Source organism: Oncorhynchus keta, chromosome 27, assembly GCF_023373465.1.
Source record: "Oncorhynchus keta strain PuntledgeMale-10-30-2019 chromosome 27, Oket_V2, whole genome shotgun sequence".
Taxonomy (NCBI): domain Eukaryota; kingdom Metazoa; phylum Chordata; class Actinopteri; order Salmoniformes; family Salmonidae; genus Oncorhynchus; species Oncorhynchus keta.
In genome coordinates this window covers 47,691,024-47,755,872 of record NC_068447.1, presented here as the reverse complement: position 1 = coordinate 47,755,872, position 64,849 = coordinate 47,691,024, and the positions used below count along the sequence as shown (strand labels likewise).

The 64,849-nt window shown below is 41.8% G+C and overlaps 3 protein-coding genes across 3 annotated transcripts in view; 1 reads left to right on the top strand and 2 right to left on the bottom strand.

The window, feature by feature from the left end:
• Positions 1-4,291: 4,291 nt before the first annotated feature.
• On the bottom strand, positions 4,292-13,130 carry LOC118360222 (PTB domain-containing engulfment adapter protein 1-like). Its single transcript, XM_035739497.1, has 8 exons — positions 13,031-13,130; positions 12,798-12,889; positions 12,570-12,641; positions 10,617-10,715; positions 10,262-10,399; positions 10,041-10,148; positions 9,417-9,476; positions 4,292-4,459 (listed from the first exon to the last, which is right to left on the bottom strand). The coding sequence occupies exons 2-8, from the start codon at positions 12,843-12,845 to the stop codon at positions 4,457-4,459; spliced, it is 528 nt and encodes a 175-aa protein (XP_035595390.1). The 5' UTR covers positions 12,846-12,889; positions 13,031-13,130; the 3' UTR covers positions 4,292-4,456.
• Positions 13,131-13,255: 125 nt separating this feature from the next.
• Positions 13,256-26,866, bottom strand: LOC118360352 (serine--tRNA ligase, cytoplasmic-like). The gene is made up of 11 exons (XM_052482560.1): positions 26,664-26,866; positions 19,711-19,781; positions 19,298-19,378; positions 19,019-19,177; positions 18,697-18,840; positions 18,420-18,575; positions 15,896-16,117; positions 15,553-15,682; positions 14,659-14,816; positions 14,394-14,523; positions 13,256-14,164 (listed from the first exon to the last, which is right to left on the bottom strand). Exons 1-11 carry the CDS (start codon positions 26,797-26,799, stop codon positions 14,010-14,012), a joined length of 1,542 nt encoding a protein of 513 aa, XP_052338520.1. The 5' UTR covers positions 26,800-26,866; the 3' UTR covers positions 13,256-14,009.
• Positions 26,867-55,589: 28,723 nt separating this feature from the next.
• LOC118360221 (protein kinase C zeta type) overlaps positions 55,590-64,849 on the top strand; it is a 167,805-nt gene continuing 158,545 nt past the window's right edge. The window contains 1 exon segment of the mRNA XM_035739493.2: positions 55,590-55,985. Within this exon segment, the coding sequence (XP_035595386.2) occupies positions 55,915-55,985 (71 nt within the window). The 5' untranslated portion in view covers positions 55,590-55,914.

Below are 64,849 nucleotides of genomic sequence, written 5' to 3'. Positions count from 1 at the left end.
TGTTGTCCTGGTTGTGGACCATTGTTGTGGTCCCCATCTGGTGGTCGACCCGGGGAGGGTTTCTGCGAATGAAGTCCGCTACATGGCTCGGCAGCGGATGTCCGGATTGGGATTGCCGTTCCGGACCCGTCGTCTGGTCGTCCAGACTGGAAGATCTGGGTAGTAATTTAGGCAGATGTTAACAACACACACACTCATGAAATATATTATTACATTTCCTCCCAAATGAGCAGCGTTGTGGCACTAACTGATGGTTGTATGTGGAAGTTGTTTATGGCTCTATCACTTTCTATGTGCTGAAGAAAATGAAACAAAATGAATGAAAGCGTAAACAAAACAAACTATAGTTATCCCCCCTTAATCATCTAATTCGACTGAATTCTATCTACGTCCACGGTCTTGGCAAAATGACCTTTATCATGGCATTGTCTAATGTCATATCTAGGGCTTTCCTAATTTGCGGGGTGTTGCTTAGGGTACTATCCTAAGTTGATAACTACATGATAAGTCTACAGCTGTAAGGCACTAGTTTTGGGCAGTCTACAGTCTACTAGCTGCTACCGTTTCTTTGTTCCGTGTTCGTTTGGTTTTGTCTAATTGGTTTCACCTGTTCATTGTTTGGTTGTTAGGGTGGTGTTATTTAAGTTCGTTTAGCCCGCTTCTGTTTGTGCGGGCTTGTTCTTCTGTATTTGTGAGAGGGGTTAGTGTTTTGTTGGGTTTTCTCGCTGTCCTGGTATTTTACCTAAGGGTACTTATTGTAGTAATAGTTACGCCTGTGTAGGGTAATACTATTTTGTTCTTTTTGATTTTGGACATTAAAGCATGTTTTTTCCTGCATCCTTTGCTCTCTGCGCCGGACTCCACACCCATTCACTCATTGAGCGTTACAGAGACAAGGCAGTGCTAGTGTTTCAGTGCCCTCCACGGGTGAATTGTTAGTTCAACTGAGTTGGCTTGCCGCACATTTGTAGAAAATAAATGTCTGTAATTAACTACTAAAAATAAATAATTAAAGAATACAGATAGATAAAAATTAAGAAACATGACTTAACCTGGTGTTAAATGTGAGTTATTCTGATGTTTCTTCTTAGTGTTTGTTTCGTAACATTACACAAAAACGAGCTGCAGCAAACGGGAAGACCAAAATGTGTCAGGTTTGTTTAGATATGCTTTCAAACCTAAATCGACAGTCAGATTACCAGTAACCTGCATTACTCAGGAGCTGAGATAATATTGCAAGTAGAGTTAACACCAAAGCAGCCATATTTTCTTTGTGTTATAATTATGGCTAGGGGTTCCGCTAGCGGCACCCCTCGACAACATTCCTCTGAAAAGGCAGTGCGTGAAATTCAAAAATATTTTTCAGAAATATGTAACTTTAACACATTAACAAGTGCAATACACCAAATGAAATAAACTTTTTTTAGCCCCCAGGTGTTATCAACTTCCACAAGAACTATGAGCCATAAAATAATACAATTTAAAAAAATCTTTATTTGTATTTTTGGTCTGTATATCCCACTCATACATTTCCACCCTAAATTATGGAGAGATTTTTTTTTTAAATCTTAAAAATGCTGCTGTTCTGGACATTTGTAGGTAAGTGAAACTTACCTGACAATGATGCATAAAAAAAGTGTTTTACATAAAAATGTTCTTTTCATTAACTTATCTTAATGGTATTTTGTTGTTTGTAGGTGCACTATCCTTCTGAACCTATGCAGCCAGGTCCCATCTACTTTTGAACTCCTCGCAACTGCAGAGGTCAAGACAACAACAAGCATGTGCAGACCATGCACAAGCTCCACCACAGTCTGGACCATCACTTCCTGATCACAGGCCACACCAAGTTTGCCCCTGACTGGTGCTTCAGTCTCATCAAGCAGAGCTTCAGAAAGACCAGAGTCAACACTTTGTCTGAGATTGCTGGTGTTGTGAAGGACAGCACTGTGACAGGGGTCGACATCCCACAGCTGGTTGGACTGGAGGATGGTACGGTGCTGGTGGAAAGCTATGGCTGGCAACAACACCTGACTCCGTACTTCAGGCCGCTGACACAGTTCAAGCAGTACCAGCACTTCAGGTGAATATAATTTTCATTGCTATGTATGAGGTTATTATTCTTATCTAAACTTGGGAGGTGAATTGATGTTGTGCGAGGTTGTAATGTCTTCTATATTCTTTTATTATTTCCTGTTTTACAGCTTCGGTGGTCTGGAGCCTGGTGTTTTTGTCACCAAGGAGCGTTCAAACTTAGTCGGGACTAGGTTTCAGATGCTGCCCAACGCTGACATCCTTCCTCCCATAGATGGTCTGCCTGTACAAGCACCACCTGGACTGGAAACAGCTAGACAAACTTATGTTTTTGAGAAGATCAGGGAGTTTTGCAATGAAGAGGCTATGGACGTCACATGACCTGCCCCAAAGTCAACGGCAGGACAGAAACAGGATTTCCAAACATAGATTCCCTTGTTCATGCGTTGTTCGGATGGACCGGTCATCAGCACTATCTGCAGTGCCTCTATTCAAATAACTCTCTCCTATTCAAATAACTCTCTCCTATTCAAATAACTCTCTCCTAATACGTTGCTGCTACTATTTCTTTTTTTATCCTGCTGCTCAGCCACTTAACCCCTGACTGTATGCATATAATACTACCCATCTATCACTGATATTGATATTGTTCTTGTACTTACTGTATATTACTTTATTTATATGGACACCATCTATTTCTGATATTGCTACGATGCAAGTAACCATTTGGCTGTACCATTTACACCTTCTGTAGAGACCCATCCACTTCGCAAGATGTGGCTGGGGATTGGTTATAGAATTTCTTTCACATGACCCATCAATCAGTCTGGACACTTTGTTTACCCTGATTTTTTCCTTATTGTAGGCTACTTCTTTTACCACTTTTAGTCTTCATCTTTACTACACTATTCACTGTTTAGCACATGACCTCACATGTGAATCCTTAAAGAGATGGGTGTGGCTAAAGCTTAAGAGGGTGAACAATGCTGAATGGGTGGAGACAAAGGAGAGCTCTCCAGTAGGTACCAAAACATTCAAAGGCCATTTTCTCAAAAGTGAGTTTACAAGTTATTTGGTTGACGATATTTCTGAGAACATTAAAGCCAGATTGTTGAAGTTTGCGACATTAACACGTTGCCGTTCTCGTACCAGTGTGTAGTTAACAGAGTATTCAACAATAGCTGAATCGGTTCGCCTTCAAAATAAAAGTACCACATTGAAACTGTGAAACTGACCCAAAATGGATACAAATAGTGCTATCATTCCATAATTGGGTTAGATCATACTAAACAACTTTGGAATGTTATGTAAATTCAACAAAAGACAAATAAGTTAGTTAGATTTTTAAAAATAAGTGAAACTCAGTTGAAACCGCACTGTTCAGACTTCAGAATTGCATTGGGAGGCATACTTATTTGAACTGTACAGCATAACCTATGGATTGTGAGCTATGCAATGTGGTATCAGACTAGTGACACCCACAGAACAAAACTCTGATTATGGGTAAAAACATTGTCCGACTTGTGCCTACATGAATTTGACAAAAATCAACTGATCAAAGATCATGGAGTTTTCACTGCAGTCAACTGCAAGTTTCTGCAGTCTCTCTTCAGCAACTTCATCCTGCATTGTGGGTGGCTCTATTGTCACACAATCATTAGGGTTTTTTTGTTTGACCTGCCCGAACGTGACCAAAGACGTGACTGAAAGAGGAATCAACTTTGCACAATACATGTATAAGGTGGATATGTTCAAATTCACGTGATGTGAGGCGCTCTCTCACCGATTGATTGTACAGTGTAGACACCTATATTTTCAGTTTGTGAATGCGTGATGTGGGGGGGTTTGAGACGTTCATTTCGACATTATAAAGAACACATTTAATAAACAATGAAAACACTGCAATGTTGCACTGCGTCTTGCTGTTGAAAACGCATTAGTGTACGACTTTCGCTTGTCGCAGATGCACCTCCCCAACTTCACTCCTTGACTTTCGTCTATAGTCGGTTGCTTTCACCTTACCACAAACAATTGTGTCGCGCTCTGGATTCATTCCAATGGGCGCTTGAAACAGTTCTTAAAGGTACATTTCCTGAGGAAAATGTGCCAGCTTGCAAGTATTTTTTCTGTATGTTTCAGTTTTGCACATGCCTGCATAACAAAAATAATGTAATATATACCCATTGACTAAATGTACAGAGAAATTACATGATCCTTGGAATATAAAAGTATACTAAAGAAAGACTCGGAACATATCTAGCTGTTAATTCATTGTTTTATTCAGACATTATAGTTAAGTTACAGTCATGTATCATCAACATGCATTACAGTATATTTGACATGGCCACTCCTCTTCAAACATCTGTCATGTTCAGTTCCTGTGTTCTCAGTAGAGGCGCGGTGTCATCACTGCAGTGAAACGTTACTGGAAATGATGAAAAATACATCATTGTTATTATTAGATTTGAAACAGAATTCAGTTTGGGTGTGATGACAGCATTGCTGCTATAAGTAAAAGTACTCACTTTTGTGAGGATACATGTCTAAGTGTGAGAGTTTCTGTGCTTCTGTTTGCTTTTTTTGGGACCTTCTGAGGTCAATTTGATGTCTGTTTGTGGTTCTAGCAGCCCTGTCTGTCCCCTGTGATAAAAAGCACAGAGAGCAGAGTTGGCATGGCATAGGAGACAGAAGACAGAAGTGGTCCTTCTGTGGCTCAGTTGGTAGAGCATGGCGCTTGTAACGCCAGGGTAGTGGGTTCGATTCCCGGGACCACCCATACGTAGAATGTATGCACACATGACTGTAAGTCGCTTTGGATAAAAGCGTCAGCTAAATGGCATATATTATTATTATTATTATATGCCATGTTACACACAGGGTTGGGGAGTTAGTTACATGTAACTGATTACAAAAATAATAACTGTAATACATTACCAGCAAAAGTATTGTAATCCGATTAATTTTATATTCAGAAGGGATGTTTGTGAAAAAAATCTTTATGACATTGAAATCAGCATAAAAAAATATACAAGTTTAAGTTAGTTCCGCCTGATGGATCACGGGAAAAGAGCAGGAATAGGCTTTTGTAGGCTACAGTTCAAGCTACTCCAATGTGGGGCAACTGCTGTTGGCACCCAAAGATTAGCCTATACATTCAACCTGAATAACTGCTTGGAAGTAAGGACGACAGCAGTGGTGTACTCTGCAGGCGACAAGGATATCACTTGATATTGACACACAAGTGTACAAAACATTGAGAACACTTACTCTTTCGATGACAGACTGACCAGGTGAATCCGGGTGAAAGCTATGATCCCCTATTGATGTCACTTGTTAAATCCACTTCAATCAGTGTAGATGAAGGGGAGGAGACAGTTTTTGTGTATGTGTACCATTCAGAGGATGAATGGGCAAGACAAAATATTTAAGTGCCTTTGAATGGGGTATGGTAGTAGGTGTCAGGTGCACCGGTTTGTGTCAACAACTGCAACACTGCTGGGTTTTTCACACTGAACAGTTTCCTGTGTGTATCAAGAATGGTCCAGAACCCAAAGGACATCCAGCCAACTTGACACAACTGTGGGAAGCATTGGAGTCAACATGGGGCCAGCATCCCTGTGGAATGCTTTCAACACCTTGTAGAGTCCATGTCCTGACGAACTGAGGCTAGGGGTGCAACTCAAAATTACAAAGGTGTTCCTAATATTTGGTATACTCATATAGCGGAATGTGAATCGTGCTGCTCTCTCATTTATTTGCGCCTAATGGATTGTGGTTATTGTAGATGGCTGTTCACAAATGTCGAGGTGTATTTGAACCAAATAATGGTTTAAGCTGCCGATCAATCATTGTTTTTGCAACCAGTGGATAGCCAGTGAAAAACATGCTCTTGCAACAGCTGCATAGTGCGGAACCCAGCCTTTGGAATAAATGTTTGAGGGAGTTCCTCCCCTCTAAACTCCTCCGTGGTATTACGCTCCAACATGTCAAAAACCAGTTTAAATTAAGAAGACCACGAGTGGGGATTTTATTGCTCAATCTAATTTGTGCTGATTCACAAAAAAAGTACATAGGCCTAAAGGACATACAGTTGAAGTCAGAAGTTTACATACACGTAGGTTGGAGTCATTAAAACTCGTTTTTCAACCATTCCACAAATGTCTTGTTAAGAAACTATAGTTTTGGCAAGTCGATTAGGACATCTACTTTGTGAATGACACAAGTCCTTTTTCCAACAATTTTTTACAGACAGATTATTTCACTTATAATTCACTGTATCACAATTCCAGTGGGTCAGAAGTTTACATACACTAAGTTGACTGTGCCTTTAAACAACTTGGGAAATTCCAGAAAATGATGTCATGGCTTTAGAAGCTTCTAATAGGCTAATTGACATAATTTGAGTCAATTGGAGATGTACCTGTGGATGTATTTCAAGGCCTACCTTCAAACGTAGTGCCTCTTTGCTTGACATCATGGGAAAATCAAAATAAAATCAGCCAAGACCTCAGAAAAAAAATTGTAGACCTACACAAGTCTGGTTCATCCTTGGGAGCAATTTCCAAACACCTGAAGGTACCACGTTCATCTGTACAAACAATAGTACACAAGTATAAACACCATGGGGCCATGCAGTCGCCATACCGCTAAGGAAAGAGACGCGTTCTGTCTCCTAGAGAAGAACGTACTTTGGTGAGAAAAGTGCAAATCAATCCCAGAACAACAGCAAAGGACATTGTGAAGATGCTGGAAGAAACAGAACCAAAAGTATCTATATCCACAGTAAAACGAGTCCTCCATCGACATAACCTGAAAGGCCGCTCAGCAAGGAAGAAGCCTTCGCTCCAAAACCGCCATTAAAAAAAGCCAGACTACGGTTTGCAACTGCACATGGGGACAAAGATCGTACTTTTTGGAGAAATGTCCTCTGGTCTGATGAAACAGAAATAGAACTGTTTGGCCATAATGACCATCGTTATGTTTGGAGAAAAAAGGGGGAGCTTGCAAGCGGAATACCACCATCCCAACCGTGAAGCATGGAGGTGGCAGCATCTTGTTGTGGGGATGCTTTACTGCAGGAGGACTGGTGCACTTGACAAAATAGATGGCATCAAGAGGTTGAAAAATTATGTGGATATATTGAAGCAACATCTCAAGACATCAGTCAGGAAGTTAAAGCTTGGTCTCAAAAAGCTTGGTATCAAATGGGTCTTCCAAATGGACAATGACCCCAAGCATACTTCCAAAGTTGTGGCAAAATGGTTTAAGGACCACAAAGTCAAGGTATTGGAGTGGCCATCACAAAGACCTGACCTCAATCCCATAGAAAATGTGTGGGCAGAACTGAAAAAGCATGTGCGAGCAAGGAGGCCTACAAACCCTACTCAGTTACACCAGCTCTGTCAGGAGGAATGGGCCAAAATTCACCCAACTTATTGTGGGAAGCTTGTGGAAGGCTACCCGAAACATTTGACCCAAGTTAAACAAAGGCAATGCTACCAAATACTAATTGACTGAATGCAAACTTCTGACCCACTGGAATGTGATGAAAGGAATGAAAGCTTAAATAAATCCTCTCTATTATTATTCTGACATTACATATTCTTAAAATAAAGTGGGGATCCTAACTGACATACAACAGGGAATTTTTACTAGGATTAAATGTCAGGAATTGTGAAAAATTTAGTTTAAATGTATTTGGCTAAGGTGTATGTAAACTTACGACTTCAACTGTATGATTAGACATATGGTCAAACTCTCAAACTTTTGATAGAGCTAAACAGCTATTGCTGTGAAAGTAGGGATGCTGAGGGTGCTGTAGCATCTCCTGATAAATCAATTACGTTATAGCCTTATTCTAAAATTGATGAAATAGTTTCCCCCTCATCAATCTACACACAATACCCAATAATGACAAAGTAAAAACAGTTTAGAAAATTTTGAAAAGTATAAAAAAACAACTTGAATTAAAAACTGAAATATACCATTTACATAATTAGTCAGACCCTTTACTCAGTACTTTGTTGAAGTACCTTTGGCAGTGATTACAGACTTGAGTCTTCCTGGGTATTACACTACAAGCTTGGCATGTATTTGGGGAGTTTGTCCCATTCTTCTCTGCAGATCCTCTCAAGCTCTGTCAGGTTGGATGGGGAGTGTCGCTGCACAGCTGTTTTTATGGTCTCTCCAGAGATGTTCGATCAAGTTCAAGTCAGAGCTCTGGCTTGGCCACTCAAGGACATTCAGAGACTTGTCCCGAAGCTACTCCTGCATTTTCTTGGCTTTGTGCTTATGGTCATTGTCCTGCTGGATGGTGAACCTTCTTGGTCCTGAGTGCTCTGAGTGCCTTAGACAGGTGTGTGTCTTTCCAAATCCTGTCCAATCAATTGAATTTACCACAGGTGGACTCCAATCAAGTTGTAGAAACATCTCAAGGGTGATCAATGGAAACAGGATGCACCTGAGCTCAATTTCAAGTCTCATAGCAAAGGGTCTGAATACTTATGTACATAAGGTATTTCTTCTTTTTTTGGCGAAACAATTTAAAAACCTGTTTTTGCTTTGTCATAATAACATAGTGTGTATATTGATGAGTAAAATTTGTTTTATCAATTTTAGAACGTAACGTAACGTAACAAAATATGGAAAAGTCAAGAGGTCTGAATACTTTCCAAATGCACTGTATATTCTATATTTATATTTTGGGAGAAAGCAGAGAAAAACCCAACGCAAAACATCTTCCTGTGGCCATGTAAACAGCTGCAAATTTTCAAGATATCAGTGTCACCAACAAAAATGTAAACAATAGGCCTTTAGCAAAGGTGACATACGGCTTTCATTTTTTCACACGCAAAAATTCAACGAGAGCAGCATTTCTTTTTCAAATCAAAACAATGAGCCCAATCAGTCCTCCATGACAAAAACATACATAAACAATAGAGTAGGCTAAGAAGTCCTTTGTTTTTGGGTTATGCTCAGGTAAAACAATTTGATTAATCGATATTTCAAAGTCCTATTCTTGAAGATCAGGGGGTATTTAATTAATTGGAGTGAGTGGAAATCTGACAGACGTTGGTTTCTCATGTAACCTAATCGTATTATTATTTGTATTGAAATTGAAATCTATGGGCTAGAAGCCTACATAACCTATAAAGTAAAATGGAACATAATTGTTGTGTTCTTATATTGCCTCTTAAGGGGAAAGTAATCAGATTACTTTACTGAGTTTGGGTAATCCATAAATGACGTTGCTGATGACAATTTTGGTCAGGTAACTAGTAAAGGATTACATTTAGAACCTAGCGAACCCTGGTTACACAGACCTCATTTACAATAAACAATGGAAGGTGTGTGTGTATGGGGGCTACTGCTTCCTCACTCACATCTCCTGATGCATTAAGTCTCATCCTCAGCTCGGCATTCTCCCTCTGCAGGACTTTATTCTAAAAGAAAAAGGGCAGAAAGGTAGTTAGAAATATTCAATTGTGAATTACACCGTACAATGCAAAACACAAGAACCCATAAACAGTCGACACAACCTCAAAACAGTTTTTAACCAACTACAGTGCATTTGGAAAGTATTCAGACCCCTTGACTTTTTCCACATTTCGTTAAGTTACAGCCTTATTCTAAAATAGATTTTAACTTTTTTTTACTCATCAATGTACACACAATACCCCATAATGACAAAGCCAAAACAGGATTTTAGAAATTTTGCAAATGTATAAAAATAAAAATACCTTATTAACATAAGTATTCAGACCCTCTGCTATGAGACTAGAAATTGAGCTCAGGTGCATCCTGTTTCCATTGATCATCCTTGAGATGTTTCTACAACATTACTGAAGTCCACCTGTAGTAAATGCAATTGATTGGACATGATTTGGAAAGACACACACCTGTCGATAAGGTCCCACAGTTGACAGTGCATGTCAGAGCAAAAACCAAGCAAAAAGTGAAGGGGTCTGAATACTTCCCAAACACACTGTAAATCCATTTAATCCAACCTTGTGCCTCAGTGCCTCCACAATCAGATCCCGTCCGCCTCCTCTGAGACTTTCCTCTCTCTTTGTGGCCCGAAATGCATCTCCGATAATGGACACCAGCAGATGAGACTGAGGAGAGGAGCAAGAAAATAGAGAAGGTATAGATTGGCAACTTAAAACCCTTAGATGTGTTTTTAGTGATGTACCCTAAAATCAAGATTGTATGATTGCACTGTACTCACAAATGTCTTGCTCTGGAAGAGATAACAGTGGTACATGTCTGCAGCTGGGTGTTTGGCCACAAAGCCAAAGACTTTGGGTGTGCTCTGGATGACTGCACAGAAGGACACGGAGGAGAGGGGGCATGTGTACAGCATGAACTGGAAAAGACAAGAGGGAAGTGAGAATACATGATAATAAGAGAAAGAACGATTATTGGACGAGGAAGGAGAGGAGTGTGCAGGTGCATTACACAACAGTATAGAAACCCATAAACATGTAAGAGGCCCATTTATTTCTGTTAACATTTTTAGACTTCGTCATACTGAAGCAGTTCCCTCCCACATCTTCCGTTGGAGTTGGTCCTTAGGCTCTCACCTTGGTTTTATGCTCCAAAATGTCAATCCCGCTCATGGACAAAAACAAAGACACCTTGTTCTTCTTCTGCACCTTTGCCGATGACTCTTTGTCAGGCATCTAATGGAGGGCAAAGGACAGGGACGTCAGCAACCATTGATTTTGAATAGTTCAATCAATATGATCTTTAAAACAAAAACTGTTCATTGAACCCATGTTGGTTACAAATGCTGATATGATTGAAATGTGTTATGTGCCAGGAAAATGTTGCATCTACCTACAAAACCAATCAATCACACTTTGTAGTCATACTTCAAGGGCACACCTCGTCTACGTTCAGTAGTCAAACATTGTTGAAACTTGTAAACTCAGCAAAAAAAGAAATGTCCTCTCACTGTCAACTGCATTTATTTTCAGCAAACGTAACGTGTAAATATTTGTATGAACATAAGATTCAACACCTGAGACATAAACTGAACAAGTTCCACAGACATGTGACTAACAGAAATGGAATAATGTTTCCCCCAACAAACGGGGGGGGGTCAAAATCAAAAGTAACAGTCAGTATCTGGTATGGCCACCAGCTGCATTAAGTACTGCAGTGCATCTCCTCCTCATGGACTGCACCAGATGTGCCAGTTCTTTCTGTGAGATGTTACCCCACTCTTCCACCAAGGCACCTGCAAGACATTTCTGGGGGGAATGGCCCTAGCCCTCACCCTCCGATCCAACAGATCCCAGACGTGCTCAATGGGGTGGAGATCCGGGCTCTTCGCTGGCCATGGCAGAACACTGACTTTCCTGTCTTGCAGGAAATCACACCACAGAACGAGTAGTATGACTGGTGGCATGCTGTGGAGGGTCATGTCAGGATGAGCCCGTCTTCCCTATAACGCACAGCATTGAGATTGCCATGACAACCAGCTCAGTCCGATGATGCTGTGACACACCGCCCCAGACCATGACGGACCCTCCACCTCCAAATCGATCCCGCTCCAGAGTACAGGCCTCGATGTCACGCTCATTCCTTCGACAATAAACGCGACTCCGACCATCACCCTTGGTGAGACAAAACCGCGACTCGTCAATGAAGAGCACTTTTTGCCAGTCCTGTCTGCTCCAGCGACGGTGGGTTTGTGCCCATAGGTGACGTTGTTGCCGGTGATGTCTGGTGAGGACCTGCCTTACAACAGGCCTACAAGCCCTCAGTCCAGACTCTCAGAGTCTGAGCACTGATGGAGGGATTGTGCGTTCCTGGTGTAACTCGGGCAGTTGTTGTTGCCATACTGTACCTGTCCCGCAGGTGTGATGTTCGGATGTACCGATCCTGTGCAGGTGTTGTTACACATGGTCTGCCACTGCGAGGACGATCAACTGCCCGTCCTGTCTCTGTTGCGCTGTCTTAGGTGTCTCGCAGTATGGACATTGCCATTTTATTGCACTGGCCACATCTACAGTCCTAATGCCTCCTTGCAGCATGCCTAAGGCATGTTCACACAGATGAGCAGGGACCCTGGGCATCTTTCTTTTGGTGTTTTTTTAGTCAGTAGAAAGGTCTCTTTAGTGTCCTAAGTTTTCACAATTGTGACCTTAATTGCCTACCGTCTGTAAACTATCTTAACGACCATTCCACAGGTGCATGTTAATTATTTGTTCATGGTTCATTGAACAAGAATGGGAAACAGTGTTTAAAACCTTTACAATGAAGAGCTATGAGTTATTTGGATTTTTACTAATTATCTTTGACAGGTTCCTGAAAAAGGGATGTTTCTTTTTTGTTGAGTTTATATAGAAATGCTACAAATAGAGCCAAAGTGATTCCTTATTCTACAATGTCAGAAAGGCATGAGTGTTCTACGTAGCATATTTCTATCTGAACATGCCAAAACATTGAGTCCTGCTGAACGCACCCCTTGTCAACTGTCTAATATTCAGCAGAGAAATGGTTGGGACAGAGCTGTTACGGATATTTACCTTCAGGCTCTGAATGGCCTCATTCAGGACCTGCATGCCCTCAGAACGGACCACCTCAACACGCCCCAGAAACTTATGAAGACCAAGAGAGACCGTCACAGAGGGCAATAACATTCACAAAATCAAATTGTCACCCCAAGCCATAACAATATGTTCCCATATGTATTATATTAGGAAATATATTGATTAACATGACACTATTCATGCAGTCTCAATGTCTCCACTTACTTTAACTGCGAAACAGATCTCATTATCATCGTCAGAGATATCACTCATCTTTACACTGAAAAAATGAATCCGGCTATGACAGGGATGTGCTCCTGGAAAAACAAATGATTCAAGTATAGCATTTCAGGATATTACACCACTAAATCAACTGGTTCTCATGATGCCTGGGTGTAAATTACCCGTGTAAGGCCCTTTAACTCAATTTCAAAACTGTGGTAAATTTGTGGTCTTACCTTTTTTTCAGTAACAATCCACACGATTGTAGTTATAGGACTTGGTGAGGTGGTGAGCTTGCTTCGGGTGTAAAGTCTAGTGGGGTTAATGACTAACCAAAATTAAATTCTTCCTTATTGCTCTTCAGCTGATATCCTTCAGTTCAGTCATTGCTATCAGATCGATTGATACAGATAGCATCTCAAACAGTTAGACATCTCATAACATTGGGAAAAATACACAAGTCACTTTTCATATTATTTATTGTTACAGTGGTGCCTCTTTATCAACGCCTCGTCTTACGCAAGTACATACAGACATCGTATTATCCTGACAAGCACGAGAAGCAAATGACCTCAAGCAACAATGTAGGAAAACTCCTACTGAGTCTGGAGAGAGCGGTGTGTCACAAAAAGCCCAAACAAGACAGAGTCCAGATGTCTCATGACCCCAGCCCTTCTGAATTTACACAGGATAGTTGTGTGATTTATGGTGACATTCATTCAGACAATTAAAATGTAGTTAAGAACTTCAAAGCAACTGTATTACTAAAAGCAACCCACACACACACACACACACGGCTGTGCCCAACTCAAGATGTTGATTGAATGTTCGTCACCTTACTTTGAAAACATTTTGCAATAATAAGCGTCAAACGAAATTTCACAGAATTCGAGTTCAGACTTGATATTGTTTGGACGTCACAGTTAAGATAATGGCATGCAGCAGACCTAACATTACTATTGCCCCAAAGCTGTTAACAGCCCCTTTCCCACTAACTAGCAACACCTTCGCTTTTCCCTTTCTTAATTAACCTTTCGGTATGTATTCTGTTCATACAGTAGAAAAGGGGGTTGAACCTTATCTCTGGGAGAGGAGAGCGACAGACTGGTCACTAGACCCAGAGCACAATGAGATGCATTGGTGATAGGATGGAGCAGTCCATTTTCAGATGTGGTGAGAGTGAAGGGAGTGTAAGAATGGGGATGATGATGGGGTCTAGGAATCGTGGACAGACATGTTCTCCACTTGGTTCTGGAGCTGGTCTCCACTTCCCTGTTTCTTCTTCCCTCCATCCTGCTGTTTCTTCTGCTTTTTGGACATCTCCACATCAATAGGGGCAGGCTTTACAAACTTCAGCATCTCTGTCATACCTAAGGAAATGTATAGAATAGGAATGAAAGTGTACACATTCAGTACAAACACAAACTGCTTTCATGGCAATACTAGTCATCAAATACGCATAGAAGCAAATCTATATATTTTTAAGTACTCTGCGATCATGAAAGGTTGTTTCTTCTCACTACCTTCCATGCATATGGCACACGTATTGCACGAACCTTCACAAAACCTGTAAACAAACAAACAAACACTGTGGCTCACCTGGAGGCATGAAGTTCTGGAGTACCTCTGGAATAATGATACCTTCTTCTGTCTGGTACGTCTCCAGGATAGCACACATTACACGTGTGGTGGCACACATGGTCGCGTTGAGCATATGCACATAGTCGGCCTAAAGAACACAGGAAGAGTCATGTGAACTGGTTCAAATATTCCACTCAATTTGACTTTTTGATTATGGAAGCAAATGTAGAACTATCAATTTTATAATGGGAGGGTTTTCTATGGAAAGACTGAGTACTCTCACCTTGTCCATCATCTTTTTGGTCTGTCCGTAGCGGATACGCAGCCGACGAGCCTGGTAGTCTAAACAGTTGGAGCAGGAGACCAGCTCTCTGAAGGCTGCGGACCCTGGGAACCAGGCCTCCAAGTCCAGCTTCTTACTGGCTGCATGGTTCAGAGCACCTGGGTGGGAGCAGACAGAAACTGAGGCTCAGACAGACCAGCTAGAAAACGTGGCTAGTAAAGACACTCCAAAACTGCTCCCATGGGAAATGTCTGTTGTGTCAAATGTAAATCACGCAGGATAAATGTGAAGGTTGTTATTAAACATCAAGTTAACTCATACAAGTTATGGTTCTTGTCCGGAGTGGGTAAAGAAATTGTATTATTGATCAAACATTACTTACAGCACGTTCGGAAATAATTCAGACCCCTTGACCTTTTCCACTCTGTTAGTTTAGCCTTATTCTAAAATGGATTAAACAGTCCCCCTCCCCCCCCCCTCCCCCCTAGTCTACACACAAATACCCCATAATGACAAAGCGCAGTGGAGACGCTAAGTTTTCAAATGACTGGCTTTGTAGCATCTACAGACTCATTGTATATTTCAGTGGAGACGGTAAGGACACAAAGCCAGTCATTTGAAACATTGTTGTGGTGTCTCACAGAAGCCCTGGGAATGGTCAAAACGTCACATTTCCAAACTTTAATAAATTATTTCTCAATAATCATTTTGGATACAGACTTTCAAAAGATCTGCTAGGCATCCTTCCCCCAAAGGACATCTATGGATGTCATCTCAGAATGATTTAAAACATCATATCTTTTGGCCAATCTCGTATGGAATTGGCCAGTGATAATTACATCTCCGTCCCAGAGAGGAACAGGTGTGTTGAGTAGAACTATCTGCAGCACCTACCTGAGACTATGTTGACGATGCGGTAGGGGATCCCTAGTGTCTGGTAGAACTCCTCAGCAGTTTCAATCATCTCATCCATCATCTCCCAGGACTTGTTGTCATGAGGAGAAGCAAATACAAACTGCTCAATCTGAATGGAAAGAGTGTTGATTAGTATTTGGCAATCATTAGCTGAGGCCCTATTAAAAATGTGCATCGCTTGACATGATCTGTAAATGATCAATAACAGGACTTCATCCTTCTTCAATTAGGCCTATAAAATACAATGTACTCCAACAAAGCTGTGGCCTTTTAACATTGACCATGACTCACCCATATCTACTTCGAGAAAATGTCCACTGACCTTCTCAAACTGGTGCACCCTGAAGATGCCTCGGGTGTCACGGCCGTGGGAGCCCACTTCCTGTCTGAAGCAGGTGGAGAGGCCGGCGTAGCGAATGGGCAGCTCCTCTGGCTTCAGCCACTCGTCTCTCAGGAAGGCTGCAATAGGCTGCTCCGAGGTAGCAATCAGATACTTCTCATCAATGGCCGTGTCCTCAGACTTCTCACTGCTCTTCCCAATCACCTGAGAGACAACAAGCAGGGAGGGCACAGAGTGAATAATTTCAGGGGTAAAATACCCACATCAGCATATTTGACATGTTTGTCATTTAACAGACTTATTCAGAGCGACTTACAGTTAGCTATCTTAAGATTACTGCGCTAAGTGGGCCAACCACATATCACAGTAAATAAAATCATCCTAAATAAAAGGGGGTGGGGATGAGGCTGTGGGATTTAAGTATATTTAAGATACTCTTTGAAGAGGTAGGGTTCCAGATGTTTTCAGAAGATAGTCAGAGACTTTCTTAGCTTCGAGGGGAATCTGGTTCCACCATTAAAGTGCCAGGACAGAGAAAAGCTTTGACTGGGCTGAGCTGGTGCTGCCCTCCCGTAGGGGTGAGAGCTGGAGTCCTCGGGTTGGAGTGTAGGGTTTGAGCATAGCCTGAAGGTAAGGAGGGGCAGTTCCTCTTGCAGCTCTGTAGGCAAGTACCATGGTCTTGTAGTGGATGTGAGCGTCGACTGGAAGCCAGTGGAGGAGTGGGGTAACATGGGAAAACTCGGAAGGGTTGAACCAGGTGGGCTGCAGCGTTCTGGATTTGCAAGGGTTTCATGGTACAAGCAGGGCGCCCAGCCAACAGTGAGTTGTAGTAGTCCAGATGCTAGGTAGGGTCGTACTCCTCGGATGTTTTAGAGCATGAACCTGCAGGAGCGAGTCACTGCTTTGACGTTTGCAGAGAATGACAGGTGTCGTCCAGGGTCACGTCAAGGTTCTTTGCATTCTGGGAGGGGGGGGAGTTGTCAACCGTGATGGAAAGGTCTTTGAGCGGGCAGGCCTTCCGAGAAGATGAGCAGTGCCATCTTCTCGATGTTGAGCTTGAGGTTTTGCACCGATATTCAAGCTGAGATATCTGCCAGGCACACAGAGATGCATGTTGCCAGCTGGGTGTCAGGAGGACGGAAGGAGAAAAGTAGCCGAGTGTCATCCACATCGTAATGATAGGAGACCATGTGATGATATGATTGAGCAGAGTGACTGACTTGGTGTATAGAGGGCCTAGAACGGAGCCCAGGGGGACACCCGTCGTGAGAGTGTGGTGCAGATACAAACGTCTTCACCACGTCACCTGGTAAGAGCGGGCTGTCAGGTAGAATGCAATCCAAGAGTGTGCAGAGCCGGAGACGCTCAGCCCTGAGAGGGTGGAGAGGAGGATCTGATGGTTCACGGCATCGAAGGCAGTGTATAGATCTAGGAGATGAGAACAGAGGAGAGAGTCAGCTTTGGCAGTGCGAAGAGCCTCCATGACACAAAGAAGAGCAGTCTTGCTTGAGGGACCCGTCTTTAAGCCTGACTGGTTAGGGTCAAGAAGATCATTCTGAGAAAGACAGCGACAGAGCTGGTCAGAGGCCGCACGCTCAAGTGTTTTGGAAAGAAAATAAAAAAGTTCTATAGTTGACGTCAAAAGAGTTGAGTGTTGGTTTCTTGAGGAGGGGGGCGACTCTGACCATTTTGAAGTCAGAGGGGACACAGTCAGTGGTCAAAGATGAGTTGATGAGTGAAGTGAGAAGGTCTCAAGAGACCATCTGGCGAAGGGAGGAGGGGATGGGGTCGCGCGACCAGACCTAAAGTCGCAGGGTTTCATATGGAGAGAGAGGGAAGAAAGAAGTCAAGGCATAGCGTAATTCTGTCTGAGTTGGACCAATGGACTTAATAGGCTGAGTGAATGAGGAGAGGATGTCACCAACCTTCTTTTCAAAGTGGTTGACAAAGTTGTCCGCAGAGAGGGAGGGGGGGATTATGGAGGGAGGAGAAAGTGGAAAAGACTTTCCTAGGGTTAGAGGCAGATGCTTGAAATTTAGAGGGATAGAAAGTGGCTTTAGCAGCACATACAGGAGAAGGTAGAGAATGGAAGGATGATCGGTCCTCCGGGAAGTTCAATATTCCTCCTTTTTTGGGAAAGGGTGAGGTCAAGAGAGGCAGAGGGGAAATACAGCTGGAAAGAAGTGAATCTAAGGCACACTTCGAGAGTACGACAAATGGTGAGCCATCGTCAGGAAATTAGCTCATTGAGGAACTCCCCAAGGGCACCTGGTGGGCAATAAACGGCACCAATGTTAAGCTTGAGTGGACAAGTATGGAACTCAAATGAGGAGATGAGGTGAGAGAGAAAAGCACCACCCACTGCTGCGATGACTAGAAGCTCTCTGACAAAATGAACATCAAATCTACATCTTTGTGTAAACATTAAAGCTAAGAGCCATGAAAGAGTTGTACATCAGCCCTGTCCTGCAATAGAAATGGAAGGTTCATTTGAAATCCATCACACCTTGTAAAGTTCATCATCAAACTGGCTGAGCTGGGCCACCTCCTGCATGACCTCTTTCCTCATGAAGAAGGGAGTGTACAGCATTTGGTAGTTCTTGCTGTGGAGCATCCGCAGAGCATAGTTGATCAATGCCTGCTCTAGGAAAACTAGTGGCCCCTAAAAACAGAAAAGGGGAAGAGTCAGTAAGGATAACGATCATAGTTGAACGGAATTACACCTGGTTTGAATCGGCCTGTGAGTATTGGTTACATGTGACAGTGTGTGACTAAGAACTTGCCTTGAGGAAGTAGCCACGGCTCCCTGCCACTATAGCTCCTTTCTCTCCGTCGTAGCCATCGATCATGACTACCAGGTCCACGTGGGAATACTTCTTCTGCACAGTACAGTCTCCCCAAGTGCGCTCCACTTTGTTATCAGCATCCTGCCAGGGAGATAGCGGAGGGAAATTAGAGAGTAGAAAAGTCAACAAAAAGAGGCAAAACAAAATGCATGAGACAGAGACAAGACACCGGATTTTGTGTTTTCTTCCAGAAGCAATGTTTACTTCCATCCACCTCCTTATTGCTGGTGATGGGAATTACAATTCCTTGACAACCCACCTCATCATTACTTATGGGCACAGATGGATGCAAGAGGTTTCCGATCTCTCTCAGGTATTGAAAGCGCTCCTCCTCCAGCTTTACCCGCTCACTGTCAGATTTCTGCACTGCCTCATCCACAAGCAGACGGACCTTCTTGATCTGGGTGACCGTGAGGGGCTAGAGGGAGGAATGAGAAATTAAAAATACTCATGGTATGGGACCCACAAGTCCAATAGAATCTTCCATAAAGACGTCAATCAGCATATAGATGAAGTGCTAGCTAGCGAGTTGACCTACCGCTAGTGTGTCTGCTGTTAGGGCCTCCAAGTTCTGGGTGTCGTCTGGGAGAGAATCATCCTCCCCAATTGGCTCTTTCTTCTGTAAACAGAAAAGCCCCAGAACAGGGTGAACAGTTAGTGTTTCTTTCTATCTGCACATAGAATAGAACATGACATGCTGTCAGAATGAAGGGGGGACAGGTAGCCATGTAACATTAATAATAATAATAATATATGCCATTTAGCTGACGCTTTTATGACTTACAGTCATGTGTGCATACATTCTATGTATGGGTGGTCCGGGGGAACCCACAACCCTGGCGTTACAAGCGCCATGCTCTACCAACTGAGCCACAGAAGGACCACATTAGGTTATGTAAAGACTGAGGGGTGGCTGGATTGTTCACCAGCATCACAAGATGTCCCCTATACCTTCATTTTCTCGCCAACGGTTTTGCTGCATAAATTCTTCGCCTTGTTGAGGTTGTCCGCAGTAAAACGACCTGGCGAGCATGGAAAAGACAAGGGTCAACATTACATGCATCAATAATGGTGTGTGTCATGGCAGGTAGCTAACATTATGACATTAGTGACAGTGACAGGAGACATTAAGGCCAGACACTACAGGCAAAAAAAGAAAAAAGGGATTTTGCTTCCATTTGAACATTTTGTAACTATAACTACCATACTGTAATAAAATGTACAAATAAAATTGTCAATAATGTATACAAACACTTTATTTGTATCATTGTATCCCAACTTCGTCACCAACACGTGCCACGAATGTCGTTCTTGATAGCATGTTTCATGTAGAACTTCAAAGGCTATTTTTAAAACTCCATGTTGAATTATATATATACAGTGGGGCAAAAAAGTATTTCGTCAGCCACCAATTGTGCAAGTTCTCCCACTTGAAAATTACAAGCCTCTCATCTTTTTATCATAGGTACACTTCAACTATGACAGAAAAACTATAAAAATAAAAAAATACATTTTATTTATTTATTTGCAAATTATGGTGGAAAATAAGTATTTGGTCAATATTCGGTCAATAACAAAAGTTTCTCAATACATTGTTATATACCCTTTGTTGCCAATGACAGAGGTCAAAAGTTTTCTGTAAGTCTTCACAAGGTTTTCACCTGACCATATGACATTCTCCCAATCTTCTTCTGGATCATCCAAATGCTCTCTAGCAAACTTCAGATGGGCCTGGAAATGTACTGGCTTAAGCAGGGGGACACGTCTGGCACTGCAGGATTTGAGTCCCTGGCGGCGTAGTGTGTTACTGATGGTAGGCTTTGCTACTTTGGTCCCAGCTCTCTGCAGGTCATTCACTAGGTCCCCCCATGTGGTTATGATCATTTTGACCCCATGGGGTGAGATCTTGTGTGGAGCCCCAGATCGAGGGAGATTATTAGTGGTCTTGTATGTCTTCCATTTCCTAATAATTGCTCCCACAGTTGATTTCTTCAAACTAAGCTGCTTACCTATTGCAGATTCAGTCTTCCCAGCCTGGTGCAGGTCTATAATTTTGTTTCTGGTGTCCTTTGACAGCTCCTTGGTCTTGGCCATAGTAGAGTTTGGAGTGTGATTGTATGAGGTTGTGGACAGGTGTCTTTTATACTGATAACAAGTTCAAACGGGTGCCATTAATACAGGTAATGAGTGGAGGACAGAGGAGCCTCTTAAAGAAGAAGTTACAGGTCTGTGAGAGACAGAAATCTTGCTTGTTTGTAGGTGACCAAATACTTATTTTCCACCATATTTTGCAAATAAATCATTAAAAATCCTACAATGTGATTTTCTGGATTTTTCCCCCTCATTTTGTCTGTCATAGTTGAAGTGTACCTATCTATGATGAAAATTACAGGCCTCTCTCATATTTTTAAGTGGGGGAACTTGCACAATTGGTGGCTGACTAAATACTTTTTTGCCCCACTGTATATACACTGCTCCAAAAAATAAAGGGAACACTTAAACAACACAATGTAACTCCAAGTCAATCACACTTCTGTGAAATCAAACTGTCCACTTAGGAAGCAACACTGATTGGCAATACATTTCACATGCTGTTGTGCAAATGGAATAGACAACAGGTGGAAATTATAGGCAATTAGCAAGAAACCCCCAATAAAGGAGTGGTTCTGCAGGTGGTGACCACAGACCACTTCTCAGTTCCTATGCTTCCTGGCTGATGTTTTGGTCACTCTTGAATGTTGGCGGTGCTTTCACTCTAGTGGTAGCATGAGACGGAGTCTACAACCCACACAGGTGGCTCAGGTAGTGCAGCTCATCCAGGATGGCATATCAATGCGAGCTGTGGCAAGAAGGTTTGCTGTGTCTGTCAGCATAGTGTCCAGAGCATGGAGATGCTACAAGGAGACAGGCCAGTACATCAGGAGACGTGGAGGAGGCCGTAGGAGGGCAACAACCCAGCAGCAGGACCGCTACCGCCGCTTTTGTGCAAGGAGGAGCAGGAGGAGCACTGCCAGAGCCCTGCAAAATGACCCCGAGCAGGCCACAAATGTGCATGTGTCTGCTCAAACGGTCAGAAACAGACTCCATGAGGGTGGTAATGAGGGCCTGACGTCCACAGGTGGGGGTTGTGCTTACAGCCCAACACCGTGCAGGACGTTTGGCATTTGCCAGAGAACACCAAGACTGGCAAATTTGCCACTGGCGCCCTGTGCTCTTCTCAGATGAAAGCAGGTTCACACTGAGCACATGTGACAGACGTGAGAGTCTGGAGACGCCGGGGGGACCTTTCTGCTGCCTGTAATATCCTCCAACAGGACCTGTTTGGCGGTGGGTCAGTCATGGTGTGGGGTGGCATTTCTTTGGGGGGGCCGCACAGCCCTCCATGTGCTCGCCAGAGGTAGCCTGACTGCCATTAGGTACCGAGATGAGATCCTCAGACCCCTTGTGAGACCATATGCTGGTGCGGTTGGCCCTGGGTTCCTCCTAATGCAAGACAATGCTAGACCTTATGTGGCTGGAGTGTGTCAGCAGTTCCTGCAAGAGGAAGGCATTGATGCTATGGACTGGCCCGCCCATTCCCCAGACCTGAATCCAATTGATCACATCTGGGACATCATGTCTCGCTCCATCCACCAACGCCACGTTGCACCACAGACTGTCCAGGTCTGGGAGGATATCCCTCAGGAGACCATCCGCCACCTCATCAGGAGCATGCCCAGGCGTTGTAGGGAGGTCATACAGGTACGTGGAGGCCACACACACACACACACACACTACTGAGCCTCATTTTGACTTGTTTTAAGGACATTACATCAAAGTTGGATCAGCCTGTAGTGTGGTTTTCCACTTTAATTTTGAGTGCGACTCCAAATCCAGACCTCCATTCCATTGATAATTTGTGTGATTTTGTTGTCAGCACATTCAACTATGTAAAGAAAAAAGTATTTAATAAGAATATTTCATTCATTCAGATCATTTAAACGCTTGTTTTCCGGGACATATCGTTAGCTAGTCCATACATGGCAATATCCTTTGTAGTCACAGTGCTTTGTACTGAAAGAGGAGTAATATCCTGACATCCGATCAGTGACTGGAGTTAAGGCCCTTTACGACAACCTGATTGGTTAAAATGCCACATGTGCCATGCAGCACTTCCTTGTTTGAAAATATCTCCGGCGAAGAATCCACGTAAAGAGAGAAAAAAAGATACAATCTTGAAGAATATACCTACAGTATGCGAATAAAAATAGGCGATCCGTTAGCCAATGCAAGAAAAGCTGTGAATTAAAAAAAATATATGTGCCTCAGAGGCAGTGGTAATACATGTAGAGGAAAAGGAGGTAACCGGCAACAGCGCGTCCAGGCGCAAATTAGTTGAGATGAAGATGACAACCAGACAGCAGCCAGCCAACAGTGGCTTTTATTCCACGTCACAAACAAACCAATTTGTACATGATTTGATCTGCCCTAAGTGTCTAAATACTGGACTGGAAATCACCATAGACCCCACCAACCAGGGATTCTGTAATTCTGTCCAGGCTGCAGGAGTGCTCCAGGGGAGACGTGGCATTTGATAAAAATGCAAGGATGGTTCATCTCGCCCACGAACTTGGACATGCCGCTCTTTAGAAAATAAGCAAAGTCCTAGGGATTCCTTCCTTGCGTCTCAGCTCATATCAGAGACATGACAGGAGAATGACAGGTAAATAAAAAGGCAGAGTAGCCATTGTCAGGTGACTTGCTGTGTATTTTTTTAGATGTTTTTATTTTACCTTAATTTAACTAGATAAGTCAGTTAAGAACAAATTCTTATTTTCAATGACGGCCTAGGAACAGTGGGTTAACTGCCAGTTCAGGGGCAGAACGTCAGATTTGTACCGTGTCAACTCGGGGGTTTGAACTTGCAACCTTCCGGTTACTAGTCCAACACTAACCACTAGGCTACCCTATAAATAATATGCATTTCCTTGCTCCAGCAAAATGTATTCAAAGTGTATAAAACTGAGCGACAGGAAAACAACTATACAAGGAGACTGTCACATAAGCCTACAGTGTCATAGGTCTGTAGACTAATGTGATTAGTGAGAAATTAGCTTTACATAAAGTAAATATATGCTAATATTTACATAGGGTAACATGTTGATATTTAGTCCTGCCGTTATGACTAGAGGTCGACCGATTAATCGGAATGGCCGATTCATTTGGGCCGATTTCAAGTTTCCATAACAATCAGAGTTTTTTGGGCTCCGATTTTTTTATATACCTTTATTTAACTAGGCAAGTCAGTTAAGAACACATTCCTAATTTCAATGACGGCCTAGGAACGGTGGGTTAACTGCCTTGTTCGGGGGCAGAACGACAGAGTTTCACCTTGTCAACTCGGGGGATCCAATCTTGCAACCTTACAGTTGTCCAATGCTCTAACCACCTGCCTCTCATTGCACTCCACGAGGAGTTTGCCTGTTACGCAAATGCAGTAGAAGCCATGGTAAGTTACTAGCTACCATTAAACTTATCTTATAAAAAACAATCAATCATATTCACTAGTTATAACTACACATGGTTGATGATATTACTTGTTTATCTAGCGTGTCCTGCGTTGCATATAATCGATGCAATGCTGGGGGATGATTTAACAACAGCACATTTGCGAAAAAAAGCACAATCGTTGGATGACTGTACCTAACCATAAACACAGGAGTATATATTTTTAAACCTGCATATTTAGCTAAAATAAATCCAGGTTAGCAGGAAATATTTACCAGGTGAAATTTTGTCATTTCTCTTGTGTTCATTGCACGCAGAGTCAGGGTATATGCAACAGTTTGGGCAGCCTGGCTCATTGCGAACTAATTTGCCAGAATTTTACATAATTATGACATAACACTGAAGGTTGTGCAATGTAACAAGAATATTTAGACTTAGGGATGCCACCTGTTAGATAAAATACCGAACGGTTACGCATTTCACTAAAATAATAAATGTTTGGTTTTCAAAATGATAGTTTCCGGATTTGACCAAATTAATGACCAAAGGCTCGTATTTCTGTATGTTATTATGTTATAATTAAGTCTGATTTGATAGAGCAGTCTCCTTGAACGATGGTAGGCAGCAGCAGGCTCGTAAGCATTTATTCAACAGCACTTTTGTGCGTTTTGCCAGCAGCTCTTCGCAAGCACAGCGCCGTTTATGACTTCAAGCCTATCAGCCTAATGGCTGGTGTAACCGATGTGAAATGGCTAGCTAGCTAGCTAGCTAGCTGGGTGTGCGCTAATAGCATTTCAAACGTCACTCGCTCTGAGACTTAGTAGTTATTCCCCTTGCTCTGCAAGGGCCTCGGCATTTGTGGAGCGATGGGTAACGCTGCTTCGAGTGTGGCTGTTGTCGATGTGTTCCTGGTTCGAGCCCAGGTAGGGGCGAGGAGAGGGGCGGAAGCTATACTGTTACACTGGCAATACTATAGTGCCTATAACAACATCCGATAGTCAAAGGTATATGAAAAACAAATGGTATAGAGAGAAATAGTACTATAAATACTATATTAACTACAACCTAAAACCTCTTACCTTGGAATATAGAAGTTTCATGTTTAAAAGGAACCACCAACTTTCATATGTTCTCATGTTCTGAGCAAGGAACTTAAACGTTAGCTTTTTTACATGGCACATAGTGCAAAAACAAAGTGTTGGAGAAGTAAAAGTGCAATATTTAAACCAAATTGAACAAATTGAACATTGAATTCATTATTTATTTGAGGCTAAATTGATTTTGATGTATTATATTAAGTTAAAATAAGTTCATTCAGTATTGTTGTAATTGTTACAAAAAAAATAATAATAATACAAAAAATCGTCCAATCGGTAGCGGCTTTTTTGGTCCTCCAATAATCGGTATCAGTGTTAAAATCATAATCGGTCGACCTCTAATACACATATACATACACACACACACCTTGTGTTTACACTTTTGTGTAAATATTTGCAAAACATGCACCCGTCAGTTTAAAATAAAAAATTCCATAAAATTCCAATATTTTTATAAACTGATCTGTGAAAGTCTGACAACTGAGTGTCTTATCACAAACAAAAAACATTCTGCCTTAGCAATGTGTTAAAACAAACTCTCGTAATATGCAAATGAGCGCATATTTAAAGGAGGGGGGTGCCGCATTTGCATATTTTAATTTTAAACTATAACTTGTAATACATAAATACAATATATTATTGTATACTTTCAACTGGTAAAGTTAGAGTCTGATGAGAGTAAAGAAAAACAGATCCCTATTAGCCTGTGGTGCCTGGCCTTAATTAAAGCGACCACCATACCATTAAAACTCAGTCAAATCTGCATCAACGTAATTTTACATCTCGTCCCAATAACATCTGTGGGAGATTTAGATGCCTATCGGTTTTACACATACTGGGTGGGGATTGCGTCAGATTGTACGGTCAGTGTGAATAGGAGGATGTATCGATTGAGTTTCTCGCTAGTTCAACTACTAAACCATACATTGTTAGCTAGCTATGTTAAACACGAATCAACTACATGTCAGATATGCCTAGTTAAAGCCATGGGACAGGATATCGTTGGTTGTATCTCCCAGGTAGCTTGCACAGCTAGCTAAACTGGCTAGCTACGTAGCCATTTACTAACTCCCGGTGGCTAACTAGTTATCTACCTAGGTAGCGCAGGTTACCAACTAGTTAGGCTTTAGCTGAGAATTTAATAGTGAACTAGCTAGATCTAAAAACGTTAACTGGCGTATCATGCTTGAATTTGTCCATTTCTGTTTGGGTGACTACAAGGTCGACTTTTGAGTACAGTTTATTAATGCACGATGCTAGCAAGCAATTTGGACACCAACAGGCATCCCATTAAATGAATGCACAAAAGGCGGAACTTACATTTTCTCCATTCTGTGTCTGCGTGTACCAGTTTATCCACAAGTGACACGTCTTTAAACCTTTTCCTTTGCGTCTCTCTGATTACTTCAGGATCACCGCCTTTATCGGCTCTAAATTGGTCCAAATCGAGCACCATGCTGACACTAAGCTTCCTCAACTGCAATGATTTAACCGGACTAGTTGTATTCTGCAAGAAACCCGAATGATGACGTCACATCGTATGGTAATGGAAAAAACCTTCAAAATAAAAGCCTGCAGTACGAAACATTGCAATGTGGATAACTCATTCAAAAGCTATATAATTTTTATCAATGGGCAATTGTATTGTACCAACAAGAAAAGGCAATAAATTATTGATGAAAACAAATAAAAAATTATGAAAAAATACTATTACACGAGAGAAGGCATTAGCTGAATCTTTTTTAATATGACACAAATGACCAAAATGAGTGGCTTCTCTGACACTGACAAATTGAGATCAGTCTGGTCTTGAATTCAAATAAAGATTAGCCCAGGCCAATGAAGAGACCCACAGATTGTACAAGCTGAATAATATCCAGTGCATTCGGAAGGTATTCAGAACCCTTGACTTTTTTGACATGTTGTTAAGTTATAGCCTCATTCAAAAATGTCCCCTCATCAATTACACACAATACCCCATAATGACAAAGCAAAAACTGTATTTTTGAATGTTTTGCTAATTTATAAAAAATAACAAAAATGAAATATCACATTTACTTAAGAATTTAGACCCTTTAACTCAGTACTTTGTTGAAGCACCTTTGGCAGTGATTACAGCCTATTTTCAGAAAGGAAGGCTATTGCCAAGAAACTGAAGATCTCGTATAACACTGTGTACTACTCAATCTGGCTCTAACCAGAATAGAGCAAACTGGTCTGACCAGAATAGAATAGCGCAAACGGGCTCTAACCAGAATAGAAAGAGGAGTGGGAGGCCCTGGTGCACAACTGAGCAACAGGACAAGTACATTAGAGTGTCTAGTTTGAGAAACAGACGCCTTACAAGTCCTCAACTGGCAGCTTCATTTAATAGTACCCGCAAAAAAACAGTCTCAACGACTACTGTAAAGAGATGACTCCGGGATGCTGGCCTTAAATTGGGTGTGTTTCATGTTTCAGGAGACACCTGAAACCCCACCTCTTTAAGGAATACCTAGGATAGGATAAAGTAATCCTTCTCACCCCCCTTAAAAGATTTAGATGCACTATTGTAAAGTGGCTGTTCCACTGGATGTCATAAGGTGAATGCACCAATTTGTAAGTCGCTCTGGATAAGAGCGTCTGCTAAATGACTTAAATGTAAATGTAAATGTGAATAGTCAGGGAATACACACTTACATTTATCTTGTTCAGGGATTTTAGCATCTTAGATTCATACAACACAATAGTTTTCTGTAATTAATCTAGGAGCGCAAGCTGGAAAAGATGGGAGTGGAGGTCATTATTATAGTCCATAACACAAATGACAGACGTATTGCAGTGTTCAACGTTGTTGAACGTTTCAATGGTAATGAACATTTTATTACATAAAATTATCATTTAATTTATTATTTACCTGAATTAACATCGTTGTTTAAAACAGATTGTGGTTTATCAGCTCAAGACAAAGAAAAGCTCCACCAGGATATAAAATACCTCATAAAGCTGTTCCAGGACCTCTTCAACAAGAAATACAGTAGGCTTAAATAAGCCTCCTGATGTAGTGTTTATTTGAACAACAATAATTAAATATCATTTTATATATATTATGACCATGACAAACCATCATAGTTTGACATAGTCAATGTCAAAATTATATTACATTACCAGAAGAAAAAAATTGTGAAAAGTACAAATGTGTGTTTTGTATAATCTGTTCATGCACCTTCAGAGAAAATGAAACACATCTATAAAATGTACCATGATATGTACCATGATATCTGTTTGTTGTGATGGGGAGATTTTTATTTATTTTTTACTAATGGTAAGTACTGTGGAAAGACCCACATTCAACTGGGAGATGAAATTCCCAACTTTTTTTCTGGTCAAGTATATGACCTTTCACATTGTGACATCCTAATTAATACAAGCTTAACATGTTGTCTTCTCTTTGCTATGGTAGAGGAGGCTGGGGGAACAGACAGGTTTATTTGGCAGAAAGGCAAGGTCCGGATAACTGTCAATACCCACCTGAACCCATTCGGCAGTTTCTGCATAAATCCATCAGCCTAGATGGGGAAAACATAAATAACATGTTAAGAACAACTGTATTTAATTTATTATGATCCCCATTTGCCAATGGCAATAGTCTTATTGTCTTATTAGTCTTATTGGGATCTGACACATAACAAAAAATACATTACAGACCAAAAAAATACATTTTAAACATTAACATGTGGTGTGTGTGTGCATCTATCAGTTACACATACATGTCAGTACATACACACAACAAGTAGGTCACATGTCAGTACATACACACAACAAGTAGGTCACATGGGGGAGAGGCGTTGTGTCAGGAGGTGTTGCTTTATTTGTTTTTTAAAAACATGTTTGCTGTTCACTTGAGCAATATGAGATGGATACTGCATGTTTCCTTGAATTTGTTCTGGACCAGGGGACTGTGAAAATACCCCTTGTGGCATGTCTGGTGGAGTAGGTGTGTGTGTCAGTGCTGTGTGTAAGATGACTATGCAAACTATTTGGAATTTCCAATACATTGTTTCTTATAAAAACAAGAAGTGAGCAGTCAAGTCATTCCTCAACTCTTAGCCAAGAGAGACACGCATTCATAGTATTAATATTAGCCCTCTGATTACAATGAAGTGTGGCTCTGTTCTGGGCCAGCTGCAGCTTAACTTCCTTTGTAGCACTTGACCATATGGCTGAACAATAATCAGAGGTTGTATGACAGAGGTTGTCTGGTGAGCTAATAGGTGATGTAGTCCATGGTATTCATACCTCCCATACTTGCATTGCATGGGCAAAGTTACATTTCCTGTGGACATTGCATATGCAAGAGGCACACAAGACTGTCTCGCTGTCACAAGTCTGGACACCTCCAATTGCTCAAAAGCTGCATCCCTGCGCCGTCCTCTCTCAACATCACGGAAAGGAATTACGACGCTGGTAACTGAGAACTACTCATGGTGAAGATTTGGAGGAGTGGAGGCACTGATTAGAGGGGGCAGAACACCCATTCATAGTATGGACAGATCACACAAACTTGGAATATCTCTGCACCGCCAAGCGCCTCAACTCCAGGCAAGCTCGATGGGCCTTGCTATTCACTCGATTGGATGTTTTTCCTGGAATGGGCTCATTCCTCCCGACTGGCCTGCCATCCTGGATCCCACCGGATCCTGGGCCTTGTTCTACAATGTTTTTGCTGGCCCACCTTGGTTCCCAACGTCTCTGGATTTGTCATTGCCTGCACTGTGTGTTCCCAGAAAAAGACTCGGCGGCAAGCTCAAGCTGGCCTCCTTCAACCACTCCCTGTTCCTCACCACCCCTGGTCCCATATATCCCTGAACTTTGTCACTGGTCTCCCTCCATCAGATGGCAATATCACTCTCCTTACAGTGGTGGATAGGTTTCACAAAGCCGCCCATTTCATTCCCCTTCCCAAGTTACCCTCAGCCAAGGAGACAGCCCAGCTCATGGCGCAGCAATTCTTCCGGATCCATGGACTTCCGGTCGACATGGTCTCCAACCGCGGTCCTCAGTTCTCATCCCGGTTCGGGGAGGCGTTTTGCACTCTCATTGGGGCATCGGCCAGCCTGTCCTCCGGTTTTCACCCCCAATCTAACGGCCAGTCAGAGCGAGCCAAACAGGACCTAGAGACGAGTTTTTGTTGCCTCATCCTCGCCAAGCCCACCACCTGGAGCCAGCAACTTGTGTGGGTGGAATACACGCACAACGCCCTTCCCTGCTCGGCCACTGGTCTCTCACTGTTCGAGTGTTCCATGGGTTATCAGCCTCCGCCCTTCCCTGAGCAAGAGGAAGAGGTCTGCATACCCTCTACCCAGATGTTCGTCTGTCACTGTCGCCGTACCTGGAAGAGAGCCCGGTCCACCCTCAAGAACACCTCCAGGTATCGGCGACAGGGGGACTGCCACCAGACCCCTGCTCCCCGCTATCGTCTCGGGCAGAGGGTATGACTGTCTACTCGTGATCTGCTCCTCCGGGTGAAGTCCTGCAAACTCCACCCCGTTTTATCAGCCCTTTCCCCATCTCTAAGGTCCTTAGCCCCTCTGCTGTACACCTTCTGTTGCCCGCACTCTCCGTATATATCCCACTTTCCATGTATCTAGAATTAAACCTGTCTCACAGCCCTTTGTCTCCTGTTTTCTGGATTTCTGACCATTCTGCCTGCCCTGACCCTGAGCCTGTCTGCCATTCTGTACCTTTACTGACACTGCCCTGGATTACTGACCTTTGCCTGCCGTTGACCTGTCATTTGCCAGCTCCGTTTTGTAATAAACATCCGTGATTCGAACTGTCTGCATCTGGGTCTGTGTCACCTGTGCTCCCTCTCCGGCCTCTAGGTCACCAGGCTGCTCGTTATGGCGCACACCTGTCACCATCGTTATGTGCAGCTGCATGTCATCAGACTCACCTGGACTCCATCACTTCCCTGATTACCTTCCCTATATATGTCACTCCCTTTGGTTCCTTCCCCAGGTGTTATTGTTTCTGTTCCTGTGTCATGTCTGTGCATTGTTCGTGTTTCTTATTTTGTAATGTGTTGCGTTTATTTATTAAAGCACTCACTCCCTGTACTTGCTTCCCGACTCCCAGCGCACTCGTTACAGTCTGATACATTTTGCATGTGATAATCTGTTGACAGCTGTTTGATAGCCAGCGAAATTAGCTAGCAAACTAACTAGTTGGTGGGAGGAGCTATATGAGGAAGGGCTCATTGTATTGGCTGGATGGAATAAATGGAATAGTATCAAACACATCAAACATATGGAAACCACGTTTGACTCCGTTCCAGCCATTACATTGAGCCCATCCTCCTATAGCTCCTCCCTCCAGTTTACACAGGTTTTAACTTACCAGTAGACAGCTAGCACAGGCTTTCATTATTATCATTCTTCTGTGGGATTTATAGTGGACTACATCCCAAAAAACTGTAGACATACGAACTGACATCTAGGAGCCAATTTGAACTGTTACCACACCTATTTCTCAGCTAAATTACACTTTTACTCTGTATCACTCAACTCTCATTTATAATGAGTCGTGTTTATGATGATAGGGATATAGATAGGCCTATTTATATTTTTGGTGTTGTTGTAGTCATGGATGCATCAGCGCAACAGATACCACATTTGTAATAAAAATTATCAATTGGCCTATGCATCATAATTACCTGGAGATATCTGACCTGCAAATTTGTAAACAAAGCTGCTGTATTTATAACTCGTAAAATATATTTTTTTTATCACTTTAAATTGACACATATGGCAAATTAAGCTTTCCTTTATCCATTTCAAGATATACTGTATTAAAAAATAAAATGTGATATTTTATTTGGGACTTACTGAGCTTTAATGAAATTCAAGTAGAAGTAAAATGACTTGTGTAAAAAACTACAAGCTAAAGTAAGTAGTAGCTTATTTAAAAAGTACTAGTCATTCAGTTACTTTTTAAATAAAAACATTGACCTTATAGCTAATTTCGCTACGGTTACCTGAACGTTGTCACACATGATCTTTTCCATACAAAAATACGTAAAGGATTTGTAAAACATATACTATTACTTTTTGAAAATAAATTAAACATTCAAAGCAAGTAAAATGTATTGATGAATTATAAGCAATACAAAATACAACACAAATAGTGCATGAACAAAAAAATCACGCATTCACACTTTTGGTCGACCCTACACTCTGAGGTGGAAGGTGAGAGTTCAAATGACACATGAAATGCCGGAACCTTATATAGTCAGTCTTATGCAAGTATAGGTTTCACACCCACCTACACAGCTACACATACACAAGCATGGATCTTTCCCAGCAATAGGCTAGTTCTATGACAACAGCTTTATCAATGGTACACGAGATACAACACTTTGCTCTGATTTCAGTAGATTAAGAGAAACCAGTTCTTTCTCCATAGGTTGCACCGGTCACCTCTTGGCTGTGTGCCAGAATGAACAATGTGGGCCTACTTAGGTTCCTATACTGCACACACACAAAACAAGTTAGAACTGCACACACACACACACATATCTTATATGATCTAGTTTCTTAAACAATCTCAACCTTAATGCCTAAGCAACTAAGTTTAAGAAAAAATATGAGTATACAAGTATCATTAAGGTTTAACAGAAATTGCCCTTACATGTCTTTACTATTATTCTACAATGTAGAAAACAGTAACAATAAAGAAAACCCTGGAATGAGTAGGTGTATCCAAACTTTTGACGGGTACTATATTTTGCCCATTCATCCTCTGAATGGCACACATACACAATCCATTTCTCAATTGTCTCAAGGCTTAACAATTATTTTTTTAACCTCCCCTTCATCTACACCGATTGAAGTGGCTTTAGCATCAATAAGGGATCATAGCTTTCACCTTGATTCACCTGGTTAGTCTATGATGACATAGAAAAAAGAGCAGGTGTTCCTAATGTTTTGTACACAGTCTTCATAGGCTACATGTACAGAGCAAAAACAAAGGTGTTCTGTTCTAAGGCTTGAATTTCTCTCTGAACTTGCTGTTCAGTTTCAGCAGGTGCTGATTTTCAATGTGAATCCGTGGAAGGAGGCAATTTCTCAATGCCCCAAGTGCTACTCAATCAACTTTAACGAGAATAACTAGGAATATAATTATACATTTAAAAAATATTTCCAAATGTTAAAATTTTCTTCATTAAATGTTATCTTATGAATAGTCTTTTTATGTTAAATGCAGCACTTCTTACAAGAATATTGAAGAAAAAAAATTAATGTCCTCAAAGTCGTTGTCCTGTCATGTTAAGGTTGGTCAGGGCGTGAGTTGGGGTGGGCATTCTATGTGTTGTTCTAGTTTTGGTTTGGTATGGTTCTGGTATGGTTCTTAACTTTATCTCTGATTTGTGTTTCAAATCAGAAGTGGCAAAGGAGAGGGAAAAAAATAAAAAAAATACAGTAAGAGGTATGCAAGGATTAGAGGAGAGCGGGCATCTGTATCGCCTCGTTCAACAGTCAAAGCATTGCAGAGACGTCAGAATGTGACATCACCTATTAACAGGGCTCTTCTCTTTCACACATCTCTCATTAAAGATATCAAAACAAAATACAGAAATGCAAGGAAACAGAAGAACAAGCAAATCATTGCGAAAGTGACCTCTGTGAAACTACTGTAGAAGTATAAACTTCAGAAGTATGCCCATACAGTGTTGGGCTTTTCAAAGAAGAGAGTTTGAAGGGAATCTTTGCTCTTTTTTGACGAGGAAGGGAAGCAGAACAGAAACAGAAATCAAAAGGAAAGTGAAGGATTTCTTTCTCCGTGATGATGTAAGTCATATAACGACCAGCCGCAAACAAACCATCCCACGACTAAAGAACAAAATGCAGAAGAGGCTTCTTACTGACACAATGAAAAATATGCACAGGAAATTCCTGTCTGAGGAACTAGGTCAGTTGTCCTATACCTCCTTCTGCCACCTCAGGCCATTTCGGGTTGTTACGCCCAATAACACTGATAGTGAAACTTGTCAGTGCAAAACCCATGAGAATTTACAGTTCATGGTAAATTCTCTTCACAGCCTCGGGCTTTTGTCCACCGAAAACCTTGAGGACATGGTCAAATCAAGTATGTGTGACCCAAAATCGAAGCCATGTGCTTATGGTGAATGTAAGGATTGCTTCCTCACCACTCATCCAACTCTGAAACCTCCTGGGAATGTAGAAGTTCCTCTGACACAATGGACCTTGGAGAAGATCCAAAAAGATGCAGAGAAGTGCGCAATGATAACCGTGAAGAGGGAGGTCACTATAACAGAAACTGAACTGTCAGTTTCAAGATAGGCTCGCTAAGTTTAGGCAACATCTTTAATATCAAGTGGCAAAAAGGGCCTATAGGGAGCTTAGGGAGAGTCTGAAGAACAATGAGTGCTTGCTGCACATTGACTTCGGCAAAAACTATTCATGCAAATACAGTCAAGTGATCCAGTCCGTGCACTTTGGGGGATCTCACCAGCAAGCCACTCTCCACACGGGAGTGCTCTACACTGCTGCAGACCAACCACCAATTACTTTTTGCTCCATTTCACCATCACAGAGACATGATCCACCGGCCATTTGGGAACACCTTGATCCGGTTCTTGCTATGTTGAAGCAGAAGTACCCTGAAGTCAGCTTAATTTCTTTACTGACGGGCTGGCTACACAGTACAAGCAAAAAGGGAACTTCTACCTAATTCCCACAGAACCACACAAACAAGGCTATCAAGAGGTCAACTGGAATTTCTTTGAGGCCAGCCACAACAAGGGGCACCAAATGGTGTTGGAGGGGCCCTCAAGATCTGCAGACACAGCAGTGCACCATGGAAAGGAAATCCCAGACACACAGGCCCTGTAAAATGTCCTAAAGGGTCTTAACTCCTCTGTGGAGATGTTCTTCGTTACTGAGAGTGATGTGGAGGCAAGAGCAGAGGCAACCCTCCTTCCTCCCCATACACACATACAGAACATACATTTCTCTTGTACAGTAGTTGGTTGAGTATTGAAATGTATAATGTGTTTGTTACTCTTTATGTCTTATCATATGCTATCTCTTCTCACCTCAGATGCCTGCCTTAGATGCCATTAAAGGAACGATGAAGATTCATTAGGTTATCAGTGTCTCACCAGGCCAGAAAAAATACAGGGACATTACTTGTCTCTGCAAGAAGGATAGTGGCATGTTGGACTGTTCTTGTTTTCAGCTCAAAGAGGCAACTCTGGGTGACCCTGCAGCATCTAACCAGCTCCCTACATCTCATGACAAGGCTGACACCACATGGCGACCTGGCACCATTGAACTTAATCACATAGGGGAGTGGTGTGTTGTCAATTATGACCATGAAGGATACCCTGGCATCATCATGGATGTAGAGGAACATCACATTAAGGTGAAGCGCATGCACCGGAATGGCTCAACAAATTATTCTGGCCAAAGGAAGATATTTGTTGGTACTGGACAGGTCATTTGTCTGATGCCAGAGCCACAGGCTGTTAATAAACGATCTGTACAGATGGAAAAATCCACCTGGAAGTATGTGGAAGAGCATTTGGGGTGAAAGGGGGGAGAGATGGAAAGAGGGGGAGAGGACTCCCAAGGTGCCACATAAGTGGGCCAAGACTATGGTGGAGTGGGGTCCACCGCGGTAAATGCCCACCCAGACTCTCCCCTATAGGTTCAGATTTTGCGGCCGAATTTGCACTAAAATCAATATCATCCTCAGTACCAGTCAAAGGTTTGGACACACCTACTCATTCCAGGGTTTTTCTTTAGTTTGACAATTTTTTACATTGTAGAATAATAGTGAAGACATCAAAACTATGAAAAAACACATATGGAATCATGTAGTAACCAAAAAGGTATTAAATCAATCAAAATATATTTTAAATATGAGATTCTTCAAAGTAGCCACCCTTTGACTTGATGACAGCTTTGCACACTCTTGGCATTCTCTAAACAAATAAATTACTGAATAAACTAAAGTAAAAATGAATAGAGCAACAATAAAATAACAATGGCGAGGCTATATACAGGGGATACCGGTACCTAGTCAATGTGCGGGGGTACAGATTAGTAGATAGGGGTAAAGTGACGGACTTGGCGCTTGCGCTCGGTATCGCTTGCCGTGAGGTAGCAGAGAACATTTTTAGGGCCTTCCTCTGACACCGCCTGGTATAGAGGTCCAGGATGGCAGGAAGCTTGGCAGGAAGTACTGGGCCGTACGCACTACCTTCTGTCGCACCTTGCGGTCGGAGGCAGAGTAGTTGCCATACCAAGTAGTGATGCAACCAGTCAGTAAGTCAGTGTAGTGTAATAATAACAATGTGTATCCTCTCCCTCCTCGGCAAGTTGCCGTTCCAGGTGGTGTTCAAGTAGTTAGGCATCAAACTGAAGAAAAAACAGACTGAAAGACTATCTTGATGTCTCAAACCCCAAGCCATAGAGCTTCTAAACCCAGACATGCAACTTCACGAGATGCCCAGGAATGCTTGTGAAGCAGACCGGGGAGGGGGGGAGGGGGGGGGGTTGTCTTCTTCTTCTGTATTGTCATGCCTTGATCAGTTTCACCTGTCCTTGTGATTGACTCCACCTCCTCCTGGTGTCGCTTATTTTCCCCAGTGTATTTACCCCTGTCTGCCACTCTGTACCTCCTGGACTCTGATCTGGTTTGGACCTTTTTGCCTGTCCACAACCATTCTCTTGCCTACCCCTTTGGATGAATGAACATAGTAAGACTCCAACCATCTACCTCCTGTGTCTGCATCTGGGTCTCGCCTTGTGCCTTGATAGGTATAATGGCATTCGCAGCAATTTGATGTGCATTCCGCCACCTACTGTGCGGGTGAATAATAAGGAAAAAACAAATGAACTAAACAAAATAAACCAGCTTTTCGGTATAAAAACAATTCTAATCAGGAGCCTGTGTAGGGACAAAAGACTCCTTTGAGGGCAGGACATTTCCGAGTGACAATAGTCCTTGTAGTGCTTTTGCCATGAAGTCTTGGAGCCCTAAAAACCTCTCGGCTGCAGATATGATGTCCAGCTTCTTCGACTTCTTAGACACCTGTGCTGTACAATTAATCACTGTGGCTCTAAATGCCACAAAATCCACTTTCTTCACAATGAGTGTATCCAGATCACTTGATTAACTTAAAAAACACTAGCAGCTGGTTGAAATGCATCCACCGCAATATCTTCAACACTGCTGCCTCTTCCCCCTTCGACTCTCTTCACCGCATCCACATAGGAGATCTGCTGCACAGCCCTGATCCTTCACACCTCGACCGCCTTCATCCTAATAGGGCACTCAAGTTCGGAGTATGATCCTCACCACAGTTGCAACATTTTCCATTGACAGATTCTTCATTACTATACTTCTCCCATCTACAAACATTTGACACGTGACCATATCCTTTACAATTCCCACATTGTAATGGTTTGGACTCAAATGCTCTCACAGCATACCTCACATATCTAAGCTTCACATATTCAGGTAGAGTCTCCTCAAACTTTTCTCCTTTCTCCCATTTCATACGGGTCAGGTGACGCACACTGACCACTCCTGGGATTTGTGACTAAGGTACTCATCATCTGTATCCATCGAGACTCCAGCTGTAACTCCTTTGGCAGGCGCCCTGCTCCGAAGATCAATACATGTTACTTCTTTTTGTTGTTGTTGTCAGATCCAGTGCATGCTTCTTCTGTTCTTCATCAATACAATTAACTTCGATAAGTCCAATAAGAAATGCATTATTGGAGCGGTCCTTGTTTTCTAATTCTAACTTTTCCTCATTTTGTGCCATTCTTTGATTGACCTATTTTGCATTAATTGTCACGCTGCACCTTCAGATTCAAGCACAGTTGCCATTTCCTCTCTCACTCGCCGGTTGGCGCCATGGTGGTGAAACTAGCCAATGAATCCCAGGATGGGGTTTATGGTTCAAGAAATCAATGAGAGAAGTGTAAAAATTCTTCCTAAGCTGTTAAAACTTCTTAAGGCTAGGGGAACCCCTCGACAACATCCGCTGAAATGGCAGCGCGCGAAATTCAAAAATATTTTTGGGAAATATTTCACTTTCATACATTCACAAGTGCAATACACCAAGTTGAAGCATAACTTCTTGTTAATCTAGCGATCGTGTCCGATTTCAAAAAGACTTTACAAAGAAAGCACACCATACGAATATGTTAGGTCAGCGCCTAGTCACGAAAGAACATACAGCCATTTTCCAGCCAAAGAGAGGAGTCACAAAAAGCAGAAATAGAGATAAAATGAATCACTAACATTTGATGATCTTCATCAGATGGCACTCATACGACTTCGTGTTACACAATACATGTATGTTTTGTTCGATAAAGGTCATATTTATATCCAAAGATCTCAGTTTACATTGGCGCGTTATGTACAGTAATGTTGTGCCTCGAAAATATCCGGCGAATTTGCAGAGAGCCAAATCAATTTACAGAAATACTCATCATAAACTTTGATAAAAGATACAAGTGTTATGCATAGAATTAAATATATTCTTCTACATAATGCAACCGCTGTGTCAGATTTCAAAAAAGCACACCATGCAATAATCTGAGTATAGCGCTCAGCCAGAAAAACAAGCCATACAGATACCCGCCATGTTGTGTAGTCAGTAAAAGTCAGAAATAGCGTTATAAATATTCACTTACCTTTGATGATCTTCATCAGAATGCACTCCCAGGAATCCCAGTTCCACAATAAATGTTTGTTTTGTACGATAAAGTTAATCTTTCTGTCCAAATACCTCCTTTTTGTTAACATGTTTGTTCACCAATCGAAATTCACAAGGCGTGGGAACTACAGTGGGGCAAAAAAAGCTTTTAGTCAGCCAAAAATGTTCTCACGCTTAAAAAGATGAGACAGAAAAGAAAAGACAGACAAAATGAGAAAAACATCCAGAAAATCACATTGTAGGATTTTTTATGAATTTATTTGCAAATTATTTTTTTCTCATTTTGTCTGTCATAGTTGAAGTGTACCTATGATGAAAATTACAGGCCTCTCTCATCTTTTTAAGTTGGAGAACTTGCACAATTGGTGGCTGACTAAATACTTTTTTGCCCCACTGTACGTGTTTAGCAGATGTCATTGCGGGTGTAGCGAAATGCTTGTGTTTCTAGCTCCGACAGTGCAGTAATATCTAACAAGTAATTGTCAAGTCCACTCCCGCTCCACCAGTCCTGGGGTCCACCATTATGCACACCTGCATTCATCATTACGCACACCTGGCATTTATCATTGCACGCACTTAGACGTCATCATGAGGCACACCTGGACTCCATTACCTCACTTATTACCTCCCCTATATATGGCACAACCTTAGGTTCTTTCCCCAGTCAGTATTGTTCCTGTGTTTATACGTAGACACTACTGTTATGTTGTCTCATTCCATGTTTGTTATTTTATTAAAAATTTAATCTGATCTTTTTGGCCTTCCTGACCACGCAGCTGTCATACCGCTCAGGAAGGAGACGCGTTCTGTCCTAGAACGTACCTTGGTGCGAAAAGTGCAAATCAATCCCAGAACAACAACAAAGGACCTTGTGAAGATGCTGGCGGAAACAGGTACAAAAGTATCTGTAAAACGAGTCCTATATCGACATAACCTGAAATGCCGCTCAGCAAGGAAGAAGCCACTGCTCCAAAAACGCCATAAAAAAGCCAGACTACGGTTTGCAACTGCACATGGGGACAAAGATTGTACTTTTTGAAGAAATGTTCTCTGGTCTGATGAAACAAAAATATAACTGTTTGGCCATAATAACCATCGTTATGTTTGGAGGAAAAATGGGGACGTTTGCAAGCCGAAGTACACCATCCCAACCGTGAAGCACGGGGGTGGCAGCATCTTGTTGTGGGGGTGCTTTGCTGCAGGAGGGACTGGTGCAATTCACAAAATGGATGGCGTCATGAGGATGCAAATTTACATGGATATATTGAAGCGACATCTCAAGACATCAGTTAAAGCTTGGTCGCAAGTGGGTCTTCCAAATGGACAATGACCCGAAGCATACTTCCAAAGTTGTGGCAAAATGGTTTAAGGACCACAAAGTCAAGGTATTGGAGTGGCCATCACAAAGCCCTGACCTCAATCCTATAGAAAATGTGTGGGCAGAACTGAAAAAGCGTGTGCGAGCAAGGAGGCCTACAAACCTGACTCGGTTACACCTGCTCTGTCAGGAGGAATGGGCCAAAATTCACCCAACTTATTGTGGGAAGCTTGTAGGAGGCTACCCGAAATGTTTGACCCAAGTTAAACGATTTAAAGGCAATGCTATCAAATACTAATTGAGTGTATGTAAACTTCTGACCCACTGGGAATATGATGAAATAAATAAAAGCTGAAATAAATCATTTCACATTCTAGGATTACATTTCAGGAATTGTGAAAAACTGAGTTTAAATATATTTGGCTAAGGTGTATGTATTTGTATTTGTATTAAAGCACAAAGCATTTGTAAATATTGTGAAAATATGAAACATTTGGACCCGGTTTTCTTGATAGCGATGGAACTTAGGCTTATGAGTGTATTAATGATGCATCTTTCCTACAACAGCGGAAGATGTAATATTGATGTATTGATGTTTTAATAAGGCGGCTTATTCTAATACTTACCCACTAAATCACCAAATCCCGTCAGCGGGACACCTATCGACAACATTTGGTGAAATTGGAGGGCGCAATTCAAATAAATAATCGTAATATGAAACATTTATGAACAAGTATCTTATATCGTTTAAAAGCTTAAATTCTTGTTAATCTAACTGCGTTGTCCGATTTACAATAGGCTTTACAGCGAAAGCATACCATGCTTTTGTTTGAGGACGGCGCCCCACATCAACATATTTTTCAACCAACACAGGCTTCATAAAATCACAAATAGCGATTAAATAAATCACTTACTTTTGAAATTCTTCCTCTGTTTGTAATCCCAAGGGCCCAGCTACAACATGGATGGTCGTTTTGGTAGATGAAATCCTTCTTCATATCCCAAAAAGTCAGTTTAGTTGGTGCCATCGATTTCAGTAATCCACTCGTTCAACATGCAGACAAAAAAAATCCAAAAAGGTTACCACTAAACTTTGTTCAAACAAGTCAAACTACATTTCTATTTAATCCTCAGGTACCCTAAAATGAAAATAAACTCTAATATTTAATACGGAAAGAAGTATGTTCAATAGAAAAGTAAAATTAGCAGGCGTGTGAACAAAATGATTTTCCGATGCGACTTTTTGTACTAAAACTCAAAACTCTTCCTCGTTTTGAAAGAAACAAGCCTGAAACCTTGAAAAAAGACTGTTGACATATAGTGGAAGCCATAGGAATTGCAATCTGGGAACTATCATTTAAAAATATATATATATATATTTTCCTAGGCAAGTCAGTTAAGAACAAATTCTTATTTTCAATGATGGCATAGGAACAGTGGGTTAACTGCCAATTCAGGGGCAGAACAACAGATTTGTACCTTGTGAACTCGGGGATTTGAACTTGCAACCTTCCGGTTACTAGCTCAACACTCTAACCACTAGGATACCCTGCCGCCCCAATTGCATAGGACCCATAGCCTTCCATTATAAGCCTGGGACCTAAATTGTATTTTTATTTTTCGTTAGTTAGAGTCTGGTTAGTTTGTCTTTGGATTTTCTCCTACCATATCAATTGTTATAGTCTCATACATTATTTTAACATTTCTACAAACTTCAAAGTTTTCTCTATCCAATGCCACCAATTATATGCATATCCTGGCTTCTGGGCCTGAGTATAACAGGCAGCTTTGATTGGACTGAACATGTCAACATCATACTTTCAAAATCTTTGCTAGCAAGCAAGATATGTCACACCCTGATCTGTTTCACCTGTCTTGTGCTTGTCTCCACCTCCCTACAGGTGTTTCCCATTTTCCACATTATCTCCTGTGCATTTATACCTGTGTTTTCTGTTTGTCTGTTGCCAGTTTGTGTTGTCTACCACCGTGTTTTTCCCGTACTCCTGTTTCTCTCTTGCACCTGTTTTTCTGGTTTTGATTACTCTGCCTGCCCTGACCCTGCCTGCCATTCTGTACCTTACTGACTCTGCCCTGGATTTCATGATCTCTCCCTGCCCCTGACCTGTTGTCTGCCTGCCCCCTGTTTTGTTAATAAACATCTGTGATTTGAACTGTCCGCATCTGAGTCTTATCCTGAATTGTGATAAGATAAGCAGTCATCATCATGAATCAAGTTGACAATCTACTAGCTTCAGTGAGTTCAAGGCAACTGGGAATTTGGGGAAAAAAATTAGCTCTGACTGTGAAAATACATTTTGAATGTTCATCCAACTCGGAATTCCAAGTCGGAAACTCTGGCCTCTTTCTAGAGCTCCGACCTGAAGATCACTGACATCATGATTCAACCTTTTTAGTTCCCTATTGTCTTGAAAGCACCATACATACAGAGAATGCCAGACTTTAATAAAGTTTGATGACAAAATTTGCCCACAAGAAGGATGGCCGCACCACCTTCCTGTTCAAGTGATCACAGCACAACAAGGTGGATCAAAAAAATGACTTGTATGCTGCTGCATAAATTATGTAATATGCTCGGGAGATATGTATACTGTAGCTAATATAGTAATACTAAGTGTATGTTGTGTAGTAAGCTGTTAGTAGCCCATGTGCCTCACCCTAATAATTTGGTCCCTTTCCACCTCATAACAGCCTACTTTTCTGAATTGGTGGAGCACATGTAGCCTATAGCCTGTTTTAGAGAAATGTCATCATTGAATATTATAAGAGCTTTCATTGTCCACTTATATGCCCCCTTTATTTATCCTACGGTTCTGACTTGGTGTACAGGGAAAACGGCCCATGTTCTGAATTCTGAAGCTGTACATTTCAAAAGTGTTGAATAAATAGTTATATTGACTATGTCCTTATTAGCTCACTCAAAATGAAGGATTGCCTCTTATCCGCTCATCATTCCCTTATGCCATAGTTTGTACATCTCAATTGTCAGTAGAAACCACATTTGTTTAAGCAAGTCAGCCATAACAACGGCCGTGTTCAGATTTTTACCTTGTCAGCTCGGGGACTCGATCTTGCAACCTTTCAGTCACTAGTCCAACACTAACCACTAGGCTACCTGCCGCCCCAACTGTTGCAGCTCTGTGGGTGTAACATTTATTGGCCATTTTGGTAACTTCAAATATACAACAAAGTTTGTTGTGTGATGAGGATGGGATCCACCCAAATGATTTGAGTTCCTGGATCATTCTACCCAAATCATTTGGGTTCCTGGATCCTTTCATAGCATTATCAGGCTGCGTTGCAACAATGACTTATTAATGACCCATGTCCAGCTCAGTTAATACCAACCACTGTATCACTGAGTTGTCATAATGCTTCAGCAAATGTACATTATCCCAGGGGCGTTGGAACACACAATGTAAGTAACCTAATTTATGTCCCTCTAACTGACCTGAATGCCTCTACTGATCCTACAGCTATTGTATGCAGTAATCATGTGCCTATGAACCAGAGTTATACTGCTAGCACTGAGGCTGTGTGCCCTAGTAGGAAGTCCACTATGTGCAGCTCACCCTGCACTAACATAATTAGCATGAGCATATCTACTTCTGCTGAGCTTCCCAGTAAAGCAATGAAAACAATGAACCATCTCGGAAAGGTGCTAAATATAGACTACATTAACATATAGTGCATTCAGAAAGTATTCAGACCCCCAGCCGTACTCTAAAATTGCTTAAAAAATTTTTTTTTCCTCATCAGCCTACACACAATACCCTATAATGAGAAAGCGAAAACAGGTTTTTAGATATGTTTGCAAATGTATTACAAATAAAACACAGAACAGAACAGATACATTATTTACACAAGTATTTAGACCCTTTGCTATTACACTGGACATTGAGCTCAGGTGCATCCTGTTTCTACAACTTGATTGGAGTCCACCTTTGTTAAAATCAATTGATTGGACATGATTTGGAATGGCACACACCTGTCTGTATAAGGTCCCACAGTTCACAGTGCATGTCAGAGCAAAAACTACGCCACGAGGAGAAAGGAATTGTCTGTAGAGCTCCAAGATAGAATTGTGTCGTGGCACAGATCTGGGGAAGGGTACCAAAACATTGATGCTGCATTGAAGGTCCCCAAGAACACAGTGGCCTCCATCATTCATAAATTGAAGAAGTTTGCGACCACCAAGACTCTCCCTAGAGCTGGCCGCGCCCGGCCAAATTGAGCAATAGGGGGAGAAGGGCCTTGGTCAAGAAACCGATGATCACTCTGACAGAGCTCTAGTGTCCCTCTGTGGAGATGGGAGAACCTTCCAGAAGGACAACCATCTCTGCAGCACTCCACCAATCAGACCTTTATGGTAGAGAGGATAGACAGAAGCTACTACTCAGTAAAAGTCACAGAGGTCTCTCCGACCATGAGAAACAAGAAACGTAGAATGTATGCACACATGACTGTAAGTCGCTTTGGATAAAAGCGTCTGCTAAATGGCATATATTATTATTATATTAAGATTTTCTGATCAGATGAAACCAAGATTGAACTTTTTGTCCTGAATTCCAAGCGTGACATTTGGAGGAAACCTGGCACCATCCCTATGGTGAAGCATGGTGGTGGCAGCATCATGCTGTGGGGATGTTTTCAGAGGTAAGAACTGGGAGACTAGCCAAGATCGAAGGAAAGATTAACATATTAAAAAAACAGAGATCCTTGATGAAAACCTGCTCAAGAGAGCTCAGGACCTCAGACTGGGGCGAAGGTTCACCTTCCAACAGGACAAGGACCCTAAGCACACGGCCAAGACAACGCAGGAGTGGCTTCGGGACAAGTCTCTGAATGTCCTTGAGTGGCCCATGTGGTGGAATTATTGTAATCAAAAGGAGAGACGTATTATTTAATTACTGCAGTAATGGAGCTGGTTGGTAATCACCCTTGGAGGTGATCACTGACAACTCAAAGAGCTGGTTTGAGCCACAGCATTTTATAGCTCAGTCCATCCTCCTTCAGTCTACATAACACACAACAGATGTATGGAATGGGTCACAAGATTAAGATTTGTGTCTGCTGTGTCAACAGTTTTCATTGTGTAGAGACCAGTGTCAGGCCCCCAACGCCTAACTGGAGCCATGTCTCCCTGGTACCGTATAGAACAGAAACATTAACTCATGCTCTGGAATGCGGTATTCCCAAAGATATCGTAAATCTCCTGTCAGTGTTATCTCCCAGAGGCCCACTTTCAGTTCACACAGACACAATAGAGTTGTAAGAACCCTCTATTCTGTTGCATAAAACAACCATTTGATGCAATAAAAGTATTATAACATAGGCATGTAGTTTCCACCATACCCAGCCAGAGCCCGGACTTGAACATATCTGGAGAGACCTGAAAATAGCTGTGCAGCAACACTTCCCATCCAACCTGACAGAGTTTGAGAGGATCTGCAGAGAAGAATGTGATAAACTCACTAAATACAGGAGTACCAAGCTTGTAGCGTCATACCCAAGAATACTCGAGGCTGTAATCGTTGCCAAAGGTGCTTCAACAAAGTACTGAGTAAAGGGTCTGAATACTTATGTAAATGTGATATTTCAGTTTTTATTTGAAATAAATTTGCAAAAATCTATAAAAACCTTTTTTCGCTTTGTCATTTTTCTTCTTTTCAGTATTTCACCTTTATTTAACCAGGTAAGCCAGATGAGAACATGTTCTCATTTACAACTGCGACCTGTCCAAGACAAAAACACCAACACAGAGTTACACGTAGGAAAAATAAAACGTACAGTCAATAACACAATAGAAAAATATATGTACAGTGTATGCAAATGTAGTAAGATTAGGGAGGTAAGGCAATAAATAGGCCATATAATTACAATTTAGCATTGACACTGGAGTGATAGATGTGCAGATGATGATGTGCAAGTAGAGATACTGGGGTGCAAAAGAGCAAAAAAAACAAAAACAATATGGGGATGAGGTAGTTGGTTGGGATATTTACAGATGGGCTGTGTACATGTGCAGTGTTCGTTCGGTAAGCTGCTCTGACAGCTGATGCTTAAAGTTAGTGAGGGAAATATAAGTCTCCAGCTTCAGGGATTTTTGCAATTCGTTCCAGTCATTGTCAGCAGAGAACTGGAAGGAAAGGCGGCCAAAGAGGTGTTGGCTTTGGGGATGACCAATGAGATATACCTGCTGGAGCGCGTGCTACGGGTGGGTGTTGTTATGGTGACCAGTGAGCTGAGATAAGGCGGGGCTTTACCTAGCAAAGACTTATAGATGACCTGGAGCCAGTGGGTTTGGCGACGAATATGTAGCGAGGGCTAGCCAACAAGAGCATACAGGTCGCAGTGGTGGGTAGTATATGGGGCTTTGGTGACAAAACGGATGGCACTGTGAAAGACTACATCCAATTTGGTGAGTATAGTGTTGGAAGCTATTTTGTAAATGACATTGCCGAAGTCAAGAATTGGTAGAATAGTCAGTTTTACGAGGGTATGTTTGGCAGCATGAGTGAAGGAGGATTTTTTTGGGGGGGATTGGAGATGCTTAATGTGAGTCTGGAAGGAGAATTTTAAGTCTAACCAGACTGTCACACCCTGACCATGGAGAACCCTCGGGGTTCTCTATGGTGTAATAGGTCAGGGAGTGACTAGGGTGTTTTTCTATGTGTTGTGTTGACAGCATGCATGAAACTAAGGCTTTTACGGTTACAGAAGTCAATAATAGGTGTAGTGCTGGGGGCTACACGGCCTGGGTTAGCCTCTACATCACAAGAGGAACAGAGGAGGAGTAGGATAAGGGTACGGCTAAAGGCTATATGAACTGGTCATCTAGTGTGTTAGGAACAGAGAATAAAAGGAGCAGATTTCTGGGCGTGGTAGGATAGATTCAAGGCATAATGTACAGACAAGGGTATGGTAGGATGCGAGTACAGTGGAGGTAAACCTAGGCGTTGAGTGACGATGAGAGAGGTTGCATCTCTGGAAGCACCAGTTAAGCCAGGTGAGGTCTCTGCATGTGTGAGGGGTGGGACAAAAAAGAGCTAAGACATTTTGAGCGGGACTGAGGGCTCTACAGTGAAATAAAACAATAAGAAGCCAAGACAGCAGTAGACGAGGCATACTGACATTATAGAGAGGCATAAAGCAATCACAGAGGTTGATCGGGAGAGCTAAGACAATAATGGGTAAATGGTGATGAATGGGCAGAGAGGGTCAGTTAGGTAGACACAGGACCTGAGTTCGAGGCTGGGGCCAACCGATAAACAAAATGAGGTACCGTGTTAGTGAACAGACCAGCAGGCATCAGCTGTGTAGCCGAGTGATCATAGGGTCCAATGAGCAGCACTTGGCGAGTCAGGGAGCCATTCAGTAGTCGCTTATGGGGTATTGTGTGTAGATTGATGAGGGGGAAAACAATTGAATACATTTTACAATAAGGCTGTAACGTAACAAAATGTGGAAAAAGTAAAGGGGTCTGAATACTTTCCGAATGCACTGCATGCATTTCAATGTCTCCTGGCTCAAAGTGAAGGAGAGATAGACTTTATCAATACATTGTTCAACGCACGGTGCTGTCTGTTTGAACTACTGGCACACAGCTCAGACACCCATGCATACTCCACAAGACATGCCACCAGAGGTCTCTTCACAGTCCCCAGAACAGACTTTGGGAGGCGCACAGGACTACATGGGACTCTATTCCACATCAAATAACTCACGCAAGCAGTAAAATTAGATTTAAGAAACAAACGTTGAAGAGACACAAACACAGGCAAAGACACATACATACACACATGATAACATATGCACTCTACACACACGTACACATGGATTTTGTGTTGTAGATATGTGGTAGTAGAGTAGTGGCCTGAGGGCACACACTTAACGTGTTGTAAAATATGTAGGGAATCTATTGCAACGTTTTTAAAATTGTGTAACTGCCTTAATTTTGCTGGACCCCAGGAAGAGTAGGCAGCAGCTAATGGGGATCCATAATAAATACAAATATAGATATTTATATATTTTAATGTAGTCCCTCATCTGGGTTTTTGTTTGAAGCATCTTTGTATACATCGCTTGATTCTATCAATTGCAAAGAAATGGACAACTTTGTATTTGTAGGCAGTCAACTTTCTTCTGAAGTTATCATCGCCACAGAGAGACGACATGTGATTCTATTCTGTGTTCTGTGTATAAAGGGACTCGGGAGGGCAAAAAAGCTAAACTGGGATATGCATCTAACAACATACTAAGCAGTTCGAAGGAGTAGTGTGAGGAAGAGTTTCCTGGGTCCCCCTACACAGCAGATTCAAATGATTTAATTTGAAAAAACCTTTAAATAACTAGGCAAGTCAGCTAAGAACAAATTCTTATTTACAATGACGCCCTACCCCGGCCAAACCCGGAAGACGCTGGGCCAATTGTGCGCCGCCCTATGGGACTCCCAACAACGTCTGGATGTGATGCAGCCTGGATATGAATGATCAAAGGTTGATGAAGAGTTTGTTATTTGAATCAGCTGTACAGTGCTAGGGGAAAAAAACAAAACGTGCCACCGGTGGCAGGGGGAAGGTTGCTTGTTAGGACCGAGTTAGGGAAACCCAGAGCTGTGTTCGAATACTCATACTAACCGCACTATCTGTGATGAGAATTGAGTATTATAGTATGCGTATTGGTCATAGTATGGATAAAGTTGGTATACAAAAGTTCCTGGAGGCCCTTCCCAGCCCTTCTTTTGGCAAATCTGACCATGACTCCATTTTGCTCCTCCCTTCCTATAGGCAGATACTCAAACAGGAAGCACCCGTGCAAAGGACTATTCAACGCTGGTCTGACCAATCAGAATCCACGCTTCAATAATATGGATGTGAACAAAACTGAAAGCACGAACCATAGCATTTAAACATGGCAAGGTGACGGGGAATATGGCAGAATACAAACAGTGTAGTTGTTCCCTCCACAAGGCAATCAAACATTCAAAACGTCAATATCAAGACAAAGTGGAGTCGCAATTCAACGACTCAAGACACGAGACGAATGTCTACCGACAATCACGGACTACCTAAGGAAAACCAGCCACGTCGCAGACACCGACGTCTTGCTGCCAGACAAGCTAAACACCTTCTTCACCCGTTTTGAGGATAACACAGTGCCACCGACACAGCCAGCTACCAAGGGCTGTAGGCTCTCCTTTTCCGTGGCCGACGTAAGACATTTAAACGTATTAACGTATTAGCTAGCAGTGTTGATTACGTTACGTTGCGTTAAAAGAACGACAATAGCTGGCTAGCTAACCTAGAAAATCGCTCTAGACTACACAATTATCTTTGATACAAGGACGGCTATGTAGCTAGCTATGTAGCTAGCTACGATCAAGCAAATCAAACCGTTGTGCTGTAATGAAATAAAATGAAAATGTGATACTACCTGTGGAGCGAAGCGGAATGCGACCGGGTTGTTGTTGGCTAGCTGTTAGCTGTTAGCTGTTAGCTAGCTAGCAGTGTCTCCTACGTTAAGGACGACAAATAGCTGGCTAGCTAACCTCGGTAAATTAAGATAATCACTCTAAGACTACACACTCTAAACTACACAATTATCTTGGATACGAAGACAGCAAAGACAACTATGTAGCTAGCTAACACTACACTAATCAAGTCGTTCAGTTGAGTGTAATAGTACCTACGGTGCTGCTATACGGTGGACGTTAGCTATGTGGCTAGCTGCAGTAGACTACGTTAGGACGACGAAATACGATAATTACGCAATTATCTTTGATACAAAGACGGCTATGTAGCTAGCTAAGAAGAAATTGCTAAGATTAGACAAATCAAACCGTTGTACTATAATGAAATGTAATGAAAAGTAATGAAAAGTAATACTACCTGCGGACCGAAGTGCGAATGCGACCGCTCGCTCCAACCCGGAAGTACATCAAAGTACATCAAATGACTATCGCCCCGTAGCACTCGTAGCAGCCCCGTAGCACTCTGTCATCATGAAGTGCTCTGAGAGACTAGTCAAGGATCATATCACCTCCTCCTTACCTGTGACCCTAGACCCACTTCAATTTGCTTATCACCCCAATAGGTTCACAGACGATGCAATCGCCATCACACTGCACACTGCCCTATACCATACGGACAAGAGGAATACCTACGTAAGAACGCTGTTCATTGACTTCAGCTCAGCATTTAACACCATAGTACCCTCCAAGCTCATCATTAAGCTTGAGGCCCTGGGTCTCAACCCCGCGCTGTGCAATTGGGTCCTGGACTTCCTGACGGGCCGCCTCCCAATCATCTCCACTTCGCTGATCCTCAACACTGGGTCCGTGCTCAGCCCCCTCCTGTACTCCCTGTTCACCCATGACTGCGTGGCCATGCAAGCCTCCAACTCAATCATTAAGTTTGCAGACCACACCACAGTAGTAGGCTTGACAGCCTACAGGGAGGAGGTGACAGCTCTCGGTGTGTGGTGTCAGGAAAATAACCTCTCACTCAACATCAACAGAACAAAGGAGAAGATCGGGGACTTCAGGAAACAGCAGATGTAGCACCCCCTATCCACATCGACGGGACAGCAGTGGAGAAGGTGGAAAGTTACGTTTCTCGGTGTACATATGTAACAGTATAACTTTAGACCGTCCCCTCGCCCATACCCGGGCGCGAACCAGGGACCCTCTGCACAAATCAGCAACAGTCACCCACAAAGCATTGTTACCCATCGCTCCACAAGGGGAACTACTACTTCAAGGTCTCAGAGCAAGTGACGTCACCGATTGAAACGCTATTTAGCGCGAACACCGCTAACTAGCTAGCCATTTCACATCCGTTACACATATCACTGACAAACTGAAATGGTCCACCCACACAGACAGTGTGGTGAAGGAGGCACAACCTCCGGAGGCTGAAGAAATGTGGCTTGTCACCTAAAACCCTCAACATTTTACAGATGCACAATTGAGAGCATCCTGTCGGGCTGTATCACCGCCTGGTACGGCAACTGCACCGCCCACAACCGCAGGGCTCTCCAGATGGTGGTGTGGTCTGCACAACGCATCACTAGGGGCAAACTACCTGCCCTCCAGGACACCTACAGCACCCGATGTCACAGGAAGGCCAAAAAGATCATCAAGGACAACAACCACCTGAGCCACTGCCTGTTCACCCCACTATCATCCAGAAAGCGATGCATCAAAGCAGGGACCGAGAGACTGAAAAACAGCTTCTATCTCAAGGCCATCAGACTGTTATGCAGCCATCATTAGCAAATAGAGGCTGCTGCCTACATACAGACTTGAAATGATTGGCCACTTTAATAAATGGTACACCAGTCACTTTAATAATGCCACTTTAATAATGTTTACATATCATGCATTACTCATCTCATATGTATATACTGTATTCTATACTATCTATTGCATCTCAGTCTATGCCGCTCTGACATTGCTCATCCATACATTTATATACTCTTATTCCATTCCTTTACTTAGTTTTGTGTGTATTAGGTATTTGTTGTGGAACTGTTAGATATTACTTGTTAGATATTGCTGGACTGTCGGTACTAGAAGCACAAGCATTTCGTTACACATGTTTAGCAGATGTTATTGCAACTGTATGTGACCAATGAAAATGTATTTGATTTGACACGCAGAGGACACGATTTCCATACTTTAGGGCCCATAACGCAATTCTTCAGGAAATGGGCGTGGCTTCACATTGGTTTTCAGATTTGAAGAAAATTGAGGAAAATATGCAGCTGAAGTACAACAAAGTACAAATTAATTGCTTTAATTAATTATGACAAATGTTAAGAACATGCTGAGCAGTGTAATAAAGTAATGACCTTACACGTAATGTTGGCTGATAATTTGTTAGCTACGCTGTCTTTACGAACCACATAGCATATCATTACAGCAGTATATACCGGTATGTTTTTAGCTAGCTACCTATAACGTTAGTTGGCTACTTATACATCAAACTTTCCAGTACATTAACTATAGGCTAACTACCCAACGTTTATTAACTTGGTTATTCCCATAATTCTTAGCTGAGTGTGCGGTGTGCGTTCTCAAAGGACATTCGGGTGCGTTCGTACATTCGCTCTGGCTCTCTATTTCGATTTCAGAGCACTCTCATCTGTGTACCAGAATGCAGAATCATTTATTTACAAACGCTCAACATCTGTTGAATATGGCCGGTGTCAGTAAACTTCGGCAAAAAAAGTGTAATTCAATTGTTGCCAGCAGCACAGTTACAGTCACCATGAAAACTGCCTAACCAGCTCTGCTGAGTAAAATGATCAGTGGTCTCATTTGTGTCTGGAAGTACAGTTGTGACCAAAAATATTGGCACCCTTTCATTTTTTTCAAATAATGCACAATTTCTTCCAGAAAACTGTTGACATTAAAACATATTTTGGTATCCACATATATGTCTTCGGTGTGCAGTTGAACAAAAAAAAAATGGAATAACTTACTAAATCTTAGCTAATTCCAAAAATAAATCCTAAAAAGTCCCAGATAATATTTATTGCCACCTTCTAGAAGTAGTTAGAAAGAATTAGATTTCACGCAGGTGATTCTCATTTACTTTGGAATTGAAATCCCCTGTGGTGAGATGAAGGTGCCTGCAGTATAAACATCACATATTCAACCAGTTTGAATAGAGAAGAGGACTCAGTCTCCTGTGTTGTGGCACTGTATGTACCTCAATGAGCATGGAGAAAAGAAAGAAAACCAGATAATTATCTGAGGACATCAGACACAAGATTATAGCCAAGCCTGAACAATCTCTAAGGCTACATGTCCATCTCCAGAGACCTTGATGTTGCTGTTTCCACCATACGTAATGTTATCAAGAAGCTTAAGGCCCATGCCACTGTAGCCAACCTCCCTGGACGTGGCTGCAAGAGAGAAATTGATGGAAGATTGCAGCGAAGGATTGTTCGAATGGTGGAGAAAGCACCTCGATCAACTGCCACACAGATTCAAGCTGACGTTCAGACACAAGGTACGACAGCTTCAACTCACACCACCCGTCGCCAACTCAATGAAAAGGGGTTATATGGTAGGAGACCCAGGAGGACCCCACTGCCGAGAGAAAGACGTAAGAAAGCCAGACTGCAATTTGCCAAAACACACCTGAACATGTCAAAACCCTTCTGGGAGAATGTCCTGTGTACAGATGAGACCAAATTAGTGCTTTTTGGTAAAGCACTCCATTTCTATGTTTACAGAGAACAAAATTAAGCTTTCAAAGAACACCTACCCTACAGTCAAACATGGAGGTTTAGTGATGTTTTGGGGTTGCTTTGCTGCCTCTTGCACTGGGTTCCTTGAACGTGTGCATGGCATCATTAAATCAGGTAAATACCAAGGTATTTTGGAGCGCAATGTCAGACCCAGTGTCAGAAAGCTGGGTCTCCGTTGAAGGTCATGGGTCTTTCAGCAGGACAATGACCCCAAACACACTTCAAAAAGAGCCCAGGAATGGTTCAAGACAAAACGCTGGACTGTTCTGAAGTGGCCAGCAATGAGTCCAGATCTAAATCCCATTGAAAACTTGTGGAGAGATCGGAAAACAGCAGTTAGGAGAAGGATCCCTTCTAATTGGGGAGAACTGGAGCAGTGAGCACAAGAGGAGTGGGCCAAACTGACTGTACAGAGGTGCAAGAACCTCATTGATGGTTATAGGAAGCTCTTGATTGCAGTTATTCTGACCAAAGGCTGTGCTACCAAATATTAAGTCTACAGTATTCTGAAATGAACTAGTAGTGTATATACTCATTAAGTATGTATTATACAGTATGTTAGTATGGGTATTCAAACACTGCCCAGGTCTCAGATAGGCGTTAGATTAAGAGCGTTTTCAAGTGGAACATTAACGATGGTTTTGGGGAAACAGCGATATTTAACGATGCTCCTACGGTTCCAACGATAAATGTACCCTTAATTAAGACGCGTTTGGGAACCGGCCCCAGATCACAATAGCCTTCTTCTTTGCTAATAAATTGTCAAATAAAATATTGGTTTTAACTCATGTAAAATAAACTTGTTAACTGGATTCTGTAGTCGCCTAAATGGTTTCATTCTCAGACATGAATTAACACTGTTAATCCATAAGATGGCGCACAAGTGTAACAGTTAGGCTACATCCACAAACCATATTTCCATACATTGTTTTTATGCGAGTCAAGTCATACTTTATACAAAAAAAATCACGACAGGCAACAGATAATTTATTCGTTCAACATGGCGCGATCTTTTTGTGTCTGCAAAATGAATTCTGCTAGAAATGACGGCGGAAATTCCTTTATGCGCAAATAAGCATCATATAAATACATTTTTTTTAAACAATGAAAGAAAATTACTAAAAAGTGTAAGAAAAACAGCATCAGCTCTCACATTTGTGGTCCTCCCACTACTACTCTGGAAACTATGTAGTTTATTAAACTACAGATTAAATCATTTATCATGAACGTAACAGGGTGATGAAAGTGCACGCTGATCATGATGCTACTTTCGAATAGACCAAATATGGAGGGTCTGATTCTGGTGACATAACGACCGATGTTTGACAAATCAAAATATTCTCGCATTGCATCTGCAAACTGTTGGCAGAATAGACACATTTGGTATTTAACACAACAGTGTGAGGCAAAACACATTGAACTTTAGATTTTATTCGGTACCTGAAAACTTAAGTGAAAAAGTAAATGTTGTGTGCACTGTCATCACCCACTGATTTGTATCTGCAACAAGTTAGTTTGGTCAAAACACTACTGGTGGGGAAATGCGCATATTTTCTTTAATGTAGATTTTAGAATATTCGCATGCAAATCTGTCGCCAATTAGATGGAAAACTAGTTACTGAATGACTTCATTCGAGTTCTCTGTTCAACACATGCAACCCTGGAGTTGATGAAATAGGCTAATCATAACAGGTGCAAATCGGTCTAAATTTGGTTGTTGCGTTCTGATTGTGGATTACGAACAACTCAATCTAGAAGCCAGGTTGTTTTTACTTTTACATTTCATTTTGGCTAATTAAGAACAATGTCAGAAGTCACACATTTCAACTCGAGTGCGTTGAATAAATGTCTAAATTTCCTGAATTTGAAGCAGTAATTTCATAAAGCCTATATATGGCCAAATAACTGGAATATTTCACTCCTAAATCATCAACAGGTGTTTTGGACCAGGCCAGTCAGCCCTGACAGTGCGCTTTCTCCGCCCAGTACCGTCGGTAACCATAGCGAACACAATCATCGGAAACGCTCGAGTCCAGAATGACGAATCTTAAATGTTGCGTGAGAATTCCATGCATGCATGCCAGTCAGTAGGATAGTTCATGCATGACACACCGCCGTAACCTGGTAGTTTCTATCGATTGGTAAATCCCAACTGTGCAATGGAAACTTTTATCTTCAAGTGAGGCCTGTTGATACAGGTTTGTTTAGTTGCCTGGTAGTTTATAGCGTGGATTACAATGCATTCAAGTTACGGATCCACGATGGACCTGGGCTCGGATTACGTGAAAATTAAAGCGCACTACAGCGGGTGAGTGTTTGTCAAATCGGTTCTGTCCTCGAGGTTCGACCTGTCACTCGATTGTAATTCTTAACATAGGGTCGAAAGAAAGGCAACGCTGCTCTCGGATCAACTTTCTCCTTTCAAATCTTACCTTGAAATTATTCCACAATACTGACGACGGATCAGCTCCTGGAAAGATATCCCCTATAGCTGCAAATATTGAGGCGGTTGAGTCAAACGTTTACTCTGTAATAATGCGCTAAATCATAATTAAATATATTGAAACACATTTGACAGTAGCCTACAAGTAGCAAAAAAGAATTTGATTGAACATTAAATGTATTTCTATCATTTAAATAGGCCTATAGTCTGCTGTATTTATATTTGAATGCGTTCAACTCGGTTTAAAAGTGTATACGTCGATTGTATCAATTGCAACTTTCTTTGTAGTCAACTTTGTTCTGAAGTGATCCGTGGTTACAGAGGCAGAGAAACCGTGTGAGTCTGTTTGGCGTTAATCTTCTGGTTATAAAAGTGACGCGGGAGGGCAAAAAAATGTTGCGATTTCTACGAGTAGTCTGAGGCAGGCGTTAGATTACAAATGCAACATTAAAACAATAACAATATTTGAATTTAGTTCAACTACCACAAGCTATTGCAAAATGTAATTCAATACAAGTTGAACTAGTTAATTACTCCAACACTATAAACTAAAGTGTTTTGTTAGCCATGGGGTAGCTCTACTGAAACTGCTGTGAATGGGGAATTCAAACTTTAAACATTCCACAGGTGTTTCACAGTCTTCAATACGAAATCAACAGACCTGGGTCTGGTTTCCCAAAGGTATTTTAAGGCTAAATTCATCATTATAACTCGTTGAATCTATGAGGTGACCTCCCGAGTGGCGCAACGGTCTAAGGCACTGTGTCTCAGTGCTAGAGGTGTCACTACAGACCCTGGTTCGATTTCAGGCTGTATCACAACCTGCTGTGATTGGGCGGAGCACAATTGGCCCAGCGTTGCCTGGGTTAGGGTTTGGCTGGGGTAGGCCGTCATTGTAAATAATAATTTGTTCTTAACTCGGCTTGCCTGTTAAATAATTCCCCAAACCATCCCCACTTAAAACCTGGTTTCTAAAATTCTAATAGTTTGCTAATTTCAGTTCGTGACAAAGCAAGCAGTCATTGTGTAGATAATCATTGTACCATCTAAACTGCTGTAAATATATTTTCATAAACCCAAATATAGTATTTTCAGCTGTTTTGAAGCTTGTTTACAAAAGTAAAAGGCAAGAACGGGAAGCATAGAAATGGAACACCTCTGGCGCTTTTCTTAGACTTGCTTTCGATGAGAATTAAATATCTATAACTCACATTTCTATGTCAATTTGGTTGGGTTGCTTACTGTAGCGAGCTTCCTTTCTTTTTTGACAACAGACCTGCCTCAAGTGAGACACTTGAAACAGTTGTATTAATAGGCTAAATTAGCCAATTTGCAATTTGTCTGACATTTCTGATTTACGTATAATTTATCACAAAGTAGTTTGGATGTAGTGAACTACAAACTTTAGTTAAGTAGAATATTTTTTATTAAGGTTAACTTTAGTGTAGCTCAACTTCTTCCAGTGTGAAGTAAATGTTTAGCTTGATAAACTATATTTTCAGAGTAGCCTCCCAAACGCTGATAGCTTAAGCTACATGTTCAAAACTGCTATACACGGACTGTCACAGATGGAAAAACAATGTTTTGAATGAAATAAGTCTAAATTGTCATTATAGCCTTGGGGCATTAAGCTCAAAGGCAATTTTGGGATGGGCGCAGGTGGGATGGTCACACTTAAAATGAATTACAACTTATAAAGGGTGGCATAAAAGGTCCTTCCTTATATCCGATGCTTTGTCAAAAGTAGCATAACCTTGTCACACTTTATATAGTATTTATGACATTTGCAATAATTTCTGGAGCATCTATTTAGGTTTAAACTGGGTTTATAATGGCTTCATAAAGCCTTAGCACTTGATCCCATCAAAAATCTTTGTCATAAATGTCAATGGGAAAGGAGATATGGAACAGTGACAAGTGTATGTGTGCAAATGCATCAGGTAAAGAGTTGACCTCTTGACATAATGGTCATATCAGAATGTCATGGCTCTGTCATGTTTGCCAGCACCTTTCCTATTCACCTCAGGCCCTTCTGGTCCTTCTGTAGCACAGTTGGTAGAGCATGGCGCTTGTAATGCCAGGGTAGTGGGTTTGATTCCCGGGACCACCCATACGTAGAATGTATGCACACATGACTGTAAGTCGCTTTGGATAAAAGCGTCTGCTAAATGGCATATATATATATATATAAGGCCTAATCATCACTCAACACATTCAGAAAGTTACAATGTGTATTCACCTACGTTGCATAATTCACGTTCAAATGTTGATTCCTTGAAATCACTGAAGAATCATTGGCACTTTCCAGGTTTGCTAAAGTGCAGTGATATCGGTGCTAAAGGGATTATTGTAAGTGTCTGAAGCTATTATTTACAGACATGTGGCCTGTGTCAAGTGTTGCTGAGAAAGGCAGCCAAACTAATCTGGGCCTGGCTGTTTGGATAACAGTCAAAGGGAGATAAAGAAAGTGCATAGTAGTTTGCTTGATGCAAAATTAGGTTTAACTATAGATATAAGGTTATTTTGCAGGTAGATGAAAGGCTTGGTGGGTTACGAGATTGAGGGACACAGTGGTAATGACGGTGAATGAGGATGCCACTGGAGCAACTTGTCAATATTTCATGTCAGAATATGATTCAATATCATATGGCCAAACATCAGTGTTCTGTATTCACAAAGTGTCTCAGAATAGGAGTGCTGATCTAGTATCAGTTTTGCCTTTAAAATCATAATGGATAAGAGCTGATTCATTGATCCTAGACCAGCACACTTATTAGATGCTATGTGACTACATGCCCATATTCTCCCATTTCTTTTGCATTCTAGGAGATCATTCTGGAGATCTTTACAAGTTTTTGGTTGTTGAAACAAATTCATTATGCCCTTTATTGTCTCCGGGTCAAATACTCAACTTATAATTCTAGGCATATTTTTTTTGACAGCTCCGATACAAATGTGCAGTGTAGAGGTTATTTCTGATTTGCCTTCGGGTTGTTCCATTTGATTTCACCTTCCATACATATTTGCACATGGTAGAGGTGGTCAGAAAGTGACATTTTGGAGCTGAATGCCAAAATATTCAGAGATAGGTGCTCAAAGTTGACCCATTTTGCATACCCCATCATACGGCAGGCAGCCTAGTGGTTAGAGCGTTGGACTTGTAACCGAAAGGCTGCAAGATCAAATCCCAGAGCTGACAAGGTAAAAATCTGTTGTTCTGTCTCTGAACAAGGCAGTTAACCCACTGTTCCTAGGCTGTCATAGAAAATAAGTTTGTTCAACTGACTTGCCTAGTTAAATATTTTTTTTTTTAAATACCATGAGACATCCATGTCTTTATCACTGGAAAATATAAACTGGGGTTGTCAAACTATTTTATAATTAATTAAAAAAATTTAAATAAAAAGTATTTGCCTGGCAGCTGCTACCATACTCTATTCAAAGGCACTTAAATATTATGTCTTGCCCATTCACCCTCTGAATGACACATACACAATCTGTGTCTCAAGTATCTCAAGGCTTAATTAACCTGTCTCCTCCCCTTCATCTACACTGATTTGAAGTGGATTTAACTGGTGAAATCAATAAGCTTTCACCTGGAGTCACCTGGTCAGTCTGTCAGAGCAGGTGTCCTTAATGTTTTGTACACTCAGTGTACATTGCCATGGAAATGATTGCAGCACAATACCAGGCAGCCGTTACGAGTGTACCCATGAGTTTACCAGTCAAATTGCCAGGGTTAGAGATTCCAAACCTGTTCTAGTCCTATCTCTGTGTGCTACTGCATTTTTAAAATTTAACTAGGCGTAATGGGGTGTGTTGCAAGGAGCAACAAAGTTTCATCACGTTGTTAAGAGTCCATGCTACGGCAGAAACGGATCCAACTGCACGAATGCCCAGCCGTCCTGTCTTCAGTCAGTTGTTCTTTAGACTAATAAAATCATATATTTATACTTTAACGGCTATGACGGTTATTATATTTCCATGATGGACTTCATCCATAACCGTCAGTTAATTATATGGTAATTGTCAGCCCTACCTGTTTAAGTTTTTTAAAATTATATCAAATTCAACTGTATCATTTCCAGTGATGACATGGATTTATTTTCATTTAATCTTTATTTAACCAGGTAGGCTAGTTGAGAACAAGTTCTCATTTACAACTGCGACCTGGCCAAGATAAAGCAAAGCAGTGCGACACACAACACAGAGTTACACATGGAATTAAGTCAATAATACAGTAGAAAAGTCTATATACAGTGTGTGCATATGAGGTAAGATAGGCCATAGTGGCAAAATAATTACAATATAGCAATTAAACACTGGAGTGATAGATGTGCAGAAGATGAGTGTGCAAGTAGAGATACTGGGGTGCAAAGGAGCAGAATAAATAACAGTATGGGGATGAGGTAGTTGGATAGGCTATTTACAGATGGGCTATGTACAGGTGCAGCGATCTGTGAGCTGCTCTGACAGCTGGTGCTTAAAGCTAGTGAGGGAGATATGAGTCTCCAGCTTCAGTGATTTATTTTTTTGTAGTTCGTTCCAGACATTGGCATCAGAGAACTAGAAGGAAAGGCAGCCAATGGAGAAATTGGCTTTGGGGGTGACTAGTGAAATATACCTGCTGGAGCGAGCGCTACGGGTGGGTGATGCTATGGTGACCAGTGAGCTGAGATAAGGTGGGGCTTTACCAAGCAAAGACTTATAGATGACCTGGAGCCAGTGTGTTTGGTGACGAATATGAAGTGAGGGCCAGCCAATTAGAGCATACAGGTCGCAGTGGTGGTAGTATATGGGGCTTTCATGACAAAATGGTGACAAAACACTGATAGACTGCATCCAATTTGCTGAGTAGTGTTGGAGGTTATTTTGAAAATTACATCGCCAAAGTCAAGGATCGGTAGGATAGTCAGTTTTACAAGGGTTTGTTTGGCAGCATGAGTGAAGGATGCTTTGTTGCGAAATAGGAAGCCGATTCTAGATTTAACTTTGGATTGGAGATGCTTAATGCGAGTCTGGAAGGAGAGTTTACAGTCTAACCAGACACATAGGTATTTGTAGTTGTCCACCTATTCTAAGTCGGAACCGTCCAGAGTATGTATGGAGGGGTATGCAAAATTGATCAATTTTGAGCACCTATATCTCCTTAATGTTTTAGCATTCAGGTCCAAAAAGGCACTTTCTGACCACTTATACCATGGAAAAATATGTATGTAAAGTTTTGTTCCAATCAAGAGTTGTGGTCAAAAAGTGATCGAAATCAAATGGAACAATCCCTTCCCAATTTAAATTGATGTGACTTGAGTGTTATTGATGGGCTGCTACCTTGTGATAAGGACGTTCCCTCAATGTCTTGCCAACCATAAATTTACAGAATCCTGATCAGTCACTACAGCGGATGGGAGTCAAGCCAAGCTCAGGATATACTCTGACCTTTGATAAGCCGTTTTTGAATATACAAAATGTCAGCCTCCTTGATTTGTGGAGGCTCTGGAGGTCCCTCCCTGCTCTAAACAAATCATTGTTTCAAGAAGAGAGGCAGGGAAGATGGCAGTGTCCCTGTATGGTCTTGGCAAGCAGGCTGGTTTCATATAGTAACATAACATTACCCAATTAGCTTATTAACCAGACCTGCGGTGTGTTGAAAAGGTTGAAACAGTGCACAGACTGAATATTGACAAGATTAATTTATTTCTCGGACTGAATGCTATGTTGTTTTGCATAGCCCTTCCTTTCTTTTGCTCATTGTATTTCATGTTTACTTTTTGTATCACATCAACTTTACAAACCCAAATGACCTTGAATAAGGAAGTATGCATGCATGCACAGGTAGGAAGTACTGTTCAAATTTGGAAGATTACAGCTCGACAGTTCCTAGTTATGCAATGGCTATGATGCAGTCTGTGCTAATGTGGGGGAGTTGACTGAGGTACTATTGAATACCCAGAATTGAGTCAACCTTCTTTCTGAGCTCTCCGGATGCATTGGTAATTCCCAATTCTTAATGTATTTAAAAGGGGTGGGGGAGGTAATATTGTATGGCCCCGGTGGGCTGAGTGTCGGCTCGCAGACAGCCTAATCTTTTCAGTTGCCTAGCAACCTGTTATGAGTAGCCATATTACTTCTCCTTAAAGGGATAGTTCACACTGAAGAAAAAATGAGTAGGGAAGATGGGGACCATGTGATCTATTTACATCGCCACTATCTTTCATTCCAGTTTGGAGATTGTAAAGGTCTCCTAATGCATATGGGAACTACAACCACAGATGGTGTGGTATATGGGTTCAGCTTGACTTAGACCATATTTAAGGTATGGAAAAAGTCTGGCAAACTTTAATTTCCGGTGAAATACGCCTTTAACTCACTGGACTCTGGTGTGTCGTGGAGCTCCTGAGCTGTCTGAGATGGGGTCTAAGTGACACAGAGACATACTGTGAGCCTCTACATACGCTTAGAGATTTGCAGGGATTTGATTTGTCAGTGTGAATAATTTGACACCCTGCTCATTGCCAGGCTTTTGGGAATCTCTTCATGCATAGGTTCATGTTCTGACTTTTTTAAGTGTTTGATTCTCACCTAATTATCCTGCACACTATACATGTTCAATTAAATCAAAGTGCCCATATGAAGTTGCGTTGCAGAACGGTCTCCAGGGAAGGGTTTACATGGAGCAAAGGACATTCCATTAAAGCCATTACTTGGATGAATCAAACTGTTAATGGTTAAATATCATGAAGTACCCACAACTGTATCCGTCCAGTTCTTACATGGTATTAGGATCTGAATAGCTTTGTTTACTCTGATAAATTGCTAGTTTATTAATTACATGCCTGAGACATGATATGGATGGGATGGATCTAATGTCATTTCTCCAATGAGGATACACCTTTCAATAATTTGTCTCGAGCTGCCGGTGAATTGTTTTAAAGCAGAACATTAGGTAGGAATATGAGGGTGTAATGCCCTTGGGAAACTCAGCTAAATTGATTACTGTCAGGGAGAACAGTTCACAGAACTGCCTTTTGGTGGAGAGATGAGGCAGAGTCATCTTGATAAATACTAGGCCTATGTTCTTATAAATGTATTTTATTTTTATTTAACCAGGTAGACTAGTTGAGAACAAGTTCTCATTTGCAACTGCGACCTGGCCAAGATAAAGCATAGTAGTGTGAAGACAACAACACAGAGTTACACATGGAGTAAACAATAAACAAGTTAATAACCAAACAATTTTTCCACTATCTATACACATTGTGTGCAAAAGGCATGAGGAGGTAGGCAATAAATCGGTTAGCTGCTCAGATAGCAGATGTTTAGAGTTGGTGAGGGTGCAAAATAGAAAGCCTACTCTAGATTTGATTTTGGATTGGAGATGTTTGATATGAGTCTGGAAGGAGCGTTTGCAGTCTAGCCAGACACCTAGGTACTTATAGATGTCCACATAGTCTAGGTTGGAACCATCCAGGGTGGTGATGCAAGTCGGGCGTGCGGGTGCAGGCAGCGATCGGTTGAAAAGCATGCATTTGGTTTTACTAGCGTTTAAGAGCAGTTGAAGGCCACGGAAGAAGTGTTGTATGGCAATGAAGCTTGTTTGGAGGTTAAATAGCACAGTGTCCAAGGAAGGGCCAGAAGTATACAGAATGGTGTCGTCTGCGTAGAGGTGGATCAGGGAATCGCCCGCAGCAAGAGCAACATCATTGATATATACAGAGAAAAGAGTCGGCCTGAGAATTGAACCCTGTGGCACCCCCATAGACTGCCAGAGGACCGGACAACATGCCCTCCAATTTGACACACTGAACTCTGTCTGCGAAGTAGTTGGTGAACCAGGCATGGCAGTCATTAGAAAAACCGAGGCTACTGAGTCTGCCGATAAGAATATGGTAATTGACAGAGTCGAAAGCCTTGGCCAGGTCGATGAAGACGGCTGCACAGTACTGTCTTTTATCAATGGTGGTTATGATATCGTTTAGTACCTTGAGCGTGGCTGAGGTGCACCCGTGACCTGCTCTGAAACCAGATTGCACAGCGGAGAAGTTACGGTGGGATTCGAGATGGTCAGTGATCTGTTAGTTGACTTGGCTTTTGAAGACCTTATAGATAGGCAGGGCAGGATGGATATAGGTCTGTAACAGTTTGGGTCCAGGGTGTCTCCCCCTTTGAAGATGGGGATGACCGCAGCAGCTTTCCAATCCTTGGGGATCCCAGATGATACGAAGGAGAGGTTGAACAGGCTGGTAATAGGGGTTGCAACAATAGCGGCGGACAGTTTCAGAAATAGAGGGTCCAGTTTGTCAAGCCCAGCTGATTTGTATTGGTCCAGATAGACAACTCCTGTGTAGAACGCCCTTGAGTGAATGGTTGGTAAATTGTGCAGAAGTGTGTTAGAGACCTGCTTTTCACCTGCACATGTTAATGCTATTCGTGACACTGCCACACCCGGCCTAAAACATACTTATACAATTGTGGCCAAAAATCTGAAGCTCATAAATGATCAACTGGAACTAACAGTAGCTAAAGGGATGTTGCCCTTGTATAAAAAAAAAAAAATTGACATTTCAACAAGGCAGATTGAAACAGTGGACTCAGCCAGAGTTTGTTGGGAGCTACAGTTGAAGTTGGAAGTTTACATACACCTTAACCAAATACATTTAAACTCAGTTTTTCACAATTCCTGACATTTAATCCTAGTAAAAAATTCCCTGTCTTAAGTCAGTTAGGATCAC

Coding starts and splice junctions, on each gene's coding strand:
- LOC118360222 (XM_035739497.1), bottom strand. CDS start 12,845: ATGAGTGATATCTCTGACGATGATAATGAGATCTGTTTCGCAGTTAAA. Junction 10,716..12,569: donor AGGCCATTCAGAGCCTGAAG/GTAAATATCCGT, acceptor GCCCTCCATTAG/ATGCCTGACAAAGAGTCATC. Junction 10,149..10,261: donor TCTTCCAGAGCAAGACATTT/GTGAGTACAGTG, acceptor TCCTCTCCTCAG/TCTCATCTGCTGGTGTCCAT.
- LOC118360352 (XM_052482560.1), bottom strand. CDS start 26,799: ATGGTGCTCGATTTGGACCAATTTAGAGCCGATAAAGGCGGTGATCCT. Junction 19,782..26,663: donor AGACACAGAATGGAGAAAAT/GTAAGTTCCGCC, acceptor CATGCTCGCCAG/GTCGTTTTACTGCGGACAAC. Junction 19,379..19,710: donor CCGTTGGCGAGAAAATGAAG/GTATAGGGGACA, acceptor TTCTGTTTACAG/AAGAAAGAGCCAATTGGGGA.